The 72,089-nt window shown below is 41.7% G+C and overlaps 2 protein-coding genes across 3 annotated transcripts; both read right to left on the reverse strand.

Annotated features, from left to right (window-relative positions):
- Positions 1 to 2,057: 2,057 nt before the first annotated feature.
- LOC132116476 (interleukin-6 receptor subunit beta-like) lies at positions 2,058 to 20,019 on the reverse strand. The gene is made up of 16 exons (XM_059525336.1): positions 19,886 to 20,019; positions 17,226 to 17,300; positions 16,848 to 17,144; positions 16,362 to 16,500; positions 16,077 to 16,252; positions 15,830 to 15,984; positions 15,208 to 15,361; positions 14,533 to 14,609; positions 14,202 to 14,412; positions 13,507 to 13,695; positions 12,283 to 12,399; positions 12,047 to 12,196; positions 11,833 to 11,973; positions 11,595 to 11,691; positions 10,465 to 10,546; positions 2,058 to 3,936 (listed from the first exon to the last, which is right to left on the reverse strand). Exons 2-16 carry the CDS (start codon positions 17,278 to 17,280, stop codon positions 3,394 to 3,396), a joined length of 2,583 nt encoding a protein of 860 aa, XP_059381319.1. The 5' UTR covers positions 17,281 to 17,300; positions 19,886 to 20,019; the 3' UTR covers positions 2,058 to 3,393.
- A 2,645-nt stretch (positions 20,020 to 22,664) lies between these two features.
- On the reverse strand, positions 22,665 to 49,867 carry LOC132115798 (ankyrin repeat domain-containing protein 55-like). 2 transcript variants are annotated; one of them, XM_059524200.1, is made up of 11 exons: positions 49,559 to 49,867; positions 48,570 to 48,686; positions 46,856 to 46,986; positions 46,573 to 46,682; positions 46,038 to 46,098; positions 44,970 to 45,098; positions 44,203 to 44,387; positions 43,885 to 44,052; positions 28,090 to 28,736; positions 23,277 to 23,366; positions 22,665 to 23,157 (listed from the first exon to the last, which is right to left on the reverse strand). In XM_059524200.1, the coding sequence occupies exons 1-11, from the start codon at positions 49,596 to 49,598 to the stop codon at positions 22,889 to 22,891; spliced, it is 1,947 nt and encodes a 648-aa protein (XP_059380183.1). In that variant the 5' UTR covers positions 49,599 to 49,867; the 3' UTR covers positions 22,665 to 22,888. The 2 variants fall into 2 exon arrangements, with proteins under 2 accessions (XP_059380183.1, XP_059380182.1); XM_059524199.1 differs by having other exon boundaries at positions 48,570 to 48,689.
- Positions 49,868 to 72,089: the final 22,222 nt, after the last annotated feature.

The following is a 72,089-nucleotide window of genomic DNA, read 5'->3' on the forward strand; positions in this document are numbered from 1 at the left end:
TTGCATGACGTTTATCCTGTATTTGGCCAGAGTGTGCAATTGGACTGAAGACTGTCCAAATACTAACACTTGCGGTCTTCGCCACTTTAGAGCATGTGAGCGCAACAGGAAGTATGTGCGCAAGCCTGTCCAGATCTTAAAAATGCCAAAGCACAGTGTCCTTAATGCACACTAAATCCACACTCCAGAGCAGTATTCAAGGCTTAGGGTATCCCATCATGCATTATGTTGGGGAAATAAATCGTGAGACTTTTTGCCAAGATCGTGAAGTCACGGAAACCTTTCCAATGTGAATATGAATAATTATTTGGCACTACATATAATTTGGTAGTAAAACAAAGTGCTACAAGTTTTATTGGTGCGGAGGTGAGTAGCCTATATTTATATCATTTGCAACTGCTTTTTATCACTTAATAAGAAGCACCAGAAATTAAAGTCCCATCAGTTAGACAATAGTCTTCATCCTCACTTGAACACTTGGGCCAAATACAGGAAATACGTCATATGAGTAATCAAGTGATCCAGAGCAAAGACTTCAAGTGTGGGTATTTGGAAAAGTATATATATATATAAATCAGTGAGTGAGACCCACTTACAACATAGTGTTGTAAAAAATGCAAGTAAACTTTGTACAGAGCTTTATTTATTAATTTGCATTTTAAAGTAAACTTCAAAATTTCCAAAATTTCTGATCAGTAGTTTCTAAGAATGACTTGAGTGATAAAAAGAAGTTGCAAATGCTTTACAAAATACATATCTCTGTATCAAATAAATGTGCAAAACTTTACATTAACTTGTACTGCAAAGTTTTCCTTGACAATTTGTGATTTCTGAGTTTTCTGAACATGATGAATGATGGGATAAATACTGCTCTGAACACTATTAGAAATAGTGTGGGTTTAGTGTGCATTAAGGGCATTGAGCGTAGTCATTTTTCAGACCTCAGACAATCTTGTGCACTTCCTGTTGCATGCACACACTCTCAAGCAGCCTAAACTACAGGTGTGGGTATTGAGACAGAATACCAGAATACAGACTTGTGTTTCCAGAGTTCAGTGTCAGGCCGTTTCCTGCAATGAGTGCTCACTTCTGTTTCCGGTGTTTCTCAAGCATCAGTTGAGCTTGTTAAGATACATTTTCACTATTATAGATCATCCTGCTTACTAAACTCTGCTCCATTTATCATCATTTGAGAGGGTTCTAAACAAAAATATCTACTATGGGGTCTATGTCGAAGGTCACCTGACAAAACTGGAAATCAGTTCTCATCAAAAGACTTAACTGCACTGATCTATATTCAATATTCTCTATAGATCTGTAATTAACAGCCATGTGAACTGATGGTTATATCTGTGCACTTTTAAGGTGATCAGCTCACCTAAATAGTTGTTTTTATTCATTTATTACCAAGTTGCATATGTGATGGACATCGGTTATGATTATATTCGGTTTCCCCTTTAAAGGCATCTTGAGTAAAACAGCTCCATATTTAAAGATACACATCTACTTTGTACTCAATTTTTTTGTTTTGTTTTTACAACATTAATTTAAACAAATTCACTGTGCGAGAGGATACTATTTAAAGTTTTAAATAGTGGTGTTTCTACAGGAATAATAACAATGTTTCTGTAGCTTATATGTAGCCCTACTGTAAAGCGACTAAAATGGCACTTTAAGATTTGATTTCTTCCTCCCAATTTTTTTTTAAAACAACAAATGAAAAAGAAAATCACTCATTGCTCTTGACTGAATAACTTACGTAGCTTTAATAAGAATCAGTGTATGTCTAATTCACACAGTGCTGAACCAAATAATCATGCATATTAGGGCATACAAGGACACAAATTACAACCTCATATCCTTGCCAAATTACAGTCAAAGTACCAACCAGAGAAGCTGCTGCTACAATTGAAATGCATCCATGCAATACCCACAGACTGAAGGTATAAATAAAGTCTAAGATACTACTAAATGATAAAACAGTATGGCCTTTCGCAGCAGACTTGCACAATGATTGTTTGGTGCCACTAGCATACCATAAGGCTTCTAGTCTATGAAATATTGGAACAAAGTCTTTATTTAATCTGGTACCAGTGATAAACGTGTAAGTGATGCAATGATATAAACAAATCACATAGAGATAAATACATGTAGTTAGGCATACAATGAAATATTTGAATTTCATAACTGACAATTCAATGTAGTGTTAGTTTTATCCTAGACAAAAATATCATAAGGAACATGAAAGCAAGGTTAACTGAAGCTAGGGTTGACATTCTGTTGCATATTGTTAAAAATATGAATATTCATAATATCATCATCAATAACACGTCAATAACATAATGGCTCGAATTGGTCATAGTTTTCTAAACAGCTATGTCTATTTTGGAAGCAAGCAAGATTGAAGCTGTGTACACTGGAAGCGTTATACAGCGGCACATCGACGAACCACAGATCAATCAGCTCTGAGCTTGAGGCAAAAAATCAGCAGCATGAAAAGCGAAATCCATTGGAAAAATATTTTACACAATGCTACAACTAACCATATATATGGTTGAAAACAACAGCAACGTATTATATCATTAAGGCAAAAGGAAGGCACATGGCAGTGTGACATCTCAAAGTGTTGACAGCTTTTTAAAGGGAGCAGACTAGTGTTACCATGAGCCTGTCCTCCAACAAAAAACCACCATATAGGTTGTTTGTGCAAGCAACTTATTATGACCTATATTTACATTTTAAAGTTAAGCGCCCTCTAGCGGGTGTAAAAATAATGACAGCATCGCTTTGCGTCTGTCATCATGAAATTACGTATAACGTCATCACCAATCAAAACGCACGTTTATTTAAATGCAATGGTGGGCTTTTTACACCGACATCACAGTATTTCCTACATATTTTACTAGGTGGCTTATTCGTTCAAATGACCACACCTAACCCCACCCCTAAACCTAACCCTCACAGAAATCATGCAAAATTATGATTTATTGAGCATATACATTTTATGTGCATGTCCATTCTCTGGGATCGAACCCATGATAGCATGATTACATATCAAGGTATAACGCAATAATCTCCCAACTGAGCTACATGAAACGCAAACCAGAGTGCAAATAAAAGAATAAAAAACATGAATATAAAAATGACCTTATGCTGGGAGCAATTGTAGTATACGCTCTGATGGGTCATATTTCAGGGATTTGGACAAACGACCTATACGAGCGTATTGGTTGGAGGACAGGTTGGTTACCATACATGTCTGCAGAAGCTTTCAATCCCATTGAAATGCCAAATGAAAAGTTCATCACAGGCACATTAACATGGCCTAAAAAGGTGACACTAAATGCAGTAGCTTAGGGCCGTCTCCAGAGCGCCAGCATCACTTCACATGTTTTACTGAGGTTGATAGATGTTCTGCTGCGGTATGTAACTTAAGGCGGAGGCGGACAGGTCCTCTGCGACAGGAGTCTCCTCTTCCTGCACTGGACAGAAAGTAAGAGAGGCTCCACTGCTGTCCTGTCCGAGGACGCCCAGCTCGGGTTCTCGGCCTCGTCTCAAGTATAAGCTCCTGGACTGGCCGCTGCTCTCGCTGAGATGCTCTGGATGTTCCTCGCTGTCCAGAAGTGGCTGTGTGGACTCGGAGCGAGCGAATGCCAGAGGCTGATGGCTGGGAGTCTGGCCCTTGTGGGCACCTGCCACCACTGAGGAGTACTGCAGAGTGCTGGCTGAGGTCTGGCCCGAGTCACCCGAGTCACTGTCTGACATGCTGTGGCGAGGTGAGGACGTGCAGGACGAGCCTCCGATGCCGCTGCTGTGCTCCTCAGAGAGATACTTGTCCTTCTTCAGCGGCAGCTCGGCTTTGTCTTCCTCGCACAGAGACTTGCCTTCAAACATGTCCACTTCCACCAAGCTAACGTCTTCTTTGGGCACAGCGGCCTGTTGAGAGGGTCACATACTGTTAGCTTTGTGTGGCAGACCATAAGAACGTCCCAAAAGACCGGAAAATACAGTTTTGAGCAATATGCCATTACGTGGTTGGAATCGTGTTTTGTGTTGCAATATACATGAACAATGTCCAGGTCATAACAGACAAAAACATTTTTTTTTCAATAATATTTTTCATTATTCAATTCTCATTTTCTTCAAGCAAAAAACTAAAAATAAAATAATCCTTATATATATATATATATATATATATATATATAAAACTGCATTAGTGTTAATAAGAATGAAAGAATTTAATGAAACTGGTTCTGAATCCATTCTGGTTTCATTCATTCATCACGTATTATAAGTGGTGAGGCTGCAAATCCAAACAAGATTTTTAAGACTATTGACAAAATGTTAATACCTAACTAGTCTCCAACAAGATCTTCTGTTCAGCAGTGAAACAAGTTTCTTAATTTTTTTGAGAATAAAATTGTCTATTGGTTCCTCTTCAGGAACCCGAGCTGCGTCAAAAGCGCTTTGGGGGAAACGCCTTTGGCAAGATCAACTCTGAATATCATGTGCAATCAGTCCAATGGAAGAGCGTGACGTCACAGGCGGGGTGACGTAGCAACTAGGAAGCTATAAAGGCACATGCCACGCAGCTGGCTTCAGCTTCGCGTCTTTCAGCAAGCGCTCTGTGTGTGCATGTTCAAAAGTCTGTCTTGTGAGTCTTATTTATTGTTGTCTGTCCCAATAAAGCAACATAATGCCAAAGAGCAAAGCTAAGACTAGACATATTTAGGGCGAATCCAGATCGCGCTATAAATTTTGTGTTCCTCCCTGCCCACGCTACATAGCGGCTGGGGATACACACGATTTATGCGTGGTCTGTCTGGGATCGAAGCACGCTGAGTCGGCTCTCGAGGGAGCCGACTGTCCGTATTGTGAACGGTTGCCGATGCGGACGCTTCGATCCCGGAGGGCTCTCTTCGAGGAGGGAGTCTTCGCCAGCTTTCCCCGCGGTGCTGGCCCCGCTTCTGCCGAGGCAGAGCAGCTGCTGCCTTGTGGGGTTCGCAGGTGGATCTGGCAGAGGGTATGGAGACGGGCCAGTCCTTATCTCCTTCCTCATCTGCAAGATCCGGCGCCCAAACCCTGGGTTCGGAAGTACGCTCGTCGGTTTCTTCCCCCCAGGGCGAGGGGTCGACACTCCACCTCTCTTCGTCTGATGAGGTGGATGTGGAGACTATTAGTAGGGATTCGCCACCCCTATCGCCCCAGTATGAGGAGCTGTTGGAGGTGGTTACTCGTGCAGTCGATAAATTAAAAATCGAGTGGCCTGCAGAGAAAAAATCTGAACCGCATAAAAGTAAATTAGATGAGCGGTTTCTGCGGCCGAGACAACCACCTCCAGCGCCGAGCCTTCCCTTTTTTCCCGATCTCCACGAAGAAATATAGCGAGATCGTGGAAACACCCTTATTCGACCCGTCTCTTCGGCCCCGACTCTCAATATTATGGCAATGTCGCGGGGCTCGATGAGCGAGAGTACAGAGCGATGCCCCGGGTTGAGCAGACGCTTGCGAGCTATCTGTCACCTGGTTCGGCGTCGTCTCTGAAGGATCCGGCCTTGCCCATGTTGTTAAAAACAACATCCATGTTAATGAGCAAGGGCTATGTGGCAACAGGTCTTAGACTTAAGTCAATTAAACCTCTCAGTAATGTCACTGAAGTTCAAAATGCTCACTTTCAAACAGGTTGTAGCTCAAATCAGATCCGAGGACTGGTTTGTCACAATAGATCTCAAAGATGCATACTTCCATATATCCATCCTTCCACAACACAGGAAGTTCCTGAGGTTCGCTTTCGGGGGAAAAGCCTACCAATATCGAGTACTTCCCTTCGGCCTTGCACTCTCACCCCGCACGTTCACGAAATGTGTAGATGCGGCTCTGGTACCCCTCCATATGCAGGGCATCCGCATTCTGAACTATATCGACGATTGGTTGATTTTAGCTCAATCAGAGCAGATTGCGGTTCTCGCCCGAGAACCGAGAACGAGACGAGGTATCGTTCTCGCCCATATGGGGGAGCTGGGTTTGAGACTGAACGCCAAGAAGAGTGTACTTTCTCCAGTTCAGAGAACCACCTATCTAGTCGTAGTGTGGGATTCGACCACGATGCAGGCACGTATGTCTCCTGCTCGGATCGAGTCAATCCTTTCCTCAGTCAAGAGAGTCAGAGAAGGCCAGTCACTCACTGTCAAGCAGTTTCAGAGACTGTTAGGGCTCATGGCAGCTGGGTCCAACGTGATACCTTTTGGCCTCCTGCACATGAGGCCCCTGCAGTGGTGGCTCAAGACCAAGGGGTTTTCCCCGAGGGGAAATCCATTCCGAACTATCAAGGTCACGCGGCGATGCCTTCGTGCCTTAGACATATGGAAAAAACCTTGGTTCTTGAATCAGGGCCCGGTGTTGGGAGCTCTTGGTCACCGTGTAACACGACAGACGCGTCCCTCACTGGTTGGGGTGCGGTCATGAGTGGCCACCCTGCCCGCGGTCTGTGGAGTGGTCGCCATCTGACATGGCACATCAATTGTCTAGAAATGCTAGCAGTATATCGAGCATTGAAATATTTCCTCCCAGACCTGAGAGGCCGTCATGTGTTGGTGCGCACCGACAACACATCGGTGGTCTCTTATCTTATATCAATCACCAGGGAGGTCTGCGTTCACGCCCCTTATACAAGCTGGTATACCAGATCCTCCTGTGGTCCCAGGGCAAACTCCTCTCGTTAAGAGCAGTATATCTTCCTGGGAGATTGAATGTGGGAGCAGACATGCTGTCGAGACAGGGGCCGAGGCCCGGAGAATGGATGCTTCACCCCGAGGTGGTGAAGCAGATATGGCAGATATTTGGCAAAGCTCAGGTGGACCTCTTCGCGACTCAAGAGACATCGCAATGTCCCCTCTGGTTCTCTCTAGTTCACCCAGCTCCACTGGGACTAGATGCCATGACACAGACCTGGCCGAGGCTTCATCTGTACGCCTTCCCCCCCACTGTTCTGCTCCCAGGAGTTCTGGCGAGAGTACGCCAGGACGGAGTCCGCCTGATGCTAGTAGCCCCGTTCTGGCCGGGCCGAGTATGGTTCGTGGATCTGGTCTCTCTCCTTGACGGCTCTCCATGGGAGATTCCGATCAGGACAGATCTACTCTCTAAGGCGCAGGGCAAAATAATCCACCCTCGCCCGGAGCTGTGGAAGTTGTGGCCCCTGAGGGGGCACAGTTCGTAGCTTACGGTCTCTCAACTGAGGTTGTTGAGACCCTCGTCCAATCCAGAGCTCCCTCTACGAGGAAACTGTACGCCCTGAGGTGGAAACTCTTCACCTCATGCTGCAGAGACCGCCAGCTTGACCCTGTTAACTGCCCAGTTGGTACAGTTCTTGAGTTTCTACAAGCTAGGCTCTCTGCTGGGTTAACTCACTCCACCTTAAAGGTGTACGTGGCAGCCATAGCTGCTTACCACGTCCCTTTCGATGGTCAGTCAGTGGGTTGCCCCCCCCCCCTAGTTACAAGTTTCCTCCGCGGTGCACTGAGGCTGAGACCTCCAGTACGGTCCCGTATTCCCCCGTGGGACTTGGTCATGGTGTTAGAGGCTCTCTGCAAAGCTCCATTCGAGTCAATTTAGGTTTATATGAGATAGACATCTGACCCTTAAGACTGCCCTTTTACTGGCTATTACATCTCTAAAGAGAGTTGGAGACCTTCAGGCCCTCTCGGTGGCCCCTAACTACTTAGACTTTGCCCCTGGTATGGCCAAAGCATTCTTATACCCTCGAGCGGGTTATGTTCCCAAAGTTCCCTCTGTTACACCACAACCTATCGTACTGCAGGCCTTCTGCCCTCCTCCCTTTCGGGAGCCAGACCAGGAGAAGCTAAATTGTATGTGTCCAGTGCGAGCGCTGGACTCATATGTCCACAGAGCTGCCCTGTGAAGAAAATCTGACCAATTGCTTGTTTGCTATGGTCCTCTTAAAAAGGGTTCCCCTGCCTCTAAGCAGACCCTTAGTCGTTGGATAGTCGAGGCTATCAACATCTACTATGATTCCTCTGGTCTTCCCCTTCCTTTGGGAGCCAAGGCTCACTCTACGCGGAGTATGGCTGCCTCTAAGGCCTTTCTAGCAGGTGTGTCCCTCTTGGACATTTGCAACGCTGCGGGATGGTCCACGCCCTCTACATTTGCCAGATTTTACAATCTCGATATGCGAGCCTCTCCTGGCTCTTCTGTCCTCTTGCCTTAGCTGTGCTCTTCGGATACACACTAGGCAGGGGATTGGTAGTCTGGCAGCATTGGCACATCGTTCCCCAAAGCGCTTTTGATGCAGCTCGAGTTCCTGAAGAGGAACGTCTCTAGGTTACGAATGTAACTCTAGTTCCTCGAAGGAACGAGACGCTCCGTCGCAGAGCCATACTCCCGGCACCCCTGCCTGCGCTTGCTTCCCTACTCGAAGCTGAAGCCAGCTGCGTGGCACGTGCCTTTATAGCTTCCTGATCGCTACGTCACCCCGCCATTGGACTGATTGCACACGATATTCAGAGTTGATCTTGCCAAAGGCGTTTCCCCCAAAGTGCATTTGACGCAGCGTCTCGTTCCTTCGAGGAACTAGGGTTACATTCGTAACCTAGAGACGTTCTCTCCCCAGCTCTGTGCTCCCTGAGGTTCTTCCACCAAGAACTAGTATGGTTTTGTTCTCTAGTTTTGCAATAATTACCACTCATGACATCTCAAAATTAGTGTTGACAATGAACTCATACACTTGTATCCTTGACGCTTTTCCAACTACCGTTCTTAAGGGGTGTCTGTCGACAATCGGCCCCCTCATATTAAATATTGTTAACACTTCTCTTATTACTGGGATTGTTCCATGTGAACTTAAGGTTTCAGCTATCACACCATTCCCTAAAAAGCCTGGATGTGATATTACAGGCCCATTTCAAATCTTCCTTTTCTGGCTAAAGTTCTGGAACGTGTTGTTTTGGCACAATTACATTCTCATTTGTCATTAAACAACCTTTTAGAACCTTTCCCATCTGGGTACTGAGGTTCGTGTTATGAACAACCTCCTGGTCTCAACTGACTCTGGTGCCTCTAACATTTTGGTTTTGTTAGACTTAAGTGCAGCATTTGACACAGTATACTCTATATTACTTGATAGACTTAAGAGCACTGTGTTCGACTGGTTCAGATCCTATCTTACAAATAGAACAGTTCGTTGTTCTGGGAAATAACAAATCAGACATTAGTCAGGTCCAATATGGTGTCCCTCAAGGTTCTGTTTTGGGGCCCATACTATTTAGCATTTATATGCTTCCTCTGTGGAAAATCATTAGAAAACAAGGTCTTGGATATAATTTTTATGCTGAAGATAACCAAACATACATCAGTTAAATGTCTGGTAATACAGTTTGTTCTGCAATCCTTTCTAAATGTTTGCAGGACATAAAAGTATGAATGCATCACAACTCTTTCACACACCCTTATGGCAGCACATCAGTGGTGTCCTCTGTAACTTGCACTGGCTTCCAGTTCAGTCACGTCTTGAGTTTAAAACTTGTTTTAACTTCTAAAGCTGTGCATCCATTGGCTCCTTCTTATGTTATGTGAGTTAGTTATCCCTTACATGCCTTCTCGTCCTCTTCGCTCTGCTGATACTCTTCTTCTTTATCAGCCCCACTGTAGATTAAAAACTATGGGACAGAGAGCCTTCTCTTGTGCTTCTCCGAGGTTATGGAATGCATTTCCTCTGAATGTTTGAATTGCTCCTACACTAAGTACTTTTATACTTTTTGTATTTTGATGATCTACTGTTGTGTTAGTGTTAGTGTTGTCTGTATGCACCAAGGGTCTGAGAGTAATGTAATTTCAATTCTCTGTATGTATGTGCAGTACATGTGGAGGAATTGACAATAAAGCAGACTTGACTTGACTTGACTAAGAAACTGGTTGAAAACCCACCTCTTTAAAATTGCTTATCATGATTAAGCTGCTGGTTCGGGTTATGATTTGATTTATTTTGCTGTTTTATATTGTATCATAGTTTTTAAATTGTTTTTTAAAATTGTTGTAGCGCTTTGGGTGTGAGAAAAGTGCATTATAAATAAAATGTATTATTATTATTATTATTATTATTTTTAACAATTAATCTGAGGAAAAAAGTTTGAAAATCACTTCTTATTGTATATATTGCCTTAAAGGGATAATTCACACAAACATTAACATTTTGTCCTCATTTATTGAAATGACTTTGCAATCTCACTATCTGTGCGTCTTTTTTAAACCAATAAACCTTGAAACTGTCTGTTGTGTCTTCAAAATACATTCCACATGTAATTCTTATTAACAGCTAACTATATATACATTACAGAGAATTTGAGGGTTTCTATGTGCATAACTGCCACGACAACTTCACAATGAATGAAATCTTTATGGACATCTTTTGTGAGATTCACACATGATTTTAATTCCTTGCAGCTCACTGACCTTAATGGGGAAATCAGGTGACCAGTGGGCAATGGAGCTGTCGGACGGGTCTGGAACCTGCGGCCACAAGAGCTTCTTAATCCTGAACAGAGGTCAGAAAACAATGACAGTTAACACCACACAGCACCATTAACTGCTATCCAGTCCTCATGAAATATTCAGAACAATTTCTCTTTCTGCACTAAATAAAACAATGTCATAAACTTCATCAGGATTTGAATGCACTTTTCATTTGGTGCAAGTTACTTTAAGAGCATGCCATTATTTTCACAGTCCTGGTATATTTTGAATGGTGACCAGGAACTGTCAAGATTCAGTGCCATTAAAAGTATAATACAATTAGCGTGCAGGACTCTGACTCTAAAGTATACATAATGTGCACATAGTGAACTTTAGTGCATTGTGATCAGTTACAGGCCATCCACAGCAGGAATCAGTTATGTTTTGTATCATTGACATCAAACCGTCTTGCCATACTGAAATATACAAGAAAAAATGAGAATCAAAGGTTCACCAGAGAAGATTATCAATAAATAACAAATAGCTTTATGGTATGTTTCGGTGAATTTTGAATGCCAAACAGCACCTGGTTATCATTCACGGTCATGACATAAAAAGCAGCATGAAAATTTCAATAAACTTCTCATTTGTTTTCCATGGATTTATTTTTTATTTATTTTTGTCCTTTTGGGAGCTCGACAGATGCGAACTGCATGAAGATATTTGGGAAATGCATGGAACAACATAACAGTCCCTAATAACAGAATGATCATTTTCCTTTTTATAAAGAAATGCTTAAATACTAACTCTCATATATAAATGGTTTCTATTCTTATTAATTGTATTGTGTAAAAGAAATGGCAGTGATCAAATATTCTTTCTTGGTTTCAGTTAGTGAAACATTTAAATGAGTGAAAAACATGACTTGTCTTGAATTCATTACTTTCTAAATTGCGTACAATGTGGACAATGACACAGTTTACAAAGAATGGTTAGGCAATAAGCCACTATTAGCCAATCTTGTGTAAGTATTTCCAGACCATGTGTTCTCCAAAGTGAAATGAAGTGGTGAATTAAAGTTGAATTCTTGCTTTGTGTTTCATTTTGAGTGGTGAAAAGCACTGACTCACACTTCTCTTTTCCGAAGGCAGAACATTATGATAAAGACAGTCAGGAACAGGAAGCTGAGGCAAACCACAACTACAATCACCTCCAACTCTCCATCACCTAAAGTCAACAGAACAAACTCACATCAAAGCATCAGCACACGTCACATCCTTCAGCAGCTCCATGTATGGGACTGCTTCTTGTGAAAATCGCAATGCATCATCAAGCATTTCAGAAGAAAAGTGAGCATAAAACACATACCGTACTTCATGGTTTTGAACGTATAATCTATGCCTTTGTTGGAGCCTGCTACTGTTGACGCCATGATGTTAACCACGTAATCAGTTTCACTGGCCAGATCCGTCAGTACATATGACTGGACATTAGGGTTCACCGTCACAGCTGCCGAAACATTTGACAAACATCAGATTTCATCACACATTCATCATGCATTTAACATATGCATTTAACATACATTTCCATTGCTTAGTGCTCCCGATGGCATAGAATATGGTGTAGTTGGTGATGAATCCATGCTGTCTTTCCAGTGGGATCTCATTCCAGGTTAGCTCGGCACTGTTCTTCTTGGATTTGGTCTCTGTGACATTCGGACCCTTTTCCGGAACTAGATAAACAACAACAATAACACAACGCTGTTATATGAGAGTACTCCACCGCGTGAGAACACTGCATTAACTTTAAGATACTTACTTCCTTGTTGAACATAGGCTGGTCTGGTTACTGGTCTTCCTGCTAGGAAGTGTGTCTGTCGATACTTGTAAATGGGATACACTGATATGTTGTACCGTTGGAGTTTCTTCAAATCACCTTGGGAAGGGGGGAAAGACATTTGGTCACCTACACTGCTCCCAAAAAGTTTGGTTTCACAGAGAAACTGCAGACATTCGTTCAGCTTATACAACGAGAGCTCATTTCCTGTGGTTTTACACAGAAAATGGTCTAATATCTGGCAGAATCTTATTTGATAACAGTTATGAATTATTTGTAAACATCATTTTTTGGCACTGGGCCAATATTAGTATTATATATTAAAATCACAAATGTAACCCTGGAGCACAAATCCAGTCATAAGGGTCAGTTTTTCCAAATTGAGATTTATACATCATCTGAAAGATGAATATAAATAAGCTTTCCAATGATGTATGGTTTGTTAGTATTGGACAATATTTGGCCGAGATACAACTATTTGAAAATCTGGAATCTGAGGGTGCAAAAAAAAACAAAAACAAAAATATTGAGAAAATCATTAGTTGTCCAAATGAAGTTCTTAGCAATATATATTACTAATCAAAATTAAGTTAAATTTACAAAATATACAAAATATATGATCTTTACTTAATATCCTAATGATTTTTGGCGTAAAAGAAAAATCAATAATTTTGATAATAATTTTGGCTATTGCTACAAATACCCCAGCGACTTACGACTGCTTTTGTGCTCCAGGGTCACATATATTTTTTTCGAATGTTGTACTTAAACTTTTAGCATTGAGTCAAGAACAGACTCGGCACCCAAATTTGCAGTGCTTCCTTTGCAAAACAGTGCTTGCAAAATAAAGATGGAATACTTACAGACGTATAAACCAGCTATAATTCATACTAATTTACTAACGGACACTATTATATACAGTGTGGGGAAAGTTAATACTCTAAAAACATAATCACTAGCTACTAATCTTCAACAGTGTAATGAAACTACTCTTAATTCTTTCAAATAAATTATGTAAAACTGTGTAAACTATTCTTATAACTGCAAGACTTGGCTAAAGTCAACATATTTACTATTTTTTACTTCATCCTGTAGATGTACAACCAATAATCAGCAGATTCAAATAAATAAATAAATAAATATGCACAGATTCCATGTGCACCAAATTATTAGCCAGCAGAGCTTCAGAAAATATAGAGTTGTTACCGTTTAGTGTGGTGTTCTTCACTTTGCTAGAGACTCTCTGCCAGCCGGCCTGAAGCTGGGGGACTGTCACCCACTCCAGCAGGTATTCGGAGAGATGTAAGTTTACAAGAGGACCTGTGACAGCAGTCCACTCCACCTGCAGCTTCTCATCACGCACCGACCAGCTCATATCCTCCACACCAGGAAGATCTACTAAATCACAAACGCACCACACATTACACCTTGCTCTCACAGGCCTTGACAAAGCAGTTTTAGCACATACACGCAAACTATTTCAACCCACCTATTGTCTTAAAACTGCACCCCTCTGTAATCCTCGGGTCAAATTTGGTGGGTCACTTTTCCAGGTCAACATAAATGATCTTGTCATATCACTTTGCACATCACAACACAACAAACCCATTTTTGCACTCTTAAAACTATGAGGTGAAGTACTCCAGGTGTTTTGGAAAGCGCTCAGTGGCTTTAGCCCCACTATACCCCATCATACACAACATAATGTAGCTGAATCTTAAAAAAAATCTTTAATATCCCAAAATCTTGATCCTTCTAGAACTGTGAGCACTTATTTTGAATGTCAATATCATTGATTTTTTTTTAAAGAGCAGCTATCATTTCAGACGTTAAGATGACAAGGACAACAGAAGGGTTCAGATGTTGAATTTGATCAAAAAACACTGCAGTCTTTGACATACCTTCATCTGATCTTGGAATAAATAAAGTTGCTTTAGGAGACGCTCCAACTGAATTGTTAGCAGTCAGTTCAATAATGGCTGTTTTTCCTGGAGGTAGCTCCATCGGATACATAAGTTCATCTGCTGTTATATTACGGCTTTCAATCATCACATAATCATGACAGATATTCAGGTAATATCCCAGTATTTTTCCATTCGCTTTTACAGGAGCCTGCAACAGAAGAGAACATGAAAACCTTTACCTAACCCTAAACAGCTACTGAATGTGACACTACATAGATCAACACTATTATTGATATTTTAGCACATGAATTGTGAAAAATGAATTTACCTTCCATACTAAAGTCACATTTCTATTATTAGAAGTGGACTGGATGATTCTCCAAAGATCTGGTGCGCTTGCTGGCTCTGAGAAAATAAGATGGTGTAAAAAATGCCTGATGAGTATTAATAATAAGAGTCAATATCATCCGAATGCTGGGAAGTAATTAAACAGTGATGCTACTAACTTAACTCTGCATTTCAGTAGCCTGACAATAGTTAACTTGCTTTTTTACATCCCCATTTTTAATGTCATGTTGTTCGCACACACTTTACAGGCAAGCAAGCAAACTCACTTTCCTATATATTCTGTGTTGGAAAGTCTGATTTGTTCTGCTCAGTCGCTTAGTCTCTCCAATGTGAAATCCAGTTCATTTCTGAGTCGAGTAAAACCATATGTTCAGATTCCATCTCTGCTTAATTGGAAGCATGCTTCGTGAAACAGAGCCTGTTCTCTGTTGTCCTTAAGAGATAAAACTCCTCAAAACAACACAGGCGAGGAATAGTAAAGATTTACTAGTGTTAGAGTAGCTAACTAGTTTTTTAAAGGGAATCTTAACTACTTTAGTAAGGTAGCTCCCCAACTCTGTTCTAAAGGAATATTTATTTTAGAACCCAATTTTAGGATCCACCCATCAACCTTTTTAGAGATTTCCAATCACTTGATGAATAACAGAGCTCATACTGGCTTCTGAGGTGTGTCCTGTGACGCCGACGCTCCAGTTACTCCAGTATCCACTGCGACTTTCTCCAATGCATCGTATCTGCACCACGTATTGAGTGTAAGGCTCCAGAGACTCCAGTCTAAACGTGTACACTTTGGTCAAGCTCTCAGGCACCTGAAAGATTCATGAAATCATGAATAAACAGTCTTTTTTTTGTTTAGTTTTTTTGAGGTGAGGACTAAATAATATGCAAGATGAAAATATTCCATTGTTTGAAATATGAACCCACTCCTAAGCCCTTGAGCTCTTCACACCTGAAATGTTTAACCCAGGATCATTCTAAACCCCAGAATCCACATTTAACACCTGTTCATAATTTACCCAGGCTAAACCATTGATCTTGGGTCTTCATAAGCTTATGATATTGATTATATACACATTTTAGGTGCTATGCATCTAGTGTGAAAAAGCCCTCATGAAATGTTTTGGTAGGCAGATAAAATGTTGGATAGGTCAAACAAAAGAACACTGACATCAAATCCCACCACGTTTTTCACTAACAATCATTATTAACAGTACACAAAAATGCTATCTTTTGTCCTGACCATTTTAAAATCTGAATTGCTTTTGGCTTTCTCATACCTCAACCCAAACATCAGATGATGCTTTGCGGTATCTGATGGCATAAGAGAGGGTCAAAACATACTCCTGAATGGGATGTTTCCAAGTAACCATGAGAGATGTGGAGAAGTTATCTTCAGTGAGGACTTGGACATTCAATGGTGGATTTGGTTTCACTACAAAAAACAAACACAAAAGCCAGTTGAAGTGATGCATTCACACAGAGTTTTAAATGCATCCTTTTTTAATTCAAAAGCTGAGCTCATACCAAAATATTCAGAATTGTTTTCAAGTTGTTCTGACCGCTCTGACCCCAGCACATTCTTCACTTCAACCCACACTTTTAAATCCACATGATGTGGAAAAATCACCAGATTGACAACGCAGTATCTTTCAAGATGATGCTGCTTACAGTCAGCTTTATATGTTCGGTTTAAAATATATCTAAAAAAGACAGAAAAGGAAGTAATTAACACTCTAGTCTTTCATTGTAAATCATTGCCTGAAAAAATCATAAAGGTGCTATCAATACTTATGCCACTCTAACACATACACATAGGCATAAACGGTGTAAGTTGTGTCGAGCTGCGGGTTTCGTGATCCTGAATCCCAACTACAGTTTAAATTGGGGGAAATGTCTTCGCGCTCTTGCACAGCAATGCATGACAGATTCGTTGGTTTCAGTGGAGGATCTGGAGGTCATAAACACAAAAACAATGGATGTAGCAAGACGTTTTCTTGAAGCTAAAGTGTAAATAATGCATCGGGTTTCAAAAAATGAGAAGGTCTAACAGATGCAAAGATTTCCTCTCACTGCAGGGCTGTTTTTTTTCCAACAGGTTTATAAACCACTGCATCACAAACTGAACACTGTTATCATTAAACAAATGTTCTGAAGGGATACATGTGGGAACAGAATACAATTCTCTGCTTGAAAATCTCAAATATGGTTTGACAAGCTGTCGTGCCAGATTTGACATCAGAAAACTAAGCCTGTTAATTCTAAAGCAAGACGTGTGATTTTGGCATGAAAACTTACATCCTGGATGGAGTGAGATTCCATAGATATAACAGTCTGACAGCGACTCCTTGGCTTTGCAGCGCAGCCAACCTCTCATATCACTGCTGATGTTAACAGTTACACAAACAGCCGTTTCGTTTATTTTGTGGTAAAACCGCTTTGCAATGGGGATGTCTCTCATACTCCATTCAATGTCATCTGAGGTATAAACAGAGCCTTCCAGGAGGTGACAAGTCGCGGTGAAGTTTTTTCCCACCTCAAGAGCAATGCTACTGTTGGAGTCTGGGAGGATTTTCAAACAGCTGCGACTGAAGCCTGCGTGGACAAAACACTGCGTCGAGTATCACATCAATACAATACGTGTTAACTGAGTGAAGGACTGGTGACATGGCTTACCTGCTGCATAGTGCAAAAGCATCAAGAGTAAGAGTAAATGATGTGAAGTGTCCATTGTGACACAAAGGCAGGTATCTGAGAAAAGATGGAAATCAAAAGATATAATAACATTTTGTGTCATCTGGCAGACAGCGTCGGGGCTTTATTTTTTTAAACTAGAGATCAAACTTCAAAGATGCATTATTGAGGTTTTTGTCAAAAGGGAAGCTCCATTTCTCAGTTTTCTCAAGTCATGTATCACCAGTTTCAGATTTTCTCCCTTGTTTTTTCTGCACAGACAGTCATGTTTTTATTTAAAGCCAATCTTGCCAGCGGTGACGCACCCTTTAAGGTAAGATTTAAGGTTTGAAAGCCTATCTGTTGGTTTGTGTTGACAAAATTACAGAAATTAACATTTAAAAAAACATGGTTAAAAAATCTAAATAAGCTTCAAATCAGCACTTTCGCTTAAGATAATCCTCACTGAGCAATGGCTAACTTTAGCTCCTCATTTCCATCCTAATGCAGCCTGTTCATTTTCCTGCCATTATGCAAATAAAACAACTAATTTAGCTATTGAGAAACGTCCTTAAATTACAACGCAAGCATTTATTTTTTAATAAAACATACTTGATACTAGGATTATTACATGTGGTGTGTAAACATCAAATAAAAGTACATTCTAACTGTTTACAATTATTTTTTGAGGTTAAAGTATTTTATTTTATTTATTTATGTATTTATTTATTTTTAGAAATACCATGAATTATCCATTTATAAATGTCAGTGGTTTTTGGAGAGACACAGCACAATTTTTTTTAACCTGAACTAATCTTGACTTTTAATTAAAAAGGTCAAATGACCTGATATATTGGATATACTTTGATATTTGTACTGCATGCCAACCAAAAATATCAAAAATGAATTTTAATTCAGAACCATATTTACTAACAAGCGTGACTCATGTACTTATTGTACCCCTTCACACAACAGTCCACATACAGTATTTGAGCCAATAATGTAATGTAAAAAATGAATAAATACATTATTTTTTATATATAATTACACATAAACATACAGTGCATTCAGAAAGTAAAACACTTGAAATTGTTTTTTTTTTTACATCAATCTACACTATCCCCATAATGACAGAGCAAAAACAGATTGTTGATGAAATTCATTATAAAAAATAAAAGAGACAGAGAGAGAGAGAGAGAGAGAGAAACATAAGTATTAAGACCCTATGTGATTTGGTTCAAAAAACATTTTTTTGTTATGCTGGTTGAAAGTATCTTTACATCCCGATAACAATCAATAAGTTAAATGCTCAAAATGTTTCCTAATGTATTTTAATAAGTTAAGTGCTCTTAATGCATTCTAAAGTATTTTAATAAGTGAAGTGCTCTTAATGTATTCTAATGTATTTCAATAAGTTAAGTGCTCTAAATGTATGTCATCTGTGTATATAATTAGGCGTAGGACCATAAAGAGTTCGTCCAGTCAACGAGCCCCTCGAGCATGGAGGAGGCTTGGCTTTGGAGAGTAATTTGCAGGGAGGGTGGGATCTTACGCTTTCAACGCTAGCTAGCGATTGCGAAATCTCTGAAATCGCCCACCCTACCTTTAACTCAGAGCTTACTTGAGGCACCTTTGACAGCTTTTTGGGCAGGTGTTTGGGAGACTTGCTTAGGGCTACTTAGGTCCCTGACCTGCTGGAAGGTGAACCGGTCTGAGGTCTTGAACACTCCTAAGGATGTCTCTGTACATAAACTGACCAGTTCCCCAGTCTCCGCCACTGAAAAACACCCCAAACAGCGTGATGCTAGCACCACCATGCTTCAACACAGCTGATGCGATGCTGCCTGGTTTGCACCAGACATGGCTCTTGGAAATGAAGTACATTAGTCCAGAGAATCTAGTTTCTCATAGTCTGTGAGTCCCTTGGGTACGTCATAATAGCAACACTATAAATGCTATCTTACCCCGAGGGTCTAGCTAAACATCTAAATACATTAATGTGTCCATTAACAAATAGACACAAAACACTTTGACAGTCAACATGACAATGTCACAGATAAATATTTTTCAGAGACACAAAATTATCTGTCTGCAAATAGATAATGGTTAAGATAAATTTATATAAATTTAGATAATAGATCAACTTCCCCATGTAGTTTTTCAGATTTCAAAATTACTACAGTTATCAGTCATATACAGTATTTTCTACTACAGATTATTACAATGTTTTGCTTCTTGATATCATCTGAAGCTTAAAACATTCTAGATTGGTGTTTTAGTAAAAATGTGTATGGCCTCCTTAAACCATAAAAAATATATATAACAATATAGTATTTATAGTTTTCTTTCCATGATAATAATAATAATAATAATTAATTTGATTTATAATGCGCTTTTCTCACACCCAACACTCTTAAACAATGTAAAAAATTTGTTTACAAAAAATTAAAAATTAAAATTCTAAATTCAATGAAACAATATAAAACAGCAAAACAAATAAAAACAAAACCCTAATTATTACAATAAATTTATATCACTGGCAAGGACACCATCCATTTATCTGTACAAACTCCAAAAAATTAATTATATAAGAACATGTATTCACTGACTGGACTAGTATTACAAAGCACAATACATTTATTTGAATTAAATTGTTTTCTTACCTTCAGAGTGGCATCACATCATATGAGCTACTGTAAATTTGAACACTTATAAAACATCGCCGACAACCAAGTCTACATCACGTTTCTGCTCCTCCTTTGCGAGCTATTTCCGGTTTTATTTGCACGTAAGCGCACACTCATCTGGGACGCCCTGCGAGCGCGCTCACTACCAATGAAGACGATCTTGTGTTCTACAGATTGAAGCATTCTGCGCATGCGCAGACTCAAGACGAGGGTGGGCCCGAAACTCCTCTCGTGATTGGTCGGCAGAGCTGTCAGTCATTTAAACAACCCAGTGATTCATAATATCTTCATAATCCATTACTTTTCCCGTTAGTCATGACCCACTGCTCGAAAACAGTGTAAAGTGATCTCACTACAGCCAATAGCAGGTCGCGCTTTTCAGTGTATTTGCATAAAGAGCAAAATGAAAATAAGCGACAGAATTAGTTCTCGGTATGAACATTTACTTCGAAGGGAGTTATTGAAGCTTTAACGTTACTTTAATGCTATAACTGTAACAGTATTGCGCAAACAATGTGTTTTACCAGCGTTACTGCTCTTTTGTTGGCAAAGCATTTAGATTAGGATGTGTTCTGACAAGCAAAAATATTTCCTAACAATAAACTGTAAGTGACAAATCTACTCAACTATGCTCTGACTCTGAATCAGAGACCACAAAGTCTGAAAATACAAAGAGTTTTAAGACAGTTTCGTTTTCGGCATAATCTTTTGTTCTTTTTAAAACATTTAGGAGAAACGTCTAAATAAATATAAAAATAAAAGGGCTTTACTGAGATGCCAATAATAATTAAGTTTGTCCTTTATAATAGCAATTTCTGAGTAATATAAAACAGTTTTTTTTTCTTTGTGAGACGAAATTAAATATGTATACCCAGATTAGACTTTACTAAACTAAATCATTGTGCCTTTATTCTGTGGTCTGACTTTCATTTAGCAATTGCATCTTACTTCTAAATATTAAAATAATAGAATTAATAATTTATTCTTATGTGTTTAAGGCTGCCATTAACATGATATATTTACTAAAGCAAGTAAATATTGCATAGAAACCTACAAGTTATCTCTGTTTCATCTTCTATATTCAAGGGAATGTGAAATAAATCATATATTAAAAGAGTGCTGCTGTACAAGAACAAAATGAAGTATTAAAACACATTTACACAGCAAAAGAAAACACTACTATTTGAAGCTATATATAAATAACAAATAATTTTATGTAGGACCACAACAAGTACATTTAGCAGATGCTTTTATCCAAAGCAATTTACAGTGCATTTACAGTATATACATATATATATATAAATATATATTAACCAGTGTGTGTGTTCCTTGGGAATTGAACCCACAACCTTTTGTGCTGCTAACACAAAGCTCTACCACTGAGCCACACCTCTCAGTTCCTGTATGCTGTATATTGTAGATATGTTCACCGAATATAAACCTAACAGACCACTCAGATCACTAGGATCGAGTCAGTTAGAAATACCAAGGGTTCACACAAAAAAAGGGGAGTCTGTCTTTAGTTACTATGCTGCCCCAACCCAGTCGCAGTTGGAATCAGCTTCCAGAAGAGATCAGATGTGCTAAAACACTAGTCACATTTAAATCTAGACTCAAAACTAATCTGTTTAGCTGTGCATTTATTGAATGAGCACTGTGCAATGTCCGAACTGATTGCAAATTTTTAAAACTGTTTTTAAATTCATTTTAAGTAAATGTTTTAATCATTTTAAAAGTTTTAAAATTGCTTGTTTTATTTTTGTTGTTATTTTTCTTCATGATTATTTTACTTTCTTTTATGTAAAGCACCTTGAATTACCATTGTGTACAAAATGTGCTATATAAATAAACTTGCCTTGCCTTGCCTATTGTCTGAAGTATCTCAAACAGTACATCTGCTCTGCTTTCCAAGTTACTGAGCATGAGCTTATGTCATTACATGTAAAAGCCCTCGGTGGTCTGTTCTCCTCTGTAATACAGCTGTAATTTGAATTCCTCAAGACTTTCGAAGGATTCCTGTTATTGTGCAGGGTCCAACATGTTAATTTCTGATTTATTTGTGTGAAGTTGGGGAGGGACTATCAGTGCTGAAATATAACTTTCCAGCAGGGCTCCAACCCCAATCAAACACCTGAAGCAGTTACTCAAGGTGTAAGGGTTACTTGATCTTTACAGACAGGTGTGTTGGAGCAGGGTTGGAGACCCCTATATTACAGCAATCGTGTGTAGTTTTGTGTATTTTTGTGACTTTAGTGCCCACTACAGTTCACTGTGAGGCTCTCCAGACTTGCACACTCCCAGATCAGATGTTTAAGAGCATCCTGTACCATCAGAATGATTGTGATACTGTTATGGCAAGACACTATAAAAAAAAAATAAAAATAAAAAAACTTACATGCAGTTGCTTTAAATCAGTGGTTCACAGTCCTGGTCCTGGAGAAACATCAAACAGCACATAGTTTGGAGGTCTCTCTCATCTAACACAAGCATTTCAGGTCTTGAAGTCTCAACTAATGAGTTGTGTTTTGTTGGGGAGACATACTGTACAAAATGCACAGTGTTGAGGGCCCCAGGACCAGGATTGGGAACCACTGGGAAATTATTTTAAGGTAAAAAGTGCTGAAGTTAATATTTCAAATTTAGGAATACTTTGAGGCCTTAATTAAAAAAAATAATAATAAATAAATAAAAATCAAATTAAGACTTTATTATTATACTGACTACATTTATATCATAGTAAGTTATTACGATTCCATACGTCAATGGTTTTGTTTATTAATAGTAACAGTAAACAATAAGCTTAAAGCATGTTTAAATGTTACGCTTACAATTTAAACCATATGCATACCATAGAAAAAGACAACAATTGTAAAATTGTATGAAAAAAAAGCCTTGTTAAGACTTGTTAGGTTTTATCAAACAGGCATCCTCATGATCGAAATGAAAGGCTGAACAGTATTACAGTTTTAAAGTTGTCTCTTAATTTAGGCCATCAGTTTGTACTGTCAGAGTGACTCTGGGTTGTGATGGGCTGCGTTTTCTCTGCGGAGGGATGGCAGGAAGAACTTGAATGTTTCGTAAAGGTTCTCCAGTCAGTGACGTCGGGAAGCAGCCGAGCGGCTGGCTTTGGGGAACGCCGGCTCGGTGCAGTTTGGATGCATATGGAGGTGGAAGTACAGCCAGACCCGCTCCTAAAGAAGATTTCGACTTCTTCACTCCCTGAGAGACCTGGTCAGGTGGCAAGGAAACTGTGGACCACATGAAAGCTGGTTTTGTTAAACCGAAGATGCAAGACAAATGCAGCCCTAAACAATATCATATTTTGTGCAATCTCAAAAAAATCTGAGGATATGAGGACTGAACTTACACCTGTGAGTGCAGTGGTCCCGGATGGGAGCAAGACTGTTTCGTGTGAGAGCAGATTCTCTGACCCTCAGAGGTAAAAGATGATTCTGAGCTGCTCAGAGAAGACGACACAAAATTATAAATTTTACAAGTAAACATTTCACAGAGTAATTCACTGATATATATCTGGATGATTCTACAATTAGGGACACTTGACTATTTAACATCTTAAAAAATTAAACATTAAATTATGATACAATTTAAACAAATAATGTTTCATATGTTAACACTTGCAATTGTTGTAATAATCTTTTGATGCGGCTTAAAGAATTGGACTAATTTCACATACCAAAGCACATGTAAAGTATTCGATTACACTGTGACTGTTACAGACACGCCAGGTTCCACCTCCATCCAATCAAAGCGCATGCCCTCACCTGAGTACTGAACACTTCCACCTGACCCTCATCAACATTCAATCACCTCTGCACTACAAATACCACACACACGCACTCAGTCAGCATCCGGTATCGTTCACAACAAGGTCTTACCTTTATGCTAACTCTAAGGACTAACTCTATCTCTACTTACCTCTCTCCAGCGATCTCCAGAAGTTCCCAGTTATCTCCCTGCGTGTGTGTGGTACACCTCCCTCCTTTGACGTTTCTACCCCTCTACTATGGATCCATTCATCACAGCCTTCCTCCACAACACTTTACCCAGCACTACCCTCTTGTGCCTGAATAAAACTGTCTTTCTGTTATCCTCAGCCTCCTGTGGTATTCCGTAACAGTGACCAGCAGTGTGTTATTAATTTTTACACTTCATATGCTTTAATTGTAACATATTGTAACTGTCACGTTCGGTGTTACAGCAAACACGGAGAGGGAACCAATTGCAGGTAAGTCCTTTATTTAAGGGGTAATCCAAAGGGGTAAACAGTCCAGGCAGGGTCAAAACCAGAATATCCAAACATAACATAAACAAGACACGAAGACAAGGTAAGGGCAAGGCAGGGCAAGGCAAGGCAAGGCAAGGCAAGAAGCGACTGACATGAATTAACATCAACATTAAACAAGGACTCCGTAACACAGACTCAGACAGACCGGGTATAAATACACAGAAGGATAATGAGGGAACAGGAGACAGGTGGGGAACAATCAATTACTAAACAGGAGGAAGGTGACCAAATAAGAAACCCATAAGGATATCATGTGGCGCCCCCCAGGGCGGAGCAGAAGACCACCACAGCCGTGTGGTCAAGGCGGAAGCCCCCCAGGGCAGAGCAGAAGACCACCACAGCCATATGGTCAGGACCAGAGCCCCCCAAGGCGGAGCAGACCTCCGTGCGGCTGGACCAACGGGACGACGAAACTCTGGTAATTCCCTGGTGTCCTTACTGGACTCCAGAAGATTGGTGCTGGCCTGACACTGCTCATGAAGATCATTGGTGTCTTGAATTTGCTCATGAAGATCAGAGGTGACTTGCCTTTGTTCATGAAGATCAGAGGAGACTTGCCTTTGTTCATGAAGATCAGAGGTGACTTGCCTTTGTTCATGAAGATCAGAGGTGACTTGCCTTTGTTCATGAAGATCAGAGGTGACTTGCCTTTGTTCATGAAGATCAGAGGTGACTTGCCTTTGTTCATGAAGATCAGAGGTGACTTGACTCAGTCCTTGAAGATCAGAGGTGACTTGACTCAGTCCTTGAAGATCACCGGTGACTTGACTCAGTCCTTGAAGATCACCGGTGACTTGACTCAGTCCTTGAAGATCACCGGTGACTTGACTGAGTCCTTGAAGATCACCGGTGACTTGACTCAGTCCTTGAAGATCACCGGTGACTTGACTCAGTCCTTGAAGATCACCGGTGACTAGCCCTGACTCTGGAGGATCACCGGTGACTAGCCCTGACTCTGGAGGATCAGCGGTGACTAGCCCTGACTCTGGAGGATCAGCGGTGACTAGCCCTGACTCTGGAGGATCAGCGGTGACTAGCCCTGACTCTGGAGGATCAGCGGTGACTAGCCCTGACTCTGGAGGATCAGCGGTGACTAGCCCTGACTCTGGAGGATCAGCGGTGACTAGCCCTGACTCTGGAGGATCAGCGGTGACTAGCCCTGACTCTGGAGGATCAGCGGTGACTAGCCCTGACTCTGGAGGATCAGCGGTGACTAGCCCTGACTCTGGAGGATCAGCGGTGACTAGCCCTGACTCTGGAGGATCAGCGGTGACTAGCCCTGACTCTGGAGGATCAGCGGTGACTAGCCCTGACTCTGGAGAGTTCACTGGCACCTAGCCCTGACTCTGGAGAGTTCACTGGCACCTAGCCCTGACTCTGGAGAGTTCACTGGCACCTAGCCCTGACTCTGGAGAGTTCACTGGCACCTAGCCCTGACTCTGGAGAGTTCACTGGCACCTAGCCCTGACTCTGGAGAGTTCACTGGCACCTAGCCCTGACTCTGGAGAGTTCACTGGCACCTAGCCCTGACTCTGGAGAGTTCACTGGCACCTAGCCCTGACTCTGGAGAGTTCACTGGCACCTAGCCCTGACTCTGGAGAGTTCACTGGCACCTAGCCCTGACTCTGGAGAGTTCACTGGCACCTAGCCCTGACTCTGGAGAGTTCACTGGCACCTAGCCCTGACTCTGGAGAGTTCACTGGCACCTAGCCCTGACTCTGGAGAGTTCACTGGCACCTAGCCCTGACTCTGGAGAGTTCACTGGCACCTAGCCCTGACTCTGGAGAGTTCACTGGCACCTAGCCCTGACTCTGGAGAGTTCACTGGCACCTAGCCCTGACTCTGGAGAGTTCACTGGCACCTAGCCCTGACTCTGGAGAGTTCACTGGCACCTAGCCCTGACTCTGGAGAGTTCACTGGCACCTGACTCGACTCTGGAGAGTTCACTGGCACCTGACTCGACTCTGGAGAGTTCACTGGCACCTGACTCGACTCTGGAGAGTTCACTGGCACCTGACTCGACTCTGGAGAGTTCACTGGCACCTGACTCGACTCTGGAGGGTCAACTGGAACCTGATTAGACTCCGGAGGGTCAGCTGAGACTCTCATCCTGTGCAGCGGCGCTGGGCAAGCAGCCATCTTGGGCCATGACTCTGGACAGGCGGCCATCTTATACTGTGGTGCTGGGCTGGCGGCCATCTGGGGTTGTGGCGCTGGACTGGCGGCCATCTTGTACTGTGGCGCTGGACCGGTGGCCAATTTGGGCATTGGCGCTGGGTTAGCAGCCATCTTGTGCTGTGGCGCTGGACTGACGGCCATCTTGTGCTGTGGCGCTGGACTGACGGCCATCTGGTGCTGTGGCGCTGGACTGACGGCCATCTGGTGCTGTGGCGCTAGGCTGACGGCCATCTGGTGCTGTGGCGCTGAACCGGTGGCCAATTTGGGCATTGGCGCTGGGCTGGCAGCCATCTTGGGCTGTGGCGCTGGAACGGTGGCCAATTTGGGCATTGGCGCTGGGTTAACAGCCATCTTGTGCTGTGGCGCTTGGCTGGTAGCCCCCTTGTGCTGTGGAGCTAGGTTGGCGGTCATCTTGGGCTGTGGCGCTAGGCTGGCGGCCATCTTGGGTTGTGGCGCTGGACTGGCGGCCATCTTGTACTGTGGCGCTGGACCAGTGGCCAATTTGGGCATTGGCGCTGGGTCAGCGGCCATCTTGTGCTGTGGCGCTTGGCTGGTTGCCATCATGGGCAGTGCTGCTGGGCTGACGACCACCCCGCCGGAAGAGACAGGAGTGGCTGGGGCATCCCACCGAAGCCGATGCTGCAGGTAGCGCACGAATTCCCAGAATTCCAGTGTCTCTAACTGAGCCATCTCCTCCTGAGACACTAGATCATCCAGCCCGCCATTGAAATAGTCTTTGAGGGCCGCATCGTTGTAGCCCATGCCCTCGGCCAGGGACCAGAACACCTGAGCCAGGGCACCCACTTCATTTCCCTCTTGGCATCTTGGCTGGGGAACGGAAAAACTACATACCGCTGGATCCTAGAATGACGGAGTCCTTCTGTCACGTTCGGTGTTACAGCAAACACGGAGAGATAACCAATTGCAGGTAAGTCCTTTATTTAAGGGGTAATCCAAAGGGGTAAACAGTCCAGGCAGGGTCAAAACCAGAATATCCAAACATAACATAAACAAGACACGAAGACAAGGTAAGGGCAAGGCAAGAAGCGATGGACATGAATTAACATCAACATTAAACAAGGACTCCGTAACACAGACTCAGACAGACCGGGTATAAATACACAGAAGGATAATGAGGGAACAGGAGACAGGTGGGGAACAATCAATTACTAAACAGGAGGAAAGTGACCAAATAAGGGAACAGGAAGTGATAAGGAGACAGACACCGTGAGAAAGGAGGACACCTAGTGGAAACCCAGGGAACACAACCCAGACACTGTGACAGTAACTACACAGATGTGTATGGTAATTGGGTTACAGTTTATTTTAAAGTGTCCTGAATATCAGTGTCAGAATATTCTGCAGTTAACTTTAACCATGTTCCATGTTTTCAAGACAACAGAAGTAATTATTAAATAACATGTAAAGATGTACTTAAGTCGCATTTAAAACTGCATTTTATGCTAAATAAGTGTCAGAAAACAGTACATTGCACTTAAGTCCAAATAAGTGAAATTCTGCCTAAAAACTAGGCAAAAGTAACAGATGCGGTAAACAGTACAGAGCCATTTGCCATTATAATAACTGTACAGTCTTTTAAAACTAAAGCTAAAATTAGTAAAGAGACTAAAATAAGCCTAGGAGTCACACATGTTGACCTAAACAAAGAATCCCCTACCAATCCTGAGTATCTCACCTGGGTCACTTCTCTGTATGTATGGCGTGTGATTTGAGCACAGCATGTCTAAAGGGCTTGAGGATCCATGCAGCAGCTTGTCAAGCAGCCGTTCAGATGGACTTGAGATCCATGCTTTGTGAGTAAGTATCTGACTGGATCCGGCAGCTTTTTGATCCTTACTTTTGCCATCAAACAGGTCATGCTCACTCTTGCTCTTCTGCGACCTGTGCGCTAAATGTCCTGCCACATGACCTCTGCTGGTCCTGTGGGCCAAAGTCTGAGAGTTTAGCAGCAGGGACTTCCCTAGACTGATTGGAGGAAGACTCTGTGTGCGTATGGGTGGGAGGCTTTGGAGGTCCTTGCTTTGGAGGTCCTTGCTGTCCTCAGCGAGGTGGACTTTCTCAGACTCATTATTTTGTTTTCTGACAGCAGAGCTGTTTTCGCTCTCATCTCTGGGTTCAGTGACGCATTCGAACATAGTGATGATGTCATCTACCTCAGACGACTCTTTTTTCAGATGACATTCTTGACTCAAGTCTGTCTGCTGAGAAGGATGCAGTTCTTTCTTCTTCTTACTGAAGATGTGGTTCAGCATGCGAAATTTTCCCTCTTTGCGTAAGGAAGAGTCACTGTTTTGAGAATGCAGTGGCCTGTTCGAGTCAGACCTGTGAAAAGTATTGCCATCTTTAGTTCTGAAAAACACTTTATGGGAATTCTTCCAGCATTTTACATCTATACATTTTATATCATCCTTCTGCTCAAAATACCTGGAGGAGTGGGACTTGTCATACACTCAAAACATTACATATATTAAAATATTAATTTAAGTAGCTGATACTTCAAGTGTGCAAACAAGTGAAAATAATAATAACAATATTATAAAAAAAATAATTAGTATTTAAAGAAAACAGTATTTATAAATTAGGAAAAGCTAAATGTGATGTAGCAAAAACAGACGTAGCAGTGCAGAATGTATAAAAAAGAATGCTATGTAAACATTTTGTGAGAGTGCCCGTCATGGCCACCAGAGGGCACTCCAAACTGGACTTCAAATATCCATTGAACTCCATTTCCCATTCACCCTGCACCTGCCACTCTTCCTACAACCACATACACACATACATACACACACACACACAGGAGGCATTTCTCAATGTCATGGATTCTTCCTTGGCAGGACTGGTCCTTCCAAGTCACTTCCTTCAGAGGCTAGGCAAGGCTCCTCTTTAGCATTCGGAGAACACGTAAATGGAACAGGCTAGCAAGTGTACGTCATTGCGTCATTACGGCAACCAAGCTAACAATTGTTAAATGAGAGGTCCTGTTCAGTTAGCCATCAATAACGTAATTTGTATTTGTATAAGTTATAATATCAATACAGTGGTAATTTGTACTGGCATTTAAACGTTAAACTTTACTTATATTTACTACAGTTATAACAAATATTTGGTAACGTAAATATACTTACATTACAAAGCATATTGCCCCGTTAATGCTCCGACTCCGCTAACATCCGACATTTTTGGAATTTTTTGAACAAGATAGCAAAGCTGCACGCATAGGATTGTGGGTGATTTGAGAGTGCAAAGAGTGCGAAGGTTACATGTATGTATCCTTTCCTGTATATGGGATATTTTTCAAACAAAGGACTCAGTCCTTGGTTGAAATTCCAAGGATCCTCGACATTGGAACAATCCTTCGACGGATGTCGATGACATAGGATCCTTGAAATTCTGGCTTCTGAGGATCCTTCCTTGACATTGAGAAACGCCTACACACACACACACACACAGTGTCTATTGCAGTACATTTCCCACAAGCCCCATCCTTGCACTCTGATTACTCCCAGCTGCAGCTCATTGGATTTTAGTATTTAAGCTGCCAGCTTTCTTGTGTTCATTGTGAGATCTTGTTTTACTACTGTTTACTTGCTGATTTAGTCTGTCTCCCATTTACGATTACTGCTGCCAGCCTACTGGATTATTGCTTGTTTATTGGACTGTGATTCTCTCTACTTGATACCCTGACATTCTGCCTGTGCACTGACTGTCCTTCTCTGCTGTGTTCACTGTCATTGACCCCTGCCTGTACGACCACGATGTTTCTTATTAAAAGCTTGCAAATGGATTCCATGTCCTGTGATAACTCCTTCCTTACACATATTAGTTTGAAATGTATTTAAAAACTGCATGCATGGGCATTATTTTAAGCCTATGTTTTATTTCCAATACCTGTTTGAGATGGTTAACTGAAGACTCGCTCTAACCAGATCATTTGAATCAGTTAGTTGTTTACTGCAGACTCACATTAACCAGATCATTTGAATCAGCTTGTTCACGAATCAGACACCGCTATCGTATCTCGATGTGGGTGGTGATTTCTTCAGTTAGCTGATTCAGGCTGGGAGGGGATCTTTATTTATTTCTGCCCCACAGCTTCTGCACTTGTAAGTCACTGCTTCGGTGAGCCTAATGAAAAACTGGTGTTTTATGTATTGAACTCCCCATTCCCCAAACAGTTCAAAACAGATACCTATTTTATCATCTACCTTCAAGATCTTGCAATGGGCAAGGTAATTCATGAAACTGCACTTGTGCGATGCTTACTATCTTGTCTGGATCATGAAGGGGGAAGTGTGAGAAGTGTTCCCCAAGGACCCAGTCGTTACCATTCACGAGGACCATCATTTCAGTGGAGAGTATCAACATGGTTTCTCTCCAGCTTACCCTACTTTCAGATTTGGCTCTGTCCCTACAACTGGGGATTCTCCATTTGTCTTGTAGGTCCACAAATTATTCTTAACAAGTGGTGTTTGTGTGATGGTCTGGGGATGTTTTGATAAAAATGTTTTGCTGAAATTCCTTCACAGTGGTGTGTAACTCTACTAAAGGGAGGTGTTTGGTTATTACTGCTAATTGGGGAGCCAGTTATTGACTCTAAGGGGCGTTGCTTCTTTATAAACTTTGCAATATTTTCTTTGCTTAGATTTTTATCATTGCTTTATTTGAATACAGTCAGGTAGCTTTCTTCCAGTGGTCTTCTTCTGCCTAGTCTGCCTTTGAGACTCTTAGGGCCTACTTTACTTTGGCTCTTGTCTTGAGGAGGACTAACCCAGTTCATTGAGGAGGTGGATGTGTTGGATGTGGGAGTTGGGAAAGTTGTTTCCAGACATCTCTGGAGGATAGTAAGGTGCACCGATGTGCTTTCTTCTCCCAACACCTGTACTCCAGGGAGTGGTCCAGATGGATATGGCTGAGTAGGGCAACTGGTTAAAGGGCTTTGTGTTGTCTTATCATCTTCTTCTTTATGTTGTGTCTTCTTTCTCTTATGTTTCTTATGTTTCTCTAGTCTAGTCCAGTCAAGTTTGAGTTGTGCTTTGTTATGTCTAGTGTCTAGTCCCCTCTTTGTACTCTTTTTGAACTTGCCAAATAAAGCAGCTTCGGTAGATCCTCATGTTAGCCTGCAATTAAAAGAGCTTGATCTCACATTATAGAAGCAGGAGCATGAGACACAGCTGCTTTGTCTGAGATCTTGAATTCCAAGCAGATCGAGACATTAAGTTGCTTAAGCTTGAGTTAGAAGCAAACTGTAAGTAGTCAACCGATACCTGTACCTTGTTCTAGACCACCTTCCTCTATTGATAGCTTTGTGTCTAAATCTGAATTTGATGTTGGTATGTCAAATTAGTACTGCCCTTTCATAAATCAGAAGTAGACTCTTATTTTATTGCTTTTGAGCATGTTGCTGCAAGGTTGTATTGGCTGAAAGATGTGGGCTTTGCTGCTGCAGTCTAATCTCATTGGCAAACCACAAGAAGAGCCAATTGAGGAGTCACTGGACAATAACACTGTGAAAGCAGTCATGTTGAGAGCATATTAATTGGTGCTGGAGACAAATCGTGTTCAAAGAAAGCCAAACAAAATTATGTTGAATACGCCAGAGTAAATAAAACGCTTTTTGAAAAGTGGTGTCTTTCCAGTAAGATTACCACTTATGAAGAATTGTGAGAATTGGTCTTACTGGAAGATTTTTTGCACCAGAAAACATTGTCGTTCATTAAAAATGAACAAGAAGTGTCAAAACCTTCTTATGCAGCTGTGCTTACTGGTGAATATGCACTTTTCCTATAATCCCTTCATTTTGCCCTTCTCTGATGTTTCATATACTGGCGTGAATGTCCTTTGTTATTTGTATCGAGATGGGGTGGATTAGTGTTCTGTTACACACTATTAACTTGAAGTCTGACATTGTTACGGGCTTGGTCCAGCTGGGTGTGTGTAAAAAGTTCCCCATAGACAATGTCAGCCTCAAACTGGGAAATGTCCTTGCCTATGGTAATGTTTTTCCCAGTCCAATAAATGTAAGCAAGCCAGTAGTTTGAAATTTGCCTGATCTCTCTGCGATGCTTCTTCTAGCTTTTCCAGCATGTGCTGTTGCGCGGTCCAAGTCAATAAAAATTCAAGATGTTGTTGATCTATCTCATTCTTTCTTGACTGTGCAACCTAAACCAGTTGAGTCCAAGTCATATGTTGAGAATGAAATGGTGCCTAAGAATGACTCCCAGCTGAACTTCCTTAGTGGGTAAGGACCATTTGGCTGCTGCCCAGAAGTTAGACCCTACAATTGAGAACTTCATCAGTGACAGTCGCAAGCTCTTAATGGCAAGGATAGGATGCTTTTGAGATGATGGGGTTCTGAAGCACAGGTGGGGGCCAAAATCTTCAGATGGAAATGATTTTAAATGGTATTTCATGAAAGTGAGGTGACGAGTTCTAGTTTACTCATGAGGTGGATGTTTTTTTTTTTACCTTTATTTAACCAGGAAAGTCCCATTGAGGTTAAAAACCTCTTTTTCAAGGGAGTCCTGGCCAAGAGGCAGCAAAAACACAGTCAATTACATTTATAAAAGTTATACAATACAAATAATTAAAAACATTTACAATTTAAACAGGTCATTTCAGATTCTCTCAATATGGACTTAAAAGCATTAAAGGAAATAAGTTCAGATGATTTCAAGTCTTTTTGCAAAAAGTTCCATGCAGAAGAAGCGGAGTAGACAAAAGCCCTTTTTCCAAGTTCTGTACGGGCAAATGGAACAAAGAGCAGCAAGTGATCATTTGATCACAATGAATAAGAACCAACACTTCTCCATGTGATTAAAGTACAGATGTAGGATGGCAAAAGACCAAGCATGGTCTTATAGATAAAAGTATGCCAGTGCCCTGATCTCCTGTTGGACAAAGATGGCCATCCCACTCTGGAATATTATTTACAATGATAGGTCAAGTTTTTACAATTCGTAATAAATCTCAGAGACGCATGATAAACAGTGTCAATCTTATACAGACATTGTGCTGAAGCGGTCCTATACACCAGGTCTCCATAATCTAAGACAGATAAAAATGTTGCAGTGACTAGCTGCTTTTTTGCTTTAAAAGAAAAACAAAATTTATTTCGAAAGAAAAAGGACAGTTTAAGTTTGAGTTTCTTCACAAGGTTGTCTATATGAGGCTTAAAAGTGAGAGCATCATCAAGCCAGATACCAAGGTACTTATAAGAATGAACCACCTCTATGAAACTTCCATTCAAAGTGAACACAGGAGGAGGAGCTTGAGAGACCTTCTTAGTATTACTAAACAGCATCAGTTTGGTCTTATCAGCATTGAGAACCAGTTTAAGCTGCATAAGCGTACGTTGAACCACATCAAAAGCTTTCTGAAAAGACTCAACCGCTTTAGCTGGGGACGATCCAAAACAATAAATAATCGTGTCATCAGCATAGAAATGCATATTAGCATCCGACACATTGTGGCCTAGTTCATTTATATACATAATAAACAAGAGAGGACCTAATATTGAGCCTTGTGGCACCCCCTTGTGGACCTTCACTAATGCAGAACATAGACCAACACATTTAATGCATTGAGTCCTGTTACTCAGATAATTCATGAACCAGGAAACTATACAATCAGACAATCCCAGACAAAGAAGCCTTTGCTTTAAAACAGGATGGTCCACTGTGTGTTATCCCTTAAGATTGATACGGAATTGATCAGTAATCTCTCAGTTTGTAATTATCTGTGGGTGGCCTGATTAGTTTTCGTGACAGGACTCCTGCCTGCGGGTGTCGCTGTTGGACAGTGTTTTCTCTACTTCCTGTTGGCCTTCTGTAGCAAATCGTAGCTCCGTGTAGCTGTTTTTATTTTATTTTTTCTCTAGAATATTTATCTTACTATCACTCTCTGTTTTTTAAAGTGGTAAAATATAACTTAATTCACACCATATTTCTGATATTATCGATCAATCTTATCAGATTAACTTTGATCGTTCACTTTTATTTTATATCCGTGAGTGCAGTGCACCTGCAAAGCGTTAGCACTCGTTAGCTTGTCATTAGCGTTTTCATTCGAACCCATCGCTGTTTTTCTTTTCTCCTCTCCTCTCTCTCGCTCCAGTTTTTCACAAGTTCATCAAACAACCGCAGTAAGAATTTTCATCAAGCGCGGTGAGTAATGGCTTCTCCTGTTATTGTTACTTGCACCTCTTGCCACATGTACAGTTTATATATCTGTCGCTGATAAGGGATTCACATGTGATAAATGCAGGGAAATAGTTAGGCTGACAGAGAAGATTTCAGAATTAGAGACACGCATCCAAACTTTAATTGAGGACAGTAAGAATGTTAGGGCTCTAGATACAGCTTTGGATGCGTCTAGCTCAGGGATTCCTGTACATTGTTCGGTTCCGGAAACAGAGCCCCTGTAGCAGGGCAACTGGGTGACGGTAAGGCAGCGTAGTCGTGGGTCAAAACACCGCTCTTCTGTTCCGATCAAAACATTAAACAGGTTCTCCCCACTCAGTGATGCACCCACTGAGAAACCTGATGAAAGTGCTCTAGTTATTGGTGATTCTATTGTACGGAACGTGAATATAGAGACACCAGCCACCATAGTCAAATGTTTACCGGGAGCCAGAGCGCCTGACATCTTGGCAAATTTAAAAGTGCTGGCTAATGCTAAACGTAAATACAGTTAGATTGTTATTCATGCCGGCGCTAATGATGTTTGACTTCGCCAGTCGGAGATCACTAAAAATAACATTAAAGAGGTGTGTGAACTTGCAAACACGATGTCAGACACTGTAATATGCTCTGGTCCCCTCCCTGCTTACCGTGGTGATGAGATGCATAGCAGATTGTCATCACTCAATGGCTGGATGTCTAAGTGGTGCCCACAGAATAACATAGGTTTCATAGACAATTGGACGAGTTTTTGGGGCAGACCTGACCTGTTTAAAAGAGATGGCCTTCATCCCTCCTGGGGTGGCGCCACTCTTCTCTCTAGAAATATGGCAAATAGTCTTAGTGTTTATACTTGACTAACTGGGGCCCAGGTCAGGAAGCAGACAGACTGGCTAAACCGACCGTCTGCTAGCTGCCTCCCGTCACAGAGGTCAGTTAATTCTCAGCACATAGAGACTTTTTCACCTAGATATCACACTATAGAGACTGTGTCTGTTCCCCGAACTAGAAAATACAAAAAACGTCCAAACCAAGTTAAGATTAACAATTTAATTAAGGTTCAACAAATAAAAAACAATATGGATAAACAAATGATAAAGCTTGGCTTATTGAATATCAGATCCCTTTCTACGAAAACACTTTTTGTAAATAATATGATCACTGATCATAATATAGATGTACTCTGTTTGACTGAAACCTGGCTAAAACCTGATGATTACATTATTTTAAATGAGTCCACCCGCCAAGATCACTGTTATAAACATGAGCCGCGTCTAAAAGGCAAAGGTGGAGGTGTTGCTTCAATTTATAACAACGTTATCAGGATTTCTCAGAGGGCAGGCTTCAAGTATAACTCGTTTGAAGTAATGGTGCTTCATATAACATTATCCAGAGAAACAAATGTTAATGATAAATCCCCTGTTACGTTTGTACTGGCTACTGTATACAGGCCACCAGGGCACCATACAGACTTTATTAAAGAGCTTGGTGATTTTACATCCGAGTTAGTTCTGGCTGCAGATAAAGTTTTAATAGTTGGTGATTTTAATATCCATGTTGATAATGAAAAAGATGCATTGGGATCAGCATTTATAGACATTCTGAACTCTATTGGTGTTAGACAACACGTTTCAGGACCTACTCATTGTCGAAATCATACTCTAGATGATAGTGTTGAAATTATTCAGCCAAGTGATGATATCTCAGATCATTATTTAGTTCTGTGCAAACTTCATATAGTCAAAACTGTAAATTCTACTTCTTCTTACAAGTATGGAAGAACCATCACTTCTACCACAAAAGACTGCTTTTTAAATTATCTTCCTGATGTAACCAAAAAAATTCTGAGCATATCCAAAACCTCAGAACAACTTGATGATGTAACAGAAACTATGGACTCTCTCTTTTCTAGCACTTTAAATAAAGTTGCTCCTTTACGCTTAAGGAAGGTTAAGGAAAACAGTTTGACACCATGGTATAATGAGCATACTCGCACCCTAAAGAGAGCAGCCCGAAAAATGGAGCGCAGCTGGAGGAAAACAAAACTAGAGGTATTTCGTATTGCTTGGCGGGAAAGTAACATATCCTACAGAAAAGCATTAAAAACTGCTAGATCCGATTACTTTTCTTATATTTTAGAAGAAAACAAACATAACCCCAGGTATTTATTCAATACAGGTGGCTAAATTAACGAAAAATAAAGCCTCAACAAGTGTTGACATTTCCCAACACCACAGCAGTAATGACTTTATGAACTACTTTACTTCTAAAATCAATACTATTAGAGATAAAATTGCAGCCATTCAGCAGTCAGCTACAGTATCACATCAGACAGTGCACTATAGACCCCCTGAGGAACAGTTCCACTCATTCTCTACCATAGGAGAGGAAGAATTGTATAAACTTGTTAAATCATCTAAACCAACAACATGTATGTTGGTGGTGCTAGCGCAGTGGATAAGACACATGTCTTTGGTGTGAGAGACCCGGGTTCGAATCCACTGTGAGACATCAATGTGTCCCTGAGCAAGACACTTAACCCCTAGTTGCTCCAGAGGTGTGCGACCTCTGACATATGTGGCAATTGTAAGTCGCTTTGGATAAAAGCGTCAGCTAAGTGAATAAATGTAAATGTAAATGTATGTTAGACCCTATACCATCTAAGCTCCTAAAAGAGGTGCTTCCAGAAGTCATAGATCCTCTTCTGACTATTATTAATTCCTCATTGTCATTAGGATATGTCCCCAAAACCTTCAAACTGGCTGTTATTAAGCCTCTCATCAAAAAACCACAACTTGACCCCAAAGAACTAGTTAATTATAGACCAATCTCGAATCTCCCTTTTCTGTCCAAGATACTAGAAAAGGTGGTATCCTCACAATTATATTCCTTCTTAGAGAAAAATAGTATATGTGAGGATTTCCAGTCAGGATTTAGACCGTATCATAGTACTAAGACTGCTCTCCTTAGAGTTACAAATGATCTGCTCTTATCATCTGATCGTGGGTGTATCTCTTTATTAGTTTTATTGGATCTTAGTACTGCATTTGACACAATTGGTGTTAGCTTTCACTGTTATGCTGATGATACTCAGCTCTATATTTCTTTGCGGCCCGGTGAAACACAGGAATTTGAAAAACTAATGGATTGCATAGTCGATATAAAAAACTGGATGACGAGTAATTTCTTACTGCTAAATTCTGAAAAAACAGAGGTGTTAATTATAGGACCTAAAAACTCCGCTTGTAATAACCTAGAACACTGTCTAAGACTTGATGGTTGCTCTGTCAATTCTTTGTCATCAGTTAGGAACCTAGGTGTGCTATTTGATCGCAATCTTTCCTTAGAAAGCCACGTTTCTAGCATTTTTCCATCTCAAAAATATATCTAAATTACGGCCTATGCTCTCAGTTTCAAATGCAGAAATGTTAATCCATGCATTTATGACCTCAAGGTTAGATTATTGTAATGCTTTATTGGGTGGTTGTTCTGCACGCTTAGTAAACAAACTACAGCTAGTCCAAAATGCAGCAGCAAGAGTTCTTACTAGAACCAGGAAGTATGACCATATTAGCCCAGTCCTGTCAACACTGCACTGGCTCCCTATCAAACATCATATAGATTTTAAAATATTGCTTATTACTTATAAAGCCCTGAATGGTTTAGCACCTCAGTATTTGAATGAGCTCCTTTTACATTATAATCCTCTACGTCCGCTACGTTCTCAAAACTTGATCATTTGATAATACCTAGAATATCAAAATCAACTACGGGCGGCAGATCCTTTTCCTATTTGGCACCTAAACTCTGGAATAACCTACCTAACATTGTTCGGGAGGCAGAGACACTCTTGCAGTTTAAATCTAGATTAAAGACCCATCTCTTTAACCTGGCATACACATAACATACTAATATGCTTTTAATATCCAAATCCGTTAAAGGATTTTTAGGCTGCATTAATTAGGTAAACCGGAACCGGAAACACTTCCCATAACACCCTATGTACTTGCTACATCATTAGAAGAATGGCATCTACGCTAATATTTGTCTGTTTCTCTCTTATTCCGAGGTCACCGTGGCCACCAGATCCAGTCTGTGTCCAGATCAGAGGGTCACTGCAGTCACCCGGATCCAGTACGTATCCAGATCAGATGGTGGATCAGCACCTAGAAAGGACCTCTACTGCCCTGAAAGACAGCGGAGACCAGGACAACTAGAGCCCCAGATACAGATCCCCTGTAAAGACCTTGTCCCAGAGGAGCACCAGGACAAGACCACAGGAAACAGATGATTCTTCTGCACAATCTGACTTTGCTGCAGCCTGGAATTGAACTACTGGTTTCGTCTGGTCAGAGGAGAACTGGCCCCCCAACTGAGCCTGGTTTCTCCCAAGGTTTTTTTCTCCATTCTGTCAATAAATGCACAGACACTATTTAACTGAACAGAGATGACATAACTGAATCCAATGATGAACTGCCTTTAACTATCATTTTGCATTATTGACACTGTTTTCCTAATGAATGTTGTTCAGTTGCTTTGACGCAATGTATTTTGTTTAAAGCGCTATATAAATAAAGGTGAGTTTGACTTTGACTTTGACATTGTGTCAAAAGCTTTTTACAGATCAAGAAAAAGTGATGCACAGAATTGCTTTCTATCAAGAGCGACAAGTATGTCATTAATTACTTTTGTAACAGCAGTGATGGTACTGTGCTTTTTCCTGAAGCCTGACTGCAGTTTAGAAAGGAGTTAATTTGAGTATAAAAACTCTTTTATTTGGTCTGAAACAAGGGATTCTAAAATTTTTGACAAAACACACAAATTAGATATAGGCAGATAGTTAGTTAAAACTGCTGGATCCCCTCCTTTAAACAAGGGAGTAACAAAAGCTGACTTCCAAACTGATGGTATTTCATTGTTTTGAATTGACAGATTAAAAAGAATTGTAAGGGGCTCTGCAACAAAATCAGCCGCCTTTTTCAAAAAGTAAGGCTCTATTAAATCTGGTCCAGGAGGTTTTCTGTGATCTAACGCTTTAAGAGCGCCATGTACCTGCTGCACAGTAAAAGAAACAAAATTGAAAGGCTCTCCAGAAAACACTGAGGAGTATGTGCATGGAGTGACAGCGACTACTCCTGTCGACTCGGACAGAGAACCAACTGATACAAAATGCTCATTAAAGCAATTTAAGACATCAACTCTGTCATAGACTGGGAGAGAGTTTTTTAAGACAAATTTTGGGAGGGCTTCATTACTTTTATTCACAGAAAGAGACTTGATGACTTTCCAAAATTTCTGTGGATTATTGAGGTTTTCACTTGTGACTAATAAATAATATTCTGATTTAGCCTTTTTGATAAGAGAGGTACATTTATTTCTTAGTTGTCTGAAAATGGACCAGTCAGTGGCAGAATCACCATTTCTAGCTTTAGCCCATTCCACATTTCGCTGATGGATAATGTCTGACAACTCTGGAGAAAACCAAGGGTTTTCCCGTCCCTTCACTCTGTGCTTTGTCCAAGGAGCATGTTTATTTACAATTTTCTCAAAACTCTCCTTAAAAAGTGTCCAGGCAAACTCAACGTCAGGCAACAGGCCTAGCTGTCCCCAGTTAATCAAAGATAGATAATGATGATAGGCTTGTTCATTAAAGTTTTTCAAATTCCTCTTTCTAATAATTTGCGATTTACATTTGGGTATTTTACTGCCTCTCGAAGTAGCAATAACACAATGATCACTCAGATCATTACAAAAGACACCCATGGATAAAAATTTATGAGGGACATTTGTTAGAATCAAGTCGATTAAAGTAGATTTTTCTGGATTTTTGAGATTAGGCCTTGTAGGTACTGTACATTTACCAACTGGCTAAGACTGACAGAATCACAGAAAGATTTAAATTAATCAGAAACAACATTTAGCCAGTCCCAATTCAAGTCCCCGGCCAGTAAAAGTTCCCTATAGTTTATCTGGACAAAAGAAGCTTTAAAGATGATAAAGCCTCCCTGGAGGCCGATGGAGGTCTATAACACCCCACAACTGTTATTGAAAGGGACTTAAATATTTCAACATTTAAGGCCAAAAACTCCATTTACTTACAGAGAGACTCAGACAGAACAACTGATGCACCAAATCTTGACCTAACATAGATAGCTTCGCCACCACCTTTCTTCGGTCTGTCACTGCGAAAAACATTATACCCACGCACATTTATATCCTCATTAGTAATTGTTTTCGTCAACCATGTTTCCGAAATTATCGCTATGTCTGCATCTGTAGATTCAATCCAAATTCTAACCATGTCCATTTTGGGTAGTAAACTGCGAACATTAAGATGAACAAATTTAAGTCCAGGCATTGATTTAAATTCAGCAGGGGTCAAGACACATTGCAAACAGGGGCCAGGATTGGGCTGCACATTTCCAGATAAAAGTAGGAGTAGTGTAATAATCAATCTGCATTTCACAGTATATTTTGAAGCAGGCCTATCATATGCTGAAACCAGGCAATGCCTGTCATTAATTGAGAAAGACAAATTATACAAAGCAAAAAAATTTTGCAGTTTAGGCAAATCCCAATACAGATCCATCCAGAAGTCCAGGTTCCAACAAAAGTGTAATGGTTCCTGGTGCATGTCAATACTGGTTTTTGTGCCACTATAGTAGGTATCCTGTATGCCCACCATATTATTAAAACAACTCACCCTAGGATCAGTGCCCGGTTTCAAGTTCCAAGTGAGCAACAGGGATAAGAAAATTAAGAAAAATGCTATCGTCATTAATTTACTAATAGTAAAGTTGACTAATAACAGTACCAGTTTATCTTGTAGAGTATGGCCCAGCTTCCACAGTGATGTTGCAGGCTTAGGCTTGTTAACCCAAGCTCCAGGAGAATGTAGCAGGCCAGGCCCGTTAGCCTAGCCTCCAGGATGATGGGTGAGACTCAGGCTGGTTTGCCCAAACTGCAGGAGAATGAAGCAGGCCAGGCCCGCTAGCCTAGCTCCAGGAGTATGTAGCAGGCTCAGGCTGGTTAGCCCAAGCTCCAAGAGAATGTAGCAGGCTCAGGCTGGTTTGCCCAAGCTCGAATGAGGATGTAGCAAGCTCAGGCTGGTTAGCCCAAGCTCCAAGAAGATGAAGCAGGCTCAATGCTGGTTAGCCCAAGCTCCAAGAGGATATACCAGGCTCAGGCTGGTTAGCCCAAGCTCCAGGAGAATATAGCAGGCTCAGGCTGGTTAGCCCAAGCTCCAAGAGGATATACCAGGCTCAGGCTGGTTAGCCCAAGCTCCAGGAGAATATAGCAGGCTCAGGCCCATTTGCCTAGCTCTGTTTAGCCTGGGCTAATAGGATCAGTTGGATCAGCCTCAGGTTAGCAAAGTTAGCTCAGAGCAGAGGTATAGTGTCATTTTTAAACTCATAGTAGTCCACAATCTTCTTAAAAGTTCAAGATGAAATTTCCATATAAACGACTTGTACAACTTAAAAACTACAACTTAAAAGGAGTAAAATACTATGAAATCCATTTAAATGGAATCAGTCCAGAGAGAGACACTGAGCAGACCTTAGATAGCTGCCATCTTGGATTCTCTTATTAAAAATGTTGTTCATGTTTTCTCCTGTTTTTGGTTAGAGAGGGAGTAAGGTAAGACTTTTGTTGTTTATTTTGAATTTTGTGAGTTTAGGAAGTAAGTTAGACCTTTTTTACTTGTTATTTTTGCCTGGTCCCCTTTTGAAGGTTTATTTGCTCCCCTCTTTGTACTCCTTTTGAACTTGACAAATAAATCATCTTCTCGAGTATTACAAAAATTTGTGTGATTTTTGTGGAGTGCGGTGACAGAAAAGAAAAGCCCCTGAATGTCTGTCAAGAGTTATTTTTTTCCTTTCTTTCTTTTTTTCATAAGTTTCTGTGTAACCACCTCCCTGACCTTAGTCTAGGGAGGCATGCAACAAATGCCCCTATCACCATCGGCCCGGTCCTGTTCAGTCCTGGTGCTCATTCTCGCTTTCCATCTCTGCCCTGTTTTTGGTCTGCTCTATCTGCTTATGACGTCCTGCAGTTCTCTCAACATTACACTTGCCTAGACATTTGGAGAGGTTGTCTTAATCACTGGACTGTTGTCCTGGCTCTCAACCCTTGGTTGATTTTTAGACTCTAATTCATTTCCACTCCACCCAGCTTTCAGCTTTTATTCTGCCCCTATGACTGGCAGTGTTTGGAATAACGGCGTTTAAAAGAACGGCGTTAGGTAACGACGATATTTTTTCAGTAACGGGGTAATTTAACTAATTACTTTTCCCGTCGTTACAACACCGTTAACATTACTGAACGTTAAATGCGGTGCGTTACTATGCATTGATTTAATAAACTATGCAATCCGAACGCACCCCTGACTCACAGCGAGTGAGCAGGTGGGTTAATAACGAGATAAGCGATTATGATTGGCTAAGGCAGAGTCATGTGTTTCATGGTAGCCAATCAGAGCCAGTGTTTTTACACACATGCAGGCACACGCGCCAGCGGCGCCAAACACACACACACGCAACAGTTACACGAAGATTTGCAGCAGCAGCAGAAATGGCGAGTCAGGAGCAATCCGATGAAAAGTTGGCATTTTCAAGGTGGAGATATAAGCACTACTTCAAATTCATTGTAGTCAAAGGCAAGAACGTGCATGTAATGTGTACATGTAATGTGTGACACACGCATCTACAAAGCTAGTGGCCAAAAACACTTTTCTTACAAAGATAATACTTGAAGTACAACTCTTGCTGTCTGTAGACGTGCAATAAATATCGAAAGTTATGTACGAACACCTGTCTGTTCTACTCATTTCAACTGACTTGTGAAAACTGCAAAAAAAAAAAATTCTTTGAAAAATAGCAATTTTTTTTACAGTAACGCAAATAGTTACTTTCCCTGGTAACGAGTTACTTTTATTATAGAGTAATTCAGTTACTAACCCAGTTACTTTTTGGAACAAGTAGTGATTTACTATAACTAATTACTTTTTAAAAGTAACGTTCCCAACAGTGATGACTGGGGATCTGCCTTCCTATTCAAACAACGAGTGATGTTTGTGTGATGGTCTGGGGATGTTTTGTTAAAAATGTTTTACAGAAACTCCTCCAGAGTACTGTGAAACTCCACTACAGGAGGCTTTTGGATTTATTTATTACTGGTAATGTTGGGTAGCCTTACTCTGATGGGACATTGCTTCTTTAAAAAAGTCATGGATATGTCAGTATTTACCTGACAAAAGTGACAACTAAAATACAGTTTTTTGATTTCCAACAAACCTGTTTTCAGTGGAGAGGAGTTTGATGCTGGCAGTATGGCCGCAGTACATGGCGTATGTGAGTGGCGTATTCTCATTAATATCTCGAGGGTTGGGCTCCACTCCCAGCTCCAACAATACCTGAACACAGTCATCTTTCCCTGCTGCAGCGGCCCAATGAAGAGGGGTGCTGACAGAAAAACAGAGAGTATGTTGTATAATGAGAAACAAACATGAACACACATAGTTTAGTAATGCATACAGTGTGAGTAAATTAATTTCTGTTGCGCACTAGTTTTGTCCTAGTTGACCCTCGACTTAAATATCACACAACATGTACCGTTCATCCACATCTAAAGCTTGCAGGTTAGTCTCAGGAACACGAGACAGTTCATAGATGATGTCACTGAAGCCCGCAGCGGCTGCAATGTGAACACAGGTCTTCCCGTTCTCATCATCGTAATTGATCACAGAGGATCCCAGGTGATGGTCGAGAATGAGAGAACACATTAACCGGCTGCCGCTCTGCCAAAGAGTTGAAAACAATGAGACATATAAATAAATAACCAATTACATATATTAACCATTTTTTTTATTAATTTTTAAAGACATAAATTGTATTACTTGATGAAACATGACAACCTACCTGTAATTGTAAATATAATTATTTTTAAAACATAGATGTAGACAGATTATTTCTTAAAACAGGGTAAGAAATAGTACACTAAATAATGAAAATACAATTACTTGTAGTAAGTACAAGTACAATTACTGTAATAGACAAAGATAACATGTAAGCGGTGCTGGGAATGGGTGTCTTAATTCATGTGGAAGTCTGTAGAGCTTTCACAGCACATAAATGTGTCTTGACCCCTCTGTTACAGTAAACAAAGATAGTAGAGATAGTAGAGAAAAACAGTAGAGACAAAGATAGACTGTTGGTAGATGGATAGAAACTCGGTAGTCCGAGAAAAAGGTGTGACTTTTTAATTGAACAGACATTAGCAGAGTCATTACAGAAGTGTACTTAGTGTAGAATATGTTGTATGTAAGAAAACTGAAGTAGCGCTTTAGATTAATTACGTATTTGTTTATGACTTCTTGTACCTGCACAGCCCAGTGTAGAGCTGTTTTGAAGTCTTTGTCCACAAGTGTGGGGTCTGCTCCTTTCTGCAGCAGGGCCTGCACATGCTCCGGTCGGTTATGGAAAGAAGCCCAATGAAGAGCTGTCATTCCCTGCCAATTACAATCAGAGCGTTACACAGCTGCACCCTACCAAGTATCTATAACTGTCACTTCCTTCAGCAGGGTTGAAAAATTCCAGCAATTTTTAAAGTAGGAAACTCTACACTTGGATATATATGGAAATGAACAGGAATCCATGGTAATAAGCAAGACATTTGCAAAATTACAGGAAACATAAATTGGGTTACATTGGGAAAAAAAAACCTTGCATCATAAACTTGGTTAAGACAAGCAGATTTAATGCAAACTGCACTGCAATGCAGATGAATTTCTACCGTGTGCATTCCTCAATCAGTTGTACAGATAACTTCTAGAATCTAGGACTATTGAAGTCACATTACTGCATTTGAGCCCAAAGATTGCATTCAATCAAGTAATTTTAGATGATATTACTATAGGGTAAATACATTTAGTCTATGGTATTAAAGTTTAACTAGCAAACACTAAATCAAAATGTGTCTATACAGTAGCCAGTAGCCTAAATCAGATATGTTAAATGTAAGCTAGCTAACACCATTTCGCTAACAATTTAAGACGCTATGCTAGCTAGCTCAACTGTGATGCTGTTTCACCTTCTAGCCAGTTTTCTGTTACCATACAACTTCAACAAGTTCTACTCACAAATGAATCAAAGAAAAAAATATCTTCTTTTTTTTTGTTTTACAAATGTATTAGTATGCATGTCTGCTTATGACCAAACAAAAAACTTTTGTTTTCTATTTATGTTTGTGTATGATACAGTTTGTATAAATCGCCACAAATATCCAATGAAAATCCAATCAATAATCTTATTTCCAAAATTCCCAAACTTAACCACAATTTTGAAACCACAATATCCATGACAACTACATGTGCACATTCAATACTTTTAAGTGCACTTTTCTTTCTTAAAGGGTTTCTCAAAACTGAAACTCCTCTGCTCTGACTCACCTCATTGTCTTGATGATTGATTTCACACAGTGTTGACTGCTGTAGCAGCACAGCCATGAGCCTTCATCAAACAAACATGATTATTACTCTATAAACACTGCGTACACCATTTTGCATGTCCATAACATGAAACAGATAATCAACAGGGACAAAAAAAAATTGTATGTGTACAAAATGAGAGGGATTGATCTTTTTTTTACCCATTTTTTCTCCCTTTTTTCCCCTTTTTGCATTGATGAATCATGGAATGTGTATCAGGAATGTAAATAGGGTCGGGTTTTGTTTTCATGTTGACTGTAACAACATATCTTACTATTTTATGTTGACTCAACAACACTTTTAGGAATCGTCTAATTGTCATCTTGTCAAATGTAAGTGTTCTGGACAGTTAGAAGAAGGAAACGCCACTGAACTGTATCTGTTGTTGTTGTTGTTTACACAGCTTGATGCACAGGAAAATACTACTGGAGTACTCACTACTTTTTGTTTCATTATCCTATTTGGGAAAACCAATTCTGTTTATGTTCCTCGGTACCTGAAGTCAGTTTCGGCAGTAGCAGCATGAATTGGCAAGCGTCCGTTCTTATCGGGAATGTTCTGTTTTGCACCGTTGCGAAGCAAACACACACAGCCTTCAAGCCAGCCCTGCAGAGGATAAAACCATCAGATCAAACTATGGGACAAGTCATTCAAAAACCTAAACAAGCATAATTCAGTCAAAGCTAGGAAGGTGACTGCAAATTTGTACATGATGCATGGTTCCTACAGAATTTTTAAAGGAATGCAGCTCATCAGTGACCCTCGGAGAGTTTCTTTACCAGGTATGTGGCTAGAGAGAGGGACGTCCGTCCACAGGCGTCTTGTGTATTGATAGAGCCTCCCATCTTCAGCAGCAGTTTGACCGTATCCACCTGCCTCCCAGACACAGCATGCATCAGCGGTGTGGAGCCTGTCATCAAGACATTCACAGTCAGCTCTCATTCAGATTCACATAAAGGCCAGCTCTACTGTAGTCTGTTTATGATGGCAGCTCATTTCTGTTTCAGATTTGTTGAATGTGTGATTAGCATGACATTGATTATAGGTACTTTTTTAAATGCCTGTTCATTAGCTTTCTTTCCAATGCAAAACTAGAGGTTTGGATGGCTAGAGTTGTGCATGGCACAGCAAAACATCCCACCCTTAATCAGATTTTGGTTTCTAAATATTGCTCCATGTTGTTCAGTTGCTTTGACGCAATGTATTTTGTTTAAAGCGCTATATAAATAAAAGTGACTTTTACTTTGACTTTGACTCCAATGTAAAGCACATCTCTTCTCAACATGCTGCATCATTTGATGTATTACTTATGTGATGTGAATATCATAAACAAGAAAAAAAGAAAAAAAGAAGCAGACTTTAGCATACTTTAAAGAGATTCTTGTGTGTGAAATGTATATAATGTTAATTCCAATGAAATGAAAATGTAAAATCTGTAAAATCAAGCATCTTTATATCTTTATATATATATACAAGGACGTGTGCATTTATAACCCTGTTGTCTTAAAAAAATAAGGTTAAAATGTACAAGCATTAATGTAAAACTATAATATACTTGAAACTTGTGTATTATGTTTTTCTATACATTTAGTTTTTTAATGTTTGTTTAAAATATTAATTTTAAGTGTAATATTGAATAGCAGTTAAAATTCCAATCAAATTCTTCACATATTTTAGTATGTCATCTTAATTTTGTTAGTCAACACATCAAAATAAGTACTTCTTTAAAACATGACAAATTATTATTAAAACAATTATTTAAAATTAAAGGAATAGTTGACCCCTAAAAAGCTAATTTGCTCATCCTCAGAACATCCAAGATGTAGATGAGTTTGTTTCTTCATCAGGTTTGGAGAAATGTAGCGCTGCATCAGTGTCACAGCAATGGATGCTCTGCAGTGAATGGGTGCCGTCAGAATAAGAGTCCAAACAACTGATAAAAACATCACAATAATCCACAGGTAATCCAAAATAGAATATAAAATTTCTTTCAGTGTCCACTAATATCCAAATATTTGTTTAGAAATGCTTTGGACTCTTTTGGCTTATAAACAGTGCTTGATCTGTGCAGATTTCTCTCCCTATTCAGACAAGACAACATTTGTTTTATTGTCATTTGTTGTGATGTTTTTATCAGCTGTTTGGACTCATTCTGACAGCACCCATTCACTGCAGAGCAAGTGATGCAATGCTACATTTCTCCAAATCTGTTCATTTAAAGAAACAAACTCATTTTGGAAAGTGTACTTAAGTATCTTAAGAAATAAAGTCATGAAAATGTACTCACTTAAGAACACTGTTAATGTCCACCATTAAGTGGACATTAATTAATATTATATATAATCTGCAAGTGCAGGTACCTTTTACATGCACTTTGAAGTTTACCTGAAGTACACATTCACTAGTTAAGCGCACATCATTTTCACAAAGGTACAGCTAGTGTCATAGTGAGTTTCATGTAGAGTCTAAAAGTGCAGTACGCTGTTAAAACACCTTCACTGTCACAGCACTCGAGGATGGACGGGTCCTCTCGTATCGTGGCCGTCAGCGTGTTCACATCTCCGTTTGCTGCTGCCTGGTACACCACATTCAGATCAACCTCCTCCGCAGCTTCTGAGAGGAAATTAATCAAAAGGACCAATCAGTCTGCTGGTGTAAGCTAAGGCATGTTTGTTGATCATTTGTTATGTCAGGTTTTCGAAGAATAAAGGCAAGAGGTCAGTGTCATAAGAGTCTTTAGTCTTGCTTATCATTGACTTGTCAGCTTCAGATTAATCAACAATCATCATTCTTTCAATGCATACTAACTGAAATGAAGATGTGATTCCTCATAAATTAACAGGTCAAGAGGAGAAGTTCTCTTATTTCGCCAGTGTTTCTCTTAGATGAGAATGTGTCTTTGTTTAGAGATCTCAATCAAAACCTCATTAGAGGTCTGCAATCAAAATGATCTGAGCATTTAGTCTTCAATACTCTCAGACTACTCTGTGCCAACAATTGGATGCTTTGAATTAATTAACTGATGAGGAGATAGGAAAACAACTTGATGAGATTAAATATGCCACTGAGAGAATCCTTCTGGCTTGAGCCACCACTGAGAAATCAGATGTTCCTTTGGGTTATATACACAGACTGTATAAGGTTATTGTCTGGGGTGTGTGTGTGTGGGGGGGGGGGGGTGATCTGCTGACAGAGCTGCCGTCACAGAGCTCACCGACTACAACTGAACCCCCCGAATTGATCACGAAACACTGTGATTGTGACCCTCACTCCATGTGATACAAATCATCATAGTGCTCTTCATTCTGGCGGGTTACTGGAACACAAACAGATGGCATCCCTCACATCACACAAGCAAATGATGCTACGGCAAAGCCCGCTGATAAGCATTACCATGGCAACAGTGTAAGCGGCGCTAACCGTGTGTGTGTGTGTGTGTGTGTGTGTGTGTGTGTGTGTGTGTGTAGTGCAGTGTTTTATACCTTTATGCTGCTCAAATACAGATGACGAGTTGAACTCCATAACAGATCAGACGGACGCAGTCTTCAGAGAAGTGCCTCCGGTGCCCGTGGCATGATGTCTGTCCGCTCCGCTCCGGTTCCACGACGAGGACTCAGACTCGCAGGGAAACGAAGAAAGAACGGGAGCGCGCCGGACACGGGGAAGCGGAGAGAGAAGCGCGGCGGAGGCCGGAGAGGCAGGTGTCAGCATCAGGTCCTGGAGGAGGATGCTCTGTGTGATGTGACGGGAAACACACTGCGCATGTGCAGAAGCTGCTCTTCACAGCCTGCTGACAGAAAGCATAGCACTATTATACGGCCTGTTCACAACACTGCACTCTGAAGAGAGAGGACTGGTGCTGCACGCAGCGTGTGTGCGCGCGCGCGTGCACAGATCTCCGAGGCGGCAGGGGAGTAGTGGCGTCACTAGGGCACACTCGCGGTCCCTCTCGGTGTAAACTGCGATCCGGACCTAAATCGGACCGAAAGGCCACTTTGGCGTCGGCGATTAATGGGGCAGGGGCAATTTTTACATTATTCTATTCTATTCTATTCTATTCTGTCCTATCACAGTTTTTAGATAATTTTATTTTTTTCTATTCTATTTTGTTCTGTTCTATCCTAAATTATTTTATTTTATGTATCATCCTAATTTTTACATTCTTTTTTTTCGGTTGTGTTCTATTCAATATTCTTCTTGATGTCCTTTCTTATTTTTTACATTCTTCTATTCTGTTTTGTTCTTGTCTGTTCCCATCATAATTTCTGCATTCTATTCTATTCAATTCTATTCTATATCCCCTTTTTGTGTCTTATCCTAATTTTTGTACTTCTATTGTCTATTCTATTCTATTATTATATGTCCATCACAATTTTTTCATTATTCTATTCTATTTTATGCCACATTCTTTTTTGTCTTATACAATTTTTTTACATTCTTCTTTTCCGTTATTCTATTCTATATTCTTCCACTTTATCTTATATTTTTTTACATTCTTCTGTTCTATTTTATTCTATTCTATTCTACATTTTTAATTATATGACCTAATCCTATTTTTTACATTCTTCTTTTCCGTTGTGTTCTATATTCTTTCATTACGTTCTGTCATTTTTTACATTCTTCTGTTCTATTTTGCTTTTGTCTGCTCCCATCCCAATTTCTACTTTTTCTATTCTATTATATTCTATTCTGTTCCGTTCCGTATTAATTATATGTGCTAATTGTTGCATTCCTCTGTATTTTTAGGCTCTACTGTTAGTGTTATCTGTCTGCACTGGGGGTCTGAGAGTAATGCAGTTTCAATTCTCTGTGTGTATGTGTACATGTGGAAGAACTAACAATAAAGCAGACTTGACTTGACTTCTTTACTATTGTACTCGTGTTTATGTCTAATCACAACATCTGTTAAAACAGAATCACATTCTAAGTGATTGACACATATTTTCATTTCATTCATATTTATCATGCAGCCTGTCTCCATGGGAACCAGGACATCATGAGTCTATCTGATTCCACAGATAAACTCACGTCTCACACAACCTCCACATCGTACTGCTCTTTACAAATCAGTTCTATGCAGAATAAAGACAGTTTTCGACAGGATGACCATTTGATTGTGATTCTAATCACACTCAGATGGTGACGCCAAAGAACAGAAAGAGATGTTTCATTCATAACAGCAGCTGCAGTCTGCTCGTCGTAGGGGGCATTCCTGAAGAGGAAGAGAGAGATTGTGTGTGTGTGTGTGCGTGCGTGCGTGCTTGTGTGTGTGTGTGTGTGTGTGTGTGTGTGTGTGTGTGTGTGTGTGTGTGTGTGTGTGTGTGTGTGCGTGCGTGCGTGTGTGTGTGTGTGTGTGTGTGTGTGTGTGTGTGTGTGTGTGTGTGTGTGTGTGTGTGTGTGTGTGCGTGCGTGCGTGTGTGTGTGTGTAACAACACTGAATGGTTTAGTGTATCTTTGGTCCAGCAGATGGTGCGATACACAAGGATAAAGGCCAATCATATCAAATGTCAAGAGATGTTATGCATCCTTAAATCAAATTAATTACTCAGTATTTTATTCAACATTTCAGTATTTGTCTGTCAGATGTGAATGTTCTTTGATATTTGCTGTCATGGCTGAAGATGCTTCAACAAGCCTTCATGAGCGTACACACACACACACACACACACACACACTGGAATTTTGAGCAATTATGGTGAATAAACATTTGTATGTAAACAGATGAAATCAAACAGAATTACTGAAATATGATGTCATGATTTAAAAAAAAAAACAACAAGAAGAGAAGAGAAGAGGAGAATATAAACATTGAGTAAGCATTAGTTTTGATAATTATTTAAGGCGATACACTGACTAAAATCCAGCCATGGAATTAAGTATATCCTAAAAGCAAATTAGGAAATAACGATATTTAACAGGTAATTAATAATAAAGAAATCTTCCAAAAATCACAAATAATTTAAATAATCTGTATGTAAGAATTCTGTTGTCAGCACACTTTGATCAAACTTGACTGTGAACTTTGACTCTACTGTGTGCTTCTTACAGTCACTTACAGTAACTCAGAGTCTAACACACTGCATACTGTGCACAGGAAAGAGACTTTTGAGATACTGGATGTTTTCCAAGCTTTTTCCCCTCTTCATCATATCAAAGGCCTTTTCATCTTTATGAAGTGTATTATTAACACATTCCTTCAAGGAGTTGGGGGTGCTCACCCCTGTTTTCTTCATTTTGTCAAAAAAGGGGGATCTATTTCTTTCCCTCTTTACAGTGAGTGGCTTTCTGCCAAGGGCCCTGTGTCCACTGGAGCACTGCAAGCCGGCTGTTTGTCTGTGCCGGCTGTGGGCAGCCTCTTTTGTTGCTTGGAATTTGAAATGGGAACGTCAGTTGTGTGGGAGATGTCTGGCTTGAGCAGGGTGGGTGTATTTTAGGGGGATGGGAGCAGCAGAGACCGGACAGTGGGCATACAGAACATGCAACTGTGCACTTTCAGAAAGTTTGTGATAAAACTCATTATCACATTTTCCATTCTCCTGGACAGTCACTCCCTGAAAGACTGACCTGATGAGATTCTGAATCTGGTAAATATAAATGAATAATAAAAAGGAGTGTCCAAAAAAAAAATTCTGACACTAAATTGCATTTAAATCATATTAAATGAAAAAGTATTATAGTTTGAATTTATATTAAATTCAGTCACCAAGTTTTTGACTCAATTGATTGTCATCAGAATATGCATTTTTTAAATTACTTTATAAGATTAATTTTATTTATTTACATTTATGGTAAAAGATGACATTTAGTGACATATACATTGATACACTGTCATATTTAAATATATTTGTAATTACACATTTGCAATGAAGTTAGAATTTAGTACATTCAAATACATTACTTTTAAATGTAACATTGAGTAACACACTAACAATCAAGTAATTAAGCAGTGCATGTTACTCAACACTGACTACAACAACACAGTCAAAATACAAAGTGTACTTCTTTACAGTAAAACAAAAGATTATTAAAACTTAAAGAATTTAAAATAAATCTTAATCAAAACGTTTAATTTGGCTGTTACAATGTGCACTGAAAACATGAAAGTGCACTTAAGTGAGCTTATATTCATTAATATTATTTGAAAGTAAAACATTTTCAATACACTTTTAAGATTTGAAGAAGTTCATATTCAGTATATTTGAGCACACATCTTTTTCACAAGGGGTATCTCTGTGCACACCACTGAAAAAACTTCAGAATTAATGCATTTTCTTTACATTTTTCACAAATGTTGTATATAATCAGCGCTGCTCTACCTGGTACTCTCTCTCAGATGAAAAGCAGAAGATGAGAGTTGAGCAAGGAAGGAATGTTCCAGTGCCTTGCATCTGACCAGGCTTGTTTTTCAGAAATTACTTTGATGTTCCCTCTCTAAGCATTTTCTGAAATGGCAGTGCCAGCACCACTGGGGCGTTTTTGGATGCACATCACAAAAATGCTTCCAAAGTGACTGCCAAATGGAGTGGGCTGAACTCCTGATCAGGAAGTGTGTGGAGGGACATCCCGTGGCTGGATGTAGCACACATCCTCTTCTCATGAATGCATCCCTCCACACCTCTCTCTTATCTGCTCAAGGACATGCACATCCACAAGTCACTGTCAAGGAAATGTGCATGCTGTCCATTACCATATGGGTTTGAGATTTGAGGCTGAACAATCATTTTTGATCTCTCGAGTGGCTGAACCCAACTTCTGATCATGGTGAACAAATCAAAGTAGAGCTCCTATTTTCCTTTGAGTTTCCTTCACTCTGTAACCCCTTCAATCAGCCACCTTCACCTGGCTCTTTGTTGCCTTTTCAATGGTTGGCTGATTGAGCCAAGCCTTCTACTGACAAGCTGTGCTTCTTTTGTGTGACTGTTAGACACTAACTCCACTTGCTTGTAAACCCACTAACGTGCTTGTGTGAATAGGCTGATAAAAAGCACACTCTGCGCATTTGTTTGGTGTCACATGCAAAAACTGGCTGTATGAAAAGTGCCATATTGTTGGGTTTTTGGATGTTGTGCTGCAGTGCTTCCAACCACTGTTCACCAAAAGGTTAAAGACCTCCCAAGATATTTCTGGTAGTCCTGCTCTAAAGACAAATCTGCTCATTTTAACAACACACTAAAACAATTAAATAAATAAATAAAAATATTAAATAATAAAAATTAACAACTAGAATATTGTTGTATTGATTATAGATTTTTTTTAATTTCTTCATATATCTGTGGAAAACCCTCATTCTTAAAGCAATAGTGTAACCAAAAATAAATATTTCCTGATTATTTTCTCACCGCAGGCCATCCAAGATGTAAATGACTTTCTTTCTTCAGCCAAAGATAAATTAAAGTTTGAGGAAAATATTCCAGGATGTTTCCTCTAATGCAAGTGTATTCAGCATTCAGCATAGACCATTTTTGAAGTCTAAATTCATATTTAAGCAACTTGAAAGCAATCCGTACAACCCCAGCTGACAAACAAGGGCAAAACAGTAACAAAAGACTAGAGGAATATAGGTCTTAAAAGAGATTTTAGAGAATAAATAAAATAGTAAAAGAGCCAGAATTTAATGTAATGCATTTGCACTATTTGCAAATAATATTTGTATTTTTAATTATGCATTGTATATTTTCAATTCAAAATCAAAAAGGCAACAATTGACAGAAAAACACTGAGTAATTTGTTTCACTGGATAACTGTTGAACATTTCAAAACAGCTGACATATATTCAGGGTGCGATTTGTGGAAAAAAACAGAGAGGGGGGGGGGGTGTTTTTGAAACATTTTAATTGGTAAAAATAAATCATGAGAACATGAACCATATGACGTCATTCACTAATTAGCATATTTATGACGTAAGTGCATCGTATTGTATTGCCTCTCTATGCTCACATACTGCACTTTAATTTAGCCATTTAATTTAATTCTCAATAAAACAGTTTGCATTACTATATTTTAATGTTTCAGTTGTCAGACAACGGAATGAATATTATAATGACTGAAACGCGGTCCATTAAGACTACATAACCAGCTCTCAAACATTAATCTGCACTAATGAAATCAAATACACATACGATAAAGTCAGTGGTTGTGCTGTGACTGATGTCGGCTATACTTGCTTATAAAATAGAGTTAGAAGCAACAAAATAACTTTTTTTTTTTCACTGAAATTGCTACTCCTCTCTGCGCTTGCTGAACACAGCAGATGCAGAGAGAGAGGCTTGCGCTGGGAAAGAGAGACCTCGCGCTCTTACGGCAGCACCAGAGAGTCTCAGAGACTAAATAATGATTGTCTATATACAATCTATAGACAATTGAATATAGACAATCATTATTTAGTCTCTGAGACTCTCTGGTGCTGCCGTACGAGCGCGAGGTCTCTCTTTCCCAGCGCGAGCCTCGCTCTCTGCTTCTGCTGTGTTCAACGAGTGCAGAGAGGAACAGCACTTTCGCTAGATTTGTCGCTAGTCGCTTTTTTGGTAAAAAGGCGCAAAATATAGTGACAAAATCGCCAAGTTAGCAACTCCACTGCCCAGCTGACTCGGCTTCATCCGTCTCGCAAGTGTTGATAGGCTATTACTCGTGAGGTGTAACCAATCAGATAGCGCCGTGGGCGGGACATTGAGCAAGTCTGCAGAGTGGTGAACACAGAGAGGCTGCGCGCATTTTAAAATAAAATTGACTTTAATCAAACCACGGATCCGTGATAGGTTTTGTGATCCGTCTCGCCAATAGTGTAGTAGCACTGACCACTTTATTTCGGGGATAAAAATAATTAAGCAGAGGCAGGGATACATTGACCAGAAAGGTGGAAATTCCTTTCCGTTCGTACTATCAGCCTTCTCGTCTTCCGAGATTCCCTCTTGTCTTCTCGTCATCCGAGTTCCCGTTCCTCTCCCTTTCCAGTTCTCTCTATTGTTTATTTGTTAATTTGTTTTTTGGACTGATTTTTGGCTTGACCTTGGATTGTTGTTTGACCACGATTTGGATTAACGTTACCCTTGAATTGATAATAAATACCTGCGATTGGATCTCTCACTCTCCCTGTGTCTCTCTGGGCAACGATCGTCACAGAAGGACTCCATCAACGAGATCCAGCGGTATGTCTGTTCAAATTTCCTCCCCAGCCACCGAGCGGGAGAGGAATGGTTTTGAGGGTACCCGCCTGGTTGTGTTCCGTGGGACCAGGGGAGGTTGCGCAGGAGTGAGTGGTCGAGAGGAGGTCCGGCATCGCTCTCCACTATGGCCCCCCGTCGATCCTGGGTTCGGATGGGAGCCGCCGTCTCCCCATTGTGGAGAGAGAGGGGAGAGGAGGCACAAGTCTGCCGAGCCAGCGCCGCTGCACAAGATGGCCACCAGTCCAGTGCCGCTGCACAAGATGGCTGCAACCCAGCGCCGCTGCGCAGAATGGCCGCCGACCCAGCGCCATTGCATAGGATGGCTGCCAACCCAGCACCACGAGGCAAGATGGAAGCCAGCCCAACACCACAGCACAAGATGGCTGCCAGCTCAGCGCCATGAGGCAAGATGGCCGCCAGCCCAGCGCCACAGCAAAAGATGGTCGTCGGCCCAACATCACTGCCCAGGATGGCCGCAGGTCCAGCGACACTGCACAAGAGGGTCATCAACCCAGCGCCACGAGGCAAGATGGACGCCAGCACAGCACCACAGCACAAAGTGGTCACCAGTCCAGCGCCACACTGCAAGATGGCCGCGAGCTCAGCGCCAACGCCCAAGATGGACGCTGAGATGTTTTTGGATTATTTCTCCATGCTGTCAAAGATCCTAGAGATTCCCAGGAGTGTTCACGTCACGGCTGCCGATCCAGAGACTGTTCACGTCACGACTGCTGAGCCAGCACCACAGTACAAGATGGCCGCTACAGTGGGCTTCCTGAGTTGAGTCAGGTTCCCGTTGACTCTCCAGAGTTGAGTCAGGTTCCGGTTGACCTTTCAGAGTCGAGTCATATTCCCGTTTACCCTCCAGAGTTGAGTCATATTCCCGTTGACCCTCCAGAGTTGAGTCAGGTTCCAGTTGACCCTCAAGAGTTGAGTCATGAGTTATGTGTCGTCTTCCATGTCTATGATATGCGTCGTTTCCCTCTGTTGTTACTATGTGTCGTCTTCCATGTCATTGCTATGCACCGTTTCCCTCTGTCGTTACTATGAGTACGGTGTACATTTTAGGACGGTAATTTTACTACTTTGCCAAAATAAAGCTCGCTGGTTGCAATATGGCTAACTAACTTTTTAAACGTGCATACATGACTCTCGAAATGCATGTTCTCTTCCCTATATAACTTAATTAGTGTAACATTTGAATAAAACTGTTAAAATATAATATATCAGACACTGCTTACCTCCTTTTGCCATCAATCAACCATTATACAGCACTTCCTCTGAACGGCGTGTGTGTGACGTCATATGGGGCGGGGCATCGCGATACTCCACCTGAGTCCGTTTCGTCTGATGCCTAATTTTATGAGACCCGACACCTGACTTCATTTTTTCTGAGACCTGAAGCTTTTCAGTCCGAGGCGCGATACCATTTCGTTCGATGACTGAAGCCTTTTAGTCTGAGGCATGACGCCTTTTCATTTAGACTGAGGTCTGAGGATGTCCTAAAATGTACACCGTACACATAGTAACGACAGAGGGAAACGACGCATAGCAACGACATGGAAGACGACACATAGTAACGACAGAGGGAAACGACGCATAGCATAGACATGGAAGACGACACGTAGTAACGACAGAGGGAAACGATGCATAGTCATGACACATGCTGCATTGACACGCAAGATGACACAGTCAAGGAAACAAGGAATGACAAGGAAAGGTGACAGGAGTAAGTTGAGAAGACACATAGCATAGACAGACAACATGTCGACATAATTTTGGCACAAATGGAACCTCATACACATAAGCTCACCTTGGTCCAGCTTGGTCTAGTTCATGACTTTTGTGTGTTGTATGCATGTTGGGAAGGTCACGTGACGTAGACAGCAAGAACCGCCCATTGTCATAAAGATGAGAAAATTCACATCACTGAATTCAATGATGAACTGCCTTTAACTATCATTTTGCATTATTGACACACTGTTTTCCTAATGAATGTTGTTCAGTTGCTTTGACGCAATGTATTTTGTTTAAAGCGCTATATAAATAAAGGTGACTTGACTTGTCATCAACCGACAACATTACAATGTAAATTAGAAATAAATACTTAGAGTCTGTGACCCATTAAAAATAACACTAATGATTCTTCATCTTTAGCCATTTTAAATCCATTTTTTCTTCCTATTTTAAATCATGTGGCCTCCTTGAAGTGTGTAAGGGTCCCCACCTGATTGAAAACCACTGATCTGTTTGTTCTCTTACGAGAGTTCTCTCGTACTGCGTCTTAGCTAAGACGCTACGGGAAAAGTCTCTTTTCACGAAATACTGAAGCAAAAAATTATCCTTAATTTTGAATTTTTGTAAAGCACATTTGCAGCAGTAAACAGCCATAGGCGAGACGGCCTATGGACCCATAAGAGCGCTTCGCGCCCTTCATGCCACTTCCCGCCGAAACGGGTGTGGCCCAACCCTATAAAAGGAGCTTGAAAAGGCTGACTCACCTGATTTTTCATCTCTTCAGCGAAGCTCACGCATCGCTGGATCACGAAGGAAGCAAGCGCCGTCTGATAGGCATCTCAGCGGGACGAGCTATTCCTGAAGCCGCTGGCCAACGCCGCCTTCCACTGCCGTTCCTGCTGCGCGTTCCGGCGCACATATCCTTTCAATTCTGTTATATCCAACTGTTCTTTATGCGTGTGTGTGTGTTCGCCCTGCTTTTAAGATGCCTTCCTGCGGCTCGTCAGAGCCCCACTCAGAGAGGGAGACCGGTACGTCATCTGTGTCTCCTGCCTGGGTGAAGATCATGCAGCGCTCGCCCTCGCTGACGGTGGATGCCCTCACTGCAAGCTGTTACCATGGTGACTCTGAGGACTCGCTTGGCATTTTTCTCTGAGCCTGCATTCTCCGCTGCGCTGAGGCGCCGTAAAAGCGCCGCTTCCAGCGGATTCCGGAACCGTCTTAAGCTCAACCGAGCTCGCCGGTTCGCCCTGCGTCGCTTCCCAATGGGCAGCGCCCGCTGTTTGCCGCCGCGTCGTCCGAGGAAGTCGATCTCAGGGCCGCGGCGGGGGAAGAGGACACGTGCTCTCTGCTAGCTTCGGGCAGTGAGGGCTGAGAGAGCTCCGGGGATCTCGCGCCTTCTGCTCAGAAGCCCAGCAAACGAGCTGACATCGAGAAGGAGTGGTCTGCACCAGCCCCCCCTCTCTCGTTCCCGGCTGGATGGTAGTTTCCTTTCAGATGAGCGTACTTCTCAAAGCCCGCCTCATTTCTTCCTGAGCTTCACGAAGAGGAGGCAAAGGCTTGGAACGCTCCATATTCAGCGCAAACTCGTTCGTCTGTCTCACTAGCATTCTCCACACTGGATGATGCTTAAAACAGGAACTACCAGTCACTTCCGCCAGTGGAACAGGCGATAGCGACGCACCTTTGTCCGCCCTCTGCTGGACGGCGGACGAAGGCGGTGTTGCCATCTAAAGCCTGCCGCATGACGTCACCTCTGCTCGCGCGAATCTTTTCTGCTGCTGAGCAGGCTGCGTCTGCACTACACACGATGGCTGCAGATATTCCAGGGTGATCTCCTCTGTAAACGGGACGAGATGGGACCTGAGGTTATCTCTCTCGCGGATTTTCTATCTGTCTTAGCCACACCCCCCGACTCCTGCTGCTTCATCGAAGCGCTGGTGTACGAGTTCTGCTGTGGCCGAGCTCTCACCCAAGCTTGCCTGCACACAAAAGCGTTATCACAACAGCTTCAGCAACGCAGCTCGAGACCCCGTTCGCGCTCTTCCGGCCGTCGCCCCGCGCCGCGGGGACCACGGCAGAGGATTACGGTGAGGCCGGAAGCCCCGAAGCCATCCTAGGAAAGCGCCCGTGTACGAGTCGCCGCGGCCGAACTCTCACCTAAGCACGCCGCTGTTTCAGTTCCAGGGATTGTGACTGTTTCAGCGTCTTTTGCGATGTGCAAGCCTGTACGGTTGCCCGCTTGCCTGCATACAAAAACCGTTATCACGGCTACCCAGATATTTCCCGAAAAAGGTGTAATTTCTGGTGTCCCGGCCACGGCCGATGGTGCTATAAATGTAGTGACGATGCCCACTGCTCAGTGCCCATCTCCACATATAAGCACAGCCCTTCACACAGGGCTCGCGCCCATAAAAGCTACTCAAGTCGATCGCGCGCACTGCATAGTAAACGTGCCCACTCCTCAGTGCCCACAAAAGCTATGTCACACGCGCCATGTGGTTTCTGTAAAAACGAAACCCGTGCACGTTCCTTCTGCCCAGGCAAACAGCGAGTCTAAAGCAGTAAATGTGCATGCTTACAGCCCACAATTACTCACAGACAGCACGAGTCCCACGGGACCCGCTCGGCCCTCCCTCACTCGGTTAAGCACCGTGGGGGGTCGAGGACGAGCGATCTGCCCGCTGTGATCAGCGCGCTCCCCGCCTCAAATGTCACAGGCTTAACGCCCATGTTAGAGCACATCGAAGCGCTGCCGTTGCCCAGCCAACAGAGCGCGCTTCGCATCCAACCTAGACATTATAAAGGGAGGCTACTCGCTACAGTTTTTTTCGACGCCCTCCGCGCTTTTTAGCGCGCGTCGAAACTATGGTCAAAACAGAAGTAGCACACCTACTTCGAGCCGAAATATCAAAACTGTTGAGCAGAGGGACTGTGGAGCCTGTTTCTCAAGCTCAAAGCGAGGGGGGGCTGTACAGCAGATACTTTCTAGTGCCCAAGAAAGACAGGGATCTCAGACCCATACTGGATCTAAGACAGCTGAGCAAAGCATTGGCGAAACGCAGTTTCAAAATGCTTACAACCAGGAAACTCCTCACGCATATTCGCAGAGGAGACTGGTTCATTTCAATAGATCTGAAGGACACGTATTTTCAAATACAGATAGCGTCACGTCACAGGCGATACTTGAGATTCACCTTCGAGGGCCAGTCATACCAGCTTACAGTCCTGCCGTTCGGCTCGTCCGTGGCTCCTCGTACGTTTACGAGGTGCGTGGATGCAGCGCTCGCTCCTCTCAGACTCAGAGGCATGCGAGTGCTTGAACTATTTGGACGACTGACTGATTCTGGCTCAATCACGAGCGGAGCTCGTGGAACACGGGGCCATTTTACTCGATCACCTCGAGAAACTCGGTCTCAGTGTTAACTGGACGAAGAGTTCACTGAACTCCAGTCAGACGTTCCATGACGGCACGGCTGTCACCACAGCGCGCGTTGGGCATTCTCCGCTGCGGCGCGACCGTTTCGCTCAGAGAATGTCAGAAGATGCTGGGTCTCATGGCCGCAGCATCTCCAGTTCTGCAGTTGGGCCTGCTCCGCATGCGCCCCCTGCAGTTCTGGCTGAAAGCGCGGGTACCGCGCAGAGCGTTGGTGTGGTCGACTGCGTCTCAAAGTCGATCAGGGCTGCGTTACAGCCCTGAAACCCTGGACAGCAAACGACTGGTACCGATCAGGTGTAAGCCTGGGGACTTCCTCGAAAGTGAAGATGGTGTCGACGGACGCCTCCACTTCGGGATGGGGAGCGCTGCTCGAGGACAGACCGTCCTTTGGCCTGTGGTCAGAACGGGAAAAGCTCCAACATATCAACTGTCTGGAAATGCTGGCAGTGGAGAACGCGCTGACGCGCTTTTGTCCCCGAATCAAGGGCCGCCACGTCTTAGTCCATTCGGACAACATGTCTGTGGAGTCCTACATAAATCGCCAGGGCGGTCTCGGGTCCCGAAACCTGTACAGGCTGACGGAACGCCTCCTGGTTTGGGCTCAGCGCAACTTGCACTCGCTGAGGGCAGTTCATGTGCCTGGGCTACAGAATCTGGGTCCAAACAGGCTTTCCAGAAACAACATACCCACGGGCGAATGGTCTCTACACCCGCAAACAGTCCGGCTGTTGTGGGAGAGATTTGGCAGGGTGGAGGTGGACCTCTTCGCGTCCCACGAAAACGCTCACTGCCCCGCGTTCTTTTCCAAGAACGAAAGCATGCTGTCACGGAGATGGCCGTGCTGCCCGCTTTATGCCTTCCCTCCCGTCTCCCTCCTTCCGCAGGTGATAGAACGGATGAGAGAAACGAGATGTTCAATACTGCTTGTAGCACCTTTTTGGAAGAACCAACCATGGTTCCCAGATTTGATGCAGTTAGCAGACATCGCCCGTGGCCAGTGCCGTTTAGGAGGGACCTCCTCTCGCAGGCCAGGGGCTCGATTTGGCACCCTCAACCGGAGTTGTGGTCCCTCCATGTGTGGGCGCTCAACGGTTACCCGCTGATCTCTCAGTGGGAGTGCTAAATACCATCACTCAGCCTAGAGCTCCGTCGACACGACGGCTGTATGCCTCGAAGTGGTCGGTGTTCTCCAGCTGGTGCACAGCTCGGGGATGTTCACCCCTTAGTTGTGAGGTGACGGAGGTTCTCTCCTTCCTACAGGAGCTGTTGGATAGGGGCAGAGCCCCATCCACGCTCAAAGTTTATGTGGCGGCCATCGCATCGTGTTCTGAAACAGCGCTCAGTCAGTCAATAGGAAGGAACGATTTGGTAATCCGCTTCCTTAGAGGAGCTAGGAGTCTGAATCCTCCCAGACCTCCATCAGTCCCTATATGGGACCTCGCAGCGGTTTTGGAGGCCATGAAGGGTCCCCCTTTTGAGCCTATCCAATCGATTAGCCTCCAGTATCTGTCGTTCAAGACAGTATTCTTGTTGGCTCTCACTTCAGTGAAGCGTGTGGGTGACCTGCACGCGCTCTCGGTGAGCCAGTCGTGCTTGGAGTTTGGGCCTAATGACTCAAGGGTCATACTCAAAGCTAGGCACGGTTATGTGCCGAAGTCCCTCAGCACGCGGTTTCGGGCTCAGGTTATTGCCCTGTCTGCCCTGTCGGTGTCAGGAGAGGATGGAGACTCGAGTCTTCTTTGCCCTGTTAGGGTTTTAAGAGCTTATGTGTCTCGCTCCACTGTCTTTCGACAGACTGAGCAGCTGTTTGTCTCGTTCTGTGGACGTTCCAAGGGAATGGCTGTTTCGAGACAGACTCTATCCAGATGGATAGTTGACGCCATAGCGTTAGCTTACGCTTCCAGGGGCCTTCAGTGCCCACTGGGCGTCAGAGCACACTCCACAAGGGGCATCGCCTCGTCGTGGGCGTGGTCTACTGGGATCTCCTTGCAGGATATATGTATGGCGGCAGGTTGGGCCTCGCCATCTACATTTATCAGGTTCTATAACCTGGAGGTTCCCGCCTTGCAAGCAAGGCTGCTGTCGGTATAGCCAAATCAGGGCCCTGATGGGAATTCTGAGTTTGTGAGCTTTATGCGCTGCCGGCTGTTATATGGGCAGTATTGTGTAAGACCCGCATTGCCACATTGGTCAGGCCTTGCCTCAACTGTGTGATGTTATATTGCCGCATCTACGGGTGCTGCTAGATATGGGACGGAGGGCCCCCCCCCCCTCTCCTGTCCTTGACTCTCTGTGAGTCCCTCGGGTGACTGTGCACTGTAAATCCTGGGCGTTGCTTCAGGTTTATTTGTGTGTGATCCCTGCGCGCACAGCGTTTTACATGGGGTTCCCGTAGCATCTTAGCTAAGACGCAGTACGAGAGAACTCTCGTAAGAGAACGTACTCGGTTACTAACGTAACCTCGGTTCTCTCTAGAAGAGGGAACGAGTACTGCGTTCTCTGCCGTGCATACGATTCACTCTGGTTCGCTTCGGCGATGAAATAAATCATGGTGAGTTAGCCTTTTCGAGCTCCTTTTATAGGGTTGGGCCACACCCGTTTCGGCGGGAAGTGGCATGAAGGGCGCGAAGCCTGCGCTCGATAGGCTGTGCACTTGCCGCAGAGCAAGCCAATGAGCGAGCGAGCCGTCTAGCCTATGGCTGTGTACTGCTGCAAATGCGCTTTACAAAAATTCAAAATTAAGGATAATTTTTTGCTTCAGTATTTCGTGAAAAGAGACTTTTCCCGTAGCGTCTTAGCTAAGACGCAGTACTCGTTCCCTCTTCTAGAGAGAACCGAGGTTACGTTAGTAACAGAGTACGTTTTGGCATAATTCTTGAACAAACATTTCTTGTCAAATTCATCCATGGCCAAGTGATCTGATCTATAACCACATAGGTTATACTTAGCTCATTACCTTTTCTCAGGGGTGTCCAGTCCTGCTTCCAGAAAGCCACCATCCAGCAGCATCAAAGCTGTCCAGCACCAAATAAACACATCTGAACCAGCTTATCACGGATCATCCAGCCATGTGTGTCAGATCTAAACTCTCAGGAGCAGGATTGGACACCCCTGACATTACTGTACTTTCCTTTAACAAGTGACTAATTTATTTCTATTTCTATTTCCCTTCATTTGAAGAGATTTCAAATAAGTCTTCAGAGCTAGAAAAGTTTCCTCAGAGTGCATCTCAACCCTAAGACATTGTATGGTTGCTGTAATTCAAAGTGATTTTTGCCATGTAAGACATGTTCCTGGATCAACATTACTGTCAAAAAATATACATTTAACCAGATCACTAACCCTAAACCTAACCCTACCCATACTTTATTCCTAAAATCAGTATGATTTCGGAGCTGATTAACAAGGGTGTAGACGCACCTGACCCTGATTGTAAGCCTAAAATAAATATTTCCTGAAAATGTATATCTCAGTTCTGATTGGTTGATAGGAATGTTGTTCCAGGATCAACAAGTGTGTTGTGTTGATCCAGGAACATGTTGTACTTGTTGAAATCACGCTCGCCGAAGGTTCATTAAAAAGGGTCCACCCTGGGGTCATTATCTCACAACTGCAGCTGTACCCTAAACCTGTGGTATTCTCCCTCAAGACAAAGAAGAAACTGATGTCTGCTCATTTTACATGACCTGACCTGAAGCTGGCACTTTTTTGTGATTTGTGTGGCAGAGAAAGAAAGGCAAGGGAGGGAGCAGAGAGCGTTGGCTGGGTGTGGAGGAGAAAGAAAGGAAAAGACTAAAGGAGGCTTTAAAAAGGGCCCTTTTCCCCTGCAGTAAACTTTGCCAACCTCTAGATGATCTACAGTCAACAGAGCACAACGGCTGCTTAGGGCAGCACAAAATCCTGCAATGAAAGTCAGAGAATTAAAGAGCGGTCATATCAACGCAGGAAGGCCATTGTTTCTGGATGAATGCTTTTCTAATAATCATTGCTTACTGAAGCTGCCCTAATGCTGTAAATGTATGATGAATTTAATAATGACTGTTCAGTGGTAGAGTTTGAAAGCAGCATGAAAACATTGCATGTGGCCAGGTTCGGACTTACCCATTAGGTAAAGGTAGGCAACTGCCTTGGGCCCCCTAAAGGCAGGGGGCCCCTAAAATGCTTTTCATAGAGGAGATGCGTATTAAGTGCTAACACATGAACAGTTGCTGTTTACGGTGTTCATTACCATGACGAGTCCGTGGCTCCTGCAGGTGTACAGCTGTATGCAGTGTGAGTACCACAAGCGCTCAGAATGACCTCTGTTTTGCCCCGCAAACATTTCAGCAGTTATTATAGGCCTGTGTGTGTCTCGTATTTCTGTCGACTGAATTAGCCATGCCATTAGTTATGAATTTATCAGCCTTTTGCATGCCAGTCAATTTCTGCATAGAAAGACGCTTTTATCCAAAGTGACTTACAAATGAGAACAATAGAAGCAGTCAGTTCAACAAGAGAACAACAACAGTATACAAGTACCATGACAAGTCTCAGTTAGTCTAGTACCGAACGCATAGCCAGGGTGTTTTTTTAATATATGAAAGACAAGAAAAGGAAAAGTGCTAGTATTAGTGGGTGCGAAAAAGATGAGTCTTTAGATGTTTCTTGAAAATGAGTAAAGACTCAGCTGTACGAATTGAGATTGGGAGGTCATTCCACCAGCTCGGCACAGTCCAGGAAAAGGTCCTTGAGAGTGATTTTGAACTTCTTTGGGATGGCACCACAAGGTCTTGTTCACTTGCAGAGTGCAAACTTCTGGAGGGCACATAAGATTTAACCAGTGAGTTTAGGTATGTTGGTGCCGTGCCAGTGGTCATCTTTTAGGCAAGCATCAGTACCTTGAATTTGATGCGAGCAGCTACTGGTAGCCAGTGTAACCTGATGAGGAGAGGAGTAACATGAGCTTTTTTTGGCTCATTGAAGACAAGCCTCGCTGCTGCATTCTGGATCAATTGCAGAGGCTTGATAGTACATGCAGGAAGGCCCGCCAGGAGAGCATTGCAATAGTCCAGTCTGGAGAGAACATGAGCTTAGACAAGAAATAGGGTGGCTTGCTCTGACAGGAAGGGTCTAATCTTCCTAATGTTGTATAACGCAAATCTGCAGGACCGGGTTGTTGTAGCAATGTGGTTTTTGAAGCTTAACTGATGATCTATCACAACTCCTAGGTTTCTGGCTGTCCTGGAAAGAGTTATGGTTGATGAACCCAGCTGTATAGAGAAGTTGTGATGAAACAATGGGTTAGCTGGAATCACAAGGAGTTATGTCTTAGTAAGTTCTGTCTTGAGCTGAAGGTGATGGTCATTCATCCAGCTAGAAATGTCACTCAGACAGGCTGAAATGTGAGCAGCTACTGTCAGGTCATCTGGTTGGAATGAGAAGTAGAGTTGGGTGTCATCAGTGTAGCAGTGATAAGAAAAGCCATGCTTCTCAATGACAGATCCTAATGACGTCATGTAGATGGAGAACAGAAGTGGTCCAAGTACTGAGCCTTGAGGAACCCCAGTAGCAAGTTGTTGTGACTTAGAAACATCACCCCTCCAAGACACACTGAAGGATCTATCGGAGAGGTAGGACTTAACCCACAGGAGTGTGGTTCCAGAGCTGCCCATCTTTCTGTGGGTGGACAGGAGAATCTGGTGATTAACAATGTCAAAAGTAACAGGTCCAGTAAGAGGAGTACTGAGGATTTTGTCACAACAGCTGTTAATTTTGTTGTGGTAGTAGGATGTTTTAGCAGTGAAGACATTTGCAGAGATGGAAGAGAGGAGAGACTGATACACACTGAGGTCGGTAGAGTTTCTTGATTTATGCCATTTCCTATCTGCAGCCCTGAGTTTAGAGCGATGTTCACTGAGAACCTCGGACAGCCAAGGGGCAGATGGGGTGGTGCGTGCTGGTCTAGACGACAGTGGGAAAAAGTTGTCCGTGTAGATGAGGTCCAGTTGGTTGCCTGATTTGTGAGTCACTGTAGTAGACACTCGCTTGAGATCAAATGAGACGAGCAGAGTTTTGAAGTCAGCAGCCTGGGGCTTATCTAGGTGGATGTTGAAGTCACCAAGCAGTACCAGAGGAGTACCTTCTTCAGGAATGTTTGATAGCAGCACATCCAACTCCTCCAAGAAGTTTCGCAATTGGCCTGGGAACAATAAATGACCATTAAGTGGATTTTAACAGGGTTGGTTACAGTAATGGCATGTGATTCAAATGAACCGATAACTGTAGGTGATGGCTGAATATCAAATTTCCATTCTTTTGATATAAGGAGACCAGTACCTCCACCCCTCCCAGTCGTACGAGGAGTGTGGGAACAAGTGAAAGTAGTGGAGAGGGCTGCGGGAGTGGCACTGTCTTCAGGTTTAATCCAAGTCTCAGTCAGTGCCATGAGGTTGAGACCAGAATGAGTAACAATAGAAGAAATGAAGTCTGCTTTATTAACAACAGTTCCAGAGACCAACTGGAATAGAGAAGGTAGTAGTAGAGGTCAGAGGGACAGGCTGTAGATTTGTCGGATAGGCCTTCCTGCAACGTACATTGCATGCTCTCAGAGTGTTAGTAGTTATAGTGGAGATCTGAAAGCACATAGTGACTACAAGTGACCTAAATAAGTATTTGAGAACAAGCTATACAAAAAGTAAGGTACCTGAAGAAAGGGGAAAAAGTAATACTCAAGTGCCCTGTCAGTGTCCTTGCTCGGTGAAGTCACGCAGGTATAGTCGATGGTCTTTACACTCGTCCGTTTTCACACGAGGAGGCTTCACACGAGGGCTGCTGTGACCCTCTTTAAATTAATTTGTTGACTATTTTATAAATGGCAATACAATGAACTCATGAAATGGGTAAAAAAAATCCTTTACATGTAAAGGTATTCAGAACGGAGCAACTTAAAAAACCAGAAAAAGTAGCTATACAATTATAGGACAAAGTTTTACATAACCTATATATGCCATTATAATTGTATGCAATTAAAAAATAAAACACAAATTATAATCGGTCCTGTTGGCAATTTTGGTTCATCATTGTGAGGCTCTCCTGTTCAAGCCCCAGACGGCAGAAATCGTTTTCTTTATTTTATAAAAAGCACAACATTTTGTTGATATTAAGAGTGCACACAAATAAAACTAGCCCCTTTACAGTTTAGACTGAGGTATTACTCTTACCTTTATGAGCAAAAAATTCCGGCATATTAAGTTGTCTCCACTGTTTGAAAAAATTTAAGTGATCACACCAGATCTAGGGCCTATTTTGAGGCCCGTGCAGGGCTCTAATCCACCTCATCCAATGCTGTTTTGTTCTAATTTGTGAGCATGCTTTTGATATATGTATTTAAAGCCATTTACCATAAAAGCCATTTAAAAATTTAGAAACATTGGACACAACTATGGGGCAACATTGTGCAGCAGCAAGCATGAAAACAAAACAGGAACCTCAAGGTTGATCTAAGAAAATGTGTGAAATGTATAGGGCCCCGTTCCTATATTTTGCTAGGGGGACCCAATTCACTAAATCTGCCACTATATAATAATTGAGCACACCCCCCCCCCCATATTTAATGTTTTAAATATGGATATGTTTCTTACAAGAATGCATGGATTCGCTACAGGAGGTCTTTATTCCCTACACCCATGCCAAACCCCACCCACACACCCTGTCGTGGCCATGAGGGATATTTTTTTAATATGGATGGATGCACTTTATTGGACTTCTTTTGAACTGTTGAACAGAAACACTGCCATTATAAAGCATTAAAAAGCCAGGACAATTTTTTATATAACTCCGACTGGATCCGTCTGAAAGAAGAAGTCATATACATCTAGGATGCCTCGAGGGTGAGTAAAATTTTCATTTTTGGGTGAACTATCCCTTTAAATTTAAATGTAAATTATAACGGCCTCTCTCATCTACTAATACTTTTCAAAATTAAAAATATGAACATCTTCCTCTCTCTCTCTCTCTCTCTCTCTCTCTCTCTTTCTCACACACACACACAAACACACACACACACACACACACACAGAGTTTTGTAACTTTTTATCTTATGCCATTTTCTGCAGCAGTGGCTTATTTCACAGCTGAACAAATAAAAGCTGTTATGTGTGCCTGTGAGAACACTGCATTTGCCAGTTATTCATCAACATCCCATAAAAGCAGCACAGGTGCTATCTTAGCAACAGAAGGCCAGAGCAGTTTGCTTAAACAGAGAGCAGAGTTTGAGCACATATCTTGACACAGCAATATTTCAGCAAGTGTATAGGCCTCAGAATGAATAGGTGATAGTAGCCATATAAAGATCCCCTGACCTCTCCTGCCCCTCGATTATGATTAGGTTAAGTGATTCAGCACTGTTTAGCAGGAATGCCCCATTATATGCAAAGTACAGAATTAGATCACATTAATTATGCTGTATTTTGTGAATCTTAATTTTGTGAATTGAAATGCTGATTGGATGCCTATAACTGAAGCATTTCAGGCATCCAATGCTGCTCTTGACCAGAATTACACAATTTTAGAATCCATTTCATCATTAGAATCCTTAAAAAAGCAGTCCTCATTTTTCTTTGAATCACAGTGTTTACACTTTCCAGGAAATTCCTTTGAATGTCTTACTACGTTGTCTCAGTGTAATAAAGGAATAGTTCATCCAAAAATTAATATTTGCTTAACATTTTCTCTCCCTCAGGTCATCCAAGATGTAAATGAGTTTGTTTCTTCATCAGATTTTGATAAATGTAGCATTGCGTCACTTGTTCACCAATGGATCCTCTGCAGTGAATGGGTGCCATCAGAATGAGAGTCCAAACAGCTGATAAAAACATCACAATAATCCACACCACTCCAGTCCATCAGTTAATGTCTTGAGAAGACAAAAGCTTTGTGTTTAGAAGAAACCAATCCATAATTAAGATGTAGATGCCGAATACAAGTCCATAATCCATAAAAACGCTGTTATAATCTCCTGTTTACTCTCACATCAAAATCCACCCACATATTTGTTTTAAATTGTTAACAGCGCTTAATATCTGTACATTTCTCTACACTGGAGAAAGCACCATTATGGATGGGGTACTCGTGTTAACTGATGGACTGGAGTGGTGTGGATTATTGTGATGTTTTAATCAGCTGTTTAGACTCTCATTCTGACGGCACCCATTCACTGCAGAGGATCCACTGTTGAGCAATTGAGTGCTAAATTTCTCAATATTTCTTCTGATGAAGAAACAAAAAGCAAACTCATGTACATTTATATGGCCCAAGGGTGAGCACATTTTAAGCTAATTTAAACTTTTGGGTGAACTATTCCTTTAAGATGGGATCTATTAATGTTTCACTGAAGGATTACAGATCATGACATCAAATGACATGACAGCGAAATGTAATGAAGGTAATTGCTAAGAAGCAGACTGTCTTTGTCAGGATTCATTTATGGGAGTTTTTCCACTTTGTGGCATTCCAAATTTTTGAAGTCAAAACCTCAAACTCAGACTGTAGACTGATGCATGTTGTAACTTAACCTCCCAGGAGAACTATTTCAAAACACTGAAGCAGCTGCTATTTTTGTATTAATCAAATCAATCAAGCAAATACTTTCAATCTAGGGCTCCCTTACTGCAGGCACAGCTGGAGTGCCAGCCACTTCTGTAACCACTGTTACCACCAAAATCTGGCTCTGGCATGCTTTTGAAAGGCAAGTTTTACATAAGCATGCAAATGTTATTTTTACAGGAAGTTTTCATTTTGTACTTCAAAGAACAATGGTGACATCAGTCATCACAGCTTGTAAACAATGCATACCTTGCACAGTGAGTCACTTTTCAATGTCTGCCAAATGAATATATGTATATACAATAATTGCAACTGAACAAATATAGACAAAGTTCACAGATTACCACAAAATAAGTGTTCATGTACTAAAATTAAATTGTAACAAAAGATGTTACTACACACTGAATTTATGGCAAACACGCCTGTTTTGTTTTGATTTGTTTTGTATTGTTTTGTTTTTCTGAACAAATAAGTAGGTTGTGTGCATTTTTCTTCTTATAAAACAAACAAATTGTAATCACCTCATAGAGCGTATAAGTTTTTTTTTAAAATTGACATTACAAAGTGCACTTTTTTTAATTGTGTTATGATTATACTCTCTTTAAGTACATTTAAGTGGCATTTTATTACAGTAATACTATATTATCTGCAGGTACATTTAAAAAAAAAACTTTTAATATTTGAAGTACACTACAAGTGCACATTCGGTACACTTAAGTTCAATTATTTTTCCCAAGTGTGTATTGTGTGTTGTTTTATATATTTGAACTATAACAATAATAACTGACTGGAGAAAAAGCTGAGTGGCTTTAAATAAACAAATAAATAAACAATCCACTGATCTAATAAACCATATGGTCATGAGGTCAGGAGAGAGTTCTGTCTATCAGCATTATATCCTCCGAGCAGCAACAAGAGTATTGCCTTCTGCTTCAAAGTCTGTGCTCTGCTTCTGTGCACTAGGCGAGTAGTTAGGACTAAGATAAAGAAAGGCAAGGGAAATACCAAGCGCCTGGATAATATAGAATAATAGCTCCATTATAGTTAGTTCTGAATACATTGCTGATGTCCATAGGAGGCCAGATCAACCCA

The sequence above is a fragment of the Carassius carassius genome, chromosome 35 (assembly GCF_963082965.1).
Source record: "Carassius carassius chromosome 35, fCarCar2.1, whole genome shotgun sequence".
In the NCBI taxonomy this organism is placed as follows: Eukaryota; Metazoa; Chordata; class Actinopteri; order Cypriniformes; family Cyprinidae; genus Carassius; species Carassius carassius.

Excerpts from the sequence above, each read along its gene's own strand:
- LOC132116476 (XM_059525336.1), bottom strand. The coding sequence starts at position 17,280 with ATGGACACTTCACATCATTTACTCTTACTCTTGATGCTTTTGCACTAT. Across the intron at positions 17,145-17,225 it reads GCTTTTGCACTATGCAGCAG|GCTTCAGTCGCAGCTGTTTG; the intron begins GTAAGCCATGTC and ends TTGTCCACGCAG. Across the intron at positions 12,197-12,282 it reads AGCCTATGTTCAACAAGGAA|TTCCGGAAAAGGGTCCGAAT; the intron begins GTAAGTATCTTA and ends TTGTTTATCTAG.
- LOC132115798 (XM_059524199.1), bottom strand. The coding sequence starts at position 49,598 with ATGGAGTTCAACTCGTCATCTGTATTTGAGCAGCATAAAG. Across the intron at positions 46,683-46,855 it reads TCTCTCTAGCCACATACCTG|GGCTGGCTTGAAGGCTGTGT; the intron begins GTAAAGAAACTC and ends TATCCTCTGCAG. Across the intron at positions 44,388-44,969 it reads CTCTACACTGGGCTGTGCAG|AGCGGCAGCCGGTTAATGTG; the intron begins GTACAAGAAGTC and ends ACTCTTTGGCAG.